Below are 72,089 nucleotides of genomic sequence, written 5' to 3'. Positions count from 1 at the left end.
CATGTGTAGGTAGGATTTTTGTTATTTCTGCTGTTGTTGAATTCTAGTTTTAGGCCATCGTTGTCTGATTGGATACAAATGATTATATTGATTTTCTTGTATCTGTTGAGGATTGCTTTGTGTCTGACTATATAGTCATTTCTGAGAAGATTCCTTGAGGTGCTGAAAAGACGGTATACATTTTTGAGTTTGGCTGAAAATTTCTGTAGACATCTATTATGTCCATTTGATACAGGACCACTGTAAATGACACCATTTACCTATTTAACTTCTATCTAAATCATCTGTCCCTTTGTGAGATTGAGGTATTGAAGTCTCCCACTATTAAGGTGTCAGGTTTGGTGTGTGATTTCAGTTTTAATAATGTTTCATTTACAAATGCAGGTCCTCTTCTGTTTGGTGCATAAATGTTCAGGATTGTGATGTCCTTCTGGTTAATTTTTCCTTTGATGAGGATGAAGTGCCCCTCTCCAACATTTTTGGTTAATTTTGTTTGGGAGTCTATTTTTTTAAATTTTAGTATACCTACTCCAGCTCGTTTTCTAGTTCCGCTTGCTTGAAAAACATTTTTCTGCCCTTTACTCTGAGGTAGTGTTTATCTTTGTTGCAGAGGTGTGTTTCTTGGATACAGCAGAATGTTGGATAGTGTTTCTGAAATCATTCTGTTAGTTTGTGTCTTTTTATTGGAGAGTTGAGTCCATTGATGTTGATAATAATAGTGACCAATGAATGTTAGTTCCTTTTATTGTGGAGTTGATGGTGTTACATTGTTTCAATGCTTGTTTTCTTTAATATTTTGTCGTGAAGTTATCTATCTTATGTGTTTTATGGATGTAGTTGCTTTCATTGGATTGAAATTTTCTTCTAGTATCTTCTGTAGGGCTGAGTTGCTATGTTGTTATTGTTTAAGATTAGTTTTGTCATGGAATATTTTCTTTTCTTCATCTATGCTGGTTGAAAGCTTTCCTGGGTATAGTGGTCTGGGTTGGCATCTGTGGTCTCTTAGAGTATGTATGAGCACTGCTCAGGCCCTTCTGGCTTTCATAGTTTCTGATGAGCAGCCTGGTGTGATTCTGATAGGTTTTCCTTTATATGTTAGTTGGCCTTTTTCCCATGCTGCATTTAATATTTTTTCTTTGTTCTGTTGATTTAGTGTTTTGACTATTATGTGACATGAGTTTCTTCTCTGGTCTAGTCTATTTGGTGATCTGTAGGCCTCTTGTATGTTAATGGACATCTCTTTCTTTAAGTTGGGAAAATTTTCTTGAAAATATTTTCTGGACTTTGGAGCTTGGAATCTTCTTTTTTGTCTATTCTCATTATTCTTAGATTTTGTCTTTTCATGGCATCTTCCATTTCTTGGATGTTTGTGTTTGGGACTTTTCTGATTTTACTTTTTCTTTGAGAGATATATCAATTTCTGCAATTGTATCTTCAGTACCCAAGACTGTCTTTTCCATCTCATGTATTCTGTTGGTGATACTTAACCTTTGTGGTTCCTGATCCTTTCTTTAAGTTCTCCATCTCCAGGGTTTTCTCTGTTTGTGTTTTCTTTATTGATTCTAATTCTATTTTCATGTCTTGCACCATTTCTTTCCTGTGTTTAAATGTGTATTCCTGTGTTTCCATGATGGCCTCTTTTTTAAATTCGTTTTCTCTTTATGTGGTTATATTTGTGTAGCTATATTTGCCTGCATTTCTTTGAGAGCTTTGTTCATTTCTTCTTTATACGCATCTAATAACTTGATAAGTATAGCTTTAAAATCATTTTCCTATATTCCCGATGAACTAAAATATCCATTGATTTTGGGGGTTGCTGGTGAAACCATGGTGTCCTGATTTTTATTGGATGTATCCTTATGCTGACTTCTATCCATCTGCTTATCCCTAACCTTCGCTGTTTCTTTCTGGAGTCTGTACATCATACTGGGTCTTTCTTTCACTGGTGTCTGGATTATTTTTCAGGAACATGAGAGAGGTCCACCAGTTCGAAATTGGATGTTGGTGTTTTAGCTGTAGCTAAGGGAGGAAGGTCATGGGAGTGCATGTGTGCAAGTGATGGTATGTGCTTGGAAGTGTGCTTTGAGGGACAGGGTGCTAGAGAGTATAGATGCCTGGAAGGGTGGAGCTTAAGCATATGATTAGATGCAGATGATTGCATTGTTTGAGGGCACAGGTACCCTGAATACCTCAGTGGCCTACCAGCCCGTCATAAGGTCCTCCTGGTATTCAGATCTGTGTGGGATCCAGTGATTGATTGTCTGCACTCCACTGGTAGACCCAGAGAACAGGGCCTTCAATGTTGAGAACACTGAAACATCCCTACTTTGCTCAGTGTGTGTGGGGGTGTGAGCTATTGGATGTCGGGCTGCTAGTGTAGAGGTTCCCTGGAACTGTGGCTCTGCATGCACTTTCTTTAAGGCACCCTCAGTATATTGCAGGCCTAATTAGAAAGTACAAAATTTCCCCCTGTTCTTTACTCTCAGATTTGTGCCCACAGGGGGCATATGAGAGTTTAGGAGATCCCTCAGCTCATTTTCTCCACTGTTTGTTCACTGGGCAGTGAGATCCCTACTTGGGGCAGCCACCTCTGCTGTCTCAGTCACCAAGCATGGAGGCTTCTGCTTGGGCTAGCCACAGCTGCAAACCAGGGAAGCCCAAATAGCTGCCTGTAGCAGCACTGACCTGGGATGCTCAAATAGCACCCTTCTTCAGCCACCAACCTGGGAGGCCCATACAAGCTCCTGCAGTCGCCAACCTCAGAGGCCCTTCCTGCTGCTGCTTCTGCTGTCTCAGGCACCAAGTAGGGTAGACCCTGCTTGGGGCAACGAGTGTTGCCTCTGCCAAGAAGGGAGGTTTGTGTTTGGGGCAAAGGGAAGAGCAGGGCATTTGAATATTCATTTCTTTCAGTCCCAGGCTCACAGGTTATCCCCTCTCTCCCCGGAAGCCTCAATGTCAATATTTTGGCTTCATATGACTTTCAACTCACCAGTTTCAGAATTTTAGATCCTGTGACCCTCAAATACAGTGAGCACTGGTTGCCACCATCTTTTTTTTTTTTTCAATGCAGTTTATTCAGGAACCTTGAACAATCATCTGACCCTGGGGAAAGCCAGCCCACAGCTTAAATAGCCTCTGGGTAGCCAACCCAGGCGTGCCACGTGGGCAATGCAGATAGGTCCACATACATGGAAGCAAGCCAGATCCTCAGCCTTAGCCAAATGTGGAATTCTTCATGACAGAGAGCACTCATCATCGGGAAGGTGGAAGGCAGAAACCAGCTCCATCTTTAAGGCACAGCATTCCGCAGCTCTCTACATTTCCCCCTTTTTGTTTTAGACGCATCAGGCAAGAGTAGAGGTCTGATCTCTGATATTAGAAATAAATTGGGGACTAGCACAGACAGTTTCTGAGCAGTGGGATACCTGATCTTCTGAGTTGGAGAATGGAAGGACCCCCAACCCAGGAAAACCACAGCGAGGCTTTCTGAACACCAGAGAACATCGCAGGAGGTGAAAACTTTGGCCTCCGGTCACCCGGAGACTAGCTTGGGGAGGGAGAGAAAAGATCCTTTGTTCTTGCTGCACTCCCTTCCCCCAGACCTCCTTCCTCCTCGGCACAGCGGCACAGCGGACTCATCTTTCTCAGCGCAGACCTAACTGCCTGGGGTATACAACCGCTGAGACGGAGCCCCAACCACTTTAGCGGCAGACAAAAGCCAGCAGTACGTACCCCGGAGTCCCAGATTCGCGCAGCGGCTGCACCATCCTCCCAGGGCGCGAATCTGCTAGACACCATACTAGCTCCACAGGATCGCCATCACTGACGTACGACCCGCCCAATCCCACAGTGACAGAGAATACGCTATATACTCACCGAAACCAGGCAGAAACGTCATACAACCTGGACACACCAGGCACTGGGCCTCCCAAGCTTGGAGAGCACAACGAAGAGATCCCAGGACTTCCCAGAAAGCATTGGGACTAGCAAGCCAGTCTCCAGTTACAGCAGGACGTGGCAGCGGAGCAGTACTGAACTGGCGGGGCACCACAGCCCTCCAGTTTAAGACTAACCAGGGCCAAACCAGAGAACAGAGAGCCTGATTACCCCATCCCTGCTGAAGTGACCACCCTGAAATCTCCAGCTGCAGCAAGACCTCAGAACCTGGCAGTGACAGCAGCACAGAACTGGCGGAACACATCAAAGAAGCAGGGCCAAACCAGAGAGCAGAGAGCCCCGGATACCACGATCTCTGCCAAGAGACCTGCCTGTAAGTGAGTGCACCCTTGAGAATCTGCAGTTCCCCAGATCCTGGGTCCTTCTAAATCAGAAGCCAGGGATCGAACCCCCCTCCCACCCACATACCCACTTTGGGAAACAGAGGGGCACTAGGGACATTGAAGTTCCTGCCCTGTGGGCCTGATTGAGGAGCTAAGACAGTTAATACCAGAAATTGCGCTGCGATCATCATTAGCGCCTGCGACATATACAGTACAGAGCCCCTCCCACACACTCAAGGGTTCAACATTAGCCATCACTCTGTCCCTCGAGAAACTCATCCACGCACACTTACACACACAGACACACACGCGCGCGCGCGCACACACACACTTGCATTTGCCCCGTTTGCGCCTGCGTACTTTCCTCCCACAGGTACAGCTAGTCCTCAGCACACGCTGAGAGTGCTCAGCTTCCTGAAGAACTCTCCAGACACCAGAGAGAGACAGCACCAGTCTGATCTGCAGAATCCAAAAACAAACAGGGAAGGTTTCAGATAAGCCAATGGCCAGAGGTAGGCGAAAGAACACTTCCAACATAAATCAGGACATCATGACTTCACCAGCAAACCCCAAAATCGATGGATACACCAATTCAGCAGAAGCACAGGAAAATGATTTTAAAGCCATGCTTGCCCAATTATTTGAGGCTCATAAGGAGGAAATGAACAAGTCTTTCAAAGAGATGGCCAGTCAATTGGAGGCAAAGAAAGAAGAAATAGACAATATCCTTAAAGAAACACAGGCAAACATAGCCAAACAAATAGATGCACAAGTAGAGGAAAAATTAGTGGCATATAAGAAGGAAATGAAAAAAGAAATAGAGGCCATCGTAGAGAGACAGGAATCCAAATTCAAACACATGAAAGAAATGGTGCAAGGCATGAAAACAGAATTAGAATCAATAAAGAAAACACAAAATGAGAAAACCCTTGAGCTGGAGAACTTGGAGAAAAGATCAGGAACCACAAAAGTAAGCATCACCAACAGAATACAAGAGATGGAAGAGAGAATCTCTGGAGCTGAAGACACACTTGCAGAAATGGATACTTCTCTCAAAGAAAAAGTAAAAGCAGAAAAGTTCCAATCACAAAATATCCAAGAAATCAAGGATGCTATGAAAAGACAAAATCTAAGAATAATAGGAATTCACGAAAAAGAAGACTCCAGACTCCAAGGTCCAGAAAATATTTTCAAGAAAATCATAGAAGAAAATTTTCCCAACTTAAAGAAAGAGATGTCCATAAATATACAAGAGGCCTACAGAACTCCAAATAGACTAGACCAGAAAAGAAACACATCACGTCACATCATAGTCAAAACACTAAATCTACAGAACAAAGAAAAGATATTAAAAGCAGCAAGGGAAAAAGGCCAAGTAACATATGAAGGTAGACCTATCAGAATCACGCCGGACTTCTCATCAGAAACTATGAAAGCCAGAAGGGCCTGGGCAAGTATCATGGAGACTCTAAGAGATCACAAATGTCAACCCAGACTACTATACCCTGCAAAGCTTTCAATCAACATAGATGGAGAAAACAAAATATTCCATGACAAAACTAAATTTATACAATATCTACACAGCAAACCATCCCTACTGAAGATACTAGAAGGAAAACTCCAATCCAATGAAAACAAATTCACCCAAGAAAACAGGGCATACAGATAATATCCCAACAAAAATGAAAAGAAAACAAGCAATGAATCAGGGTTAGATCATCGACTCCATTACAAAAGGAACTAACATGCATTGGTCACTATTATCTATCAATATCAATGGACTCAACTCACCAATAAAAAGACACAGGCTAACAGAATGGTTAAGGAAACAGGATCCAACATTCTGTTGCATCCAAGAAACACACCTATGCAACAAAGACAAACACTACCTCAGAGTAAAGGGCTGGAAAACTGTTTTTCAAGCAAATGGTTCCAGAAAACAAGCTGGAGTAGCCATCCTAATATCTAATAAAATAGACTTTCAACCCAAGTTAATGAAAAAAGATAAGGAGGGCCACTATATTCTCATCAAAGGAAAAATCCACCAAGAGGACATCACAATCTTGAATATCTATGCCCCAAATACAAGAGCACCGACATTCGTAAATGAAACATTATTAAAGCTTAAATCATACATTGATCCTAATACCTTAATAGTGGGAGACTTCAACACTCCACTCTCACCAAGGAACAGATCAACTAGACAGACACCAAATAGGGAAATAAAAGCACTCACAGAATCCCTAAATCAAATGGACCTAATAGACGTCTACAGATCATTTCACCCAAACTCAAAAGAGTACACCTTCTTTTCAGCACCCCATGGAACCTTTTCCAAAATAGACCATATAGTGGGCCACAAAGCAAGCCTCAACAGATACAAAAGGATTGAAATAATCCCTTGTATACTATCTGACCACCATGGACTAAAGCTCAACCTCAACAACAACAGAAACAACAAAAAGCCGACACGCACATGGAAACTAAACAACTTACTACTCAATGACAGCTGGGTTAAGGAAGAAATAAAGAAAGAAATTAAAGACTTCCTAGAATTCAATGAAAAGGAAGGCACAACATACCCAAATTTATGGGACACACTGAAAGCAGTGCTCAGAGGAAAATTTATAGCACTAAGTGCCTGCAAGAAGAAATTCGTAACATCACATACAAACAACTTAATGGCCCAACTGAAAACCCTAGAACAAAAAGAAGCAGATACACCCAAAAGGAACAGACGGCTGGAAATAATCAAACTAAGGGCTGAAATCAATCAACTAGAAACAAATAAAACTATCCAAAGAATCAATGAAACAAAAAGCTGGTTCTTTGAGAAAATCAACAAGATAGACAAACCCTTAGCCAAACTAACTAAAAAGCAGAGAGAAACTATCCAGATCAGCAAAATCAGAAATGAAAATGGGGACATAACCACAGACATTGAGGAAATCCAAACAATTATTAGGTCATACTACAAAAGCCTATATGCCACAAAATTTGAGAATCTAAATGAAATGGATAATTTTCTTGAAAGATTCCATCTACCAAAACTAAGTCAAGATCAGGTAGAAAGACTGAATAGCCCTATATCTCCCAAGGAAATCGAAGCAGTCATTAACAGTCTCCCCTCCAAAAAAAGCCCTGGACCAGATGGCTTCAGCGCAGAATTCTACAAGACCTTCAAAGAAGTGCTAACTCCAATTCTCCTCAAGCTATTCCACAAAATAGAAACAGAAGGAACACTACCAAACTCATTCTATGAAGCCACAGTCACCTTAATACCTAAACCACACAAAGACCCAACAAAAAAAAGAGAACTTCAGGCCTATCTCTCTTATGAACATTTACACAAAAATACTCAATAAAATACTTGCAAACTGAATCCAAGAACACATCAAAGATATCATCCACCATGACCAAGTAGGCTTCATCCCAGGCATGCAAGGGTGGTTCAACATACGGAAATCCATCAATGTAATCCACTACATAAACAAACTGAAGGAGAAAAACCACTGAAGGAGAAATGATCATCTCCTTAGACGCTGAAAAAGCATTTGACAAAGTCCAACACCCATTCATGTTTAAAGTCTTGGAGAGATCAGGGATACAAGGCACATACCTAAACATAGTAAAGGCAATATATAGCAAGCCTATAGCTAACATCAAACTCAATGGAGAGAAACTTAAATCAATCCCACTGAAATCAGGGACAAGACAAGGCTGTCCATTGTCCCCATATCTCTTCAACATAGTACTTGAAGTCCTAGCCAGAGCAATAAGACAACTAAAGGATATCAAGGGGATACAAATCGGAAAGGAAGAGGTCAAAGTGTCACTATTTGCAGATGATATGATAATATACATGAGCGACCCCAAAAATTCAACCAGAGAACTCCTTCAGCTGATAAACACCTTCAGCAAAGTGGCAGGATACAAAATCAACTCAAAAAAATCAGAAGCCCTCCTATATACCAAAGACAAAAAGGTTGAGAAAGAAATTAGGGAAACAACACCCTTCACAATAGCCACTAATAACATAAAGTACCTTGGTGTGACCCTAACCAAGCAAGTGAAAGACCTGTTTGAGAAAAACTTCAAGTCTCTGAAGAAAGAAATCGAAGAAGATATCAGAAGATGGAAAGATCTCCCGTGCTCATGGATTGGTAGGATTAACATTGTGAAAATGGCCATACTGCCAAAAGCAATCTACAGATTCAATGCAATTCCCATCAAAATACCAACTCAATTCTTTACAGACCTTGAAAAAAAGATTCTCAGCTTCATATGGAGAAACAAAAAACCCAGAATCTCCAAAACGATCCTGTACAACAACAGATCATCTGGAGGTATCTCCATTCCTGATCTCAAGCTGTACTACAGGGCAACAGTAATAAAAACTGCATGGTACTGGCATAGAAACAGAAAGGAGGATCAATGGAACCGCATAGAAGACCCAGAAATAAATCCACACACCTATGAATACTCGATATTCGACAAAGAAGCCAATTCCATTCAATGGAAAAAAGACAGCATCTTCAACAAATGGTGCTGGACCAACTGGATGTCTACATGCAGAAAAATGAAAATAGATCCATATTTATCACCCTGCACAAAACTAAAGTCAAAGTGGATCAAGGACCTCAACATAAAACCAGATACCCTAAATCAATTGGAAAAAAAAGTGGGGAACAGCCTAGAACTCATTGGCACAGGAGACAACTTCCTGAACAGAACACCAACAGCACAGGCTCTAAGAGCAACAATCAATAAATGGGACCTCATGAAACTGAAAAGTTTCTGTAAAGCAAAGGATACCGTCATAAAAAAAAAACGACTGCCTACAGATTGGGAAAGAATCTTCACTAACCCTTTATCTGACAGAGGACTAATATCCAGTATATACAAAGAACTAAAGAAGCTGAAAAGCAGCAATCCAAGTAATCCAATTAAAAACTGGGGAACAGAGCTAAACAGAGAATTCTCGACAGAGGAATATCGAATGGCAGAAAAACACTTAAAGAAATGCTCATCCTCATTAGCCATCAGGGAAATGCACATCAAAACGACCCTGAGATATCACCTTACACCCATCAGAATGGCCAAGATGAAAAACTCAAGCGATAACACATGCTGGAGAGGTTGTGGAGAAAGGGGAACCCTCCTCCACTGCTGGTGGGAATGTAAACTGGTACAACCACTCTGGAAAGCTATCTGGCACTTTCTAAGACAAATAGGAATAGTGCTTCCTCCAGACCCAGCTATACCACTGCTAGGTATATACCCAAAGTTTGTTCAAGTACACAAAAAGGACACTTGCTCAACCATGTTTATAGCAGCTCTATTTGTAATAGCCAGAACCTGGAAACAACCCAGATGTCCATCAATGGTGGAATGGGTACAGAAATTGTGGTATTTTTATACAATGGAATACTACTCAGCAATCAAAAAGGAGGAAATCATGAAATTTGCAGGCAAATGGTGGGATCTAGAAAAGATCATTCTGAGTGAAATATCCCAGAAGGAGAAAGACAAACATGGGATATACTCACTTATATAGACCTATAAGATATGATAAACATAATGAAATCTATACACCTAAAAAAAGATAATCAATTGAGCAGACATGGGGTAAGATGATCAATCCTCGTTTAGAAAGACAGATGGGATGTGCATTGAACGTATGACAGGAGTCTACTGAGCGCATCTGAAAGACTCTAACTAGCAGTGTTTTCAAAGCAAAGACTCATGACCAAACCTTTGGCAGAGTACAGGGAATCATAAGAAAGAAGGGGAGTTAGTCTGATGGGGAAAGGATAGGAGCTCCACAAGGACCAAATATATCTGGGCACAAAGTCTTTTCTGAGACTGACATTCAACCAAGGACCATGTATGGATATAACCTAGAACCTCCACTCAGATGTAGCCTGTGGTAGCTCAGTAACCAATTGGTTTCCCAAAGTGAGGGGAACAGGGACTATTTCTAACAGGAACTCGATGACTGGCTCTTTGGTCTCCCCACCCCCGAAGGGAGGAGCAGTCCTGTTAGGCCACAGAGGAGGGCTTTGCAGCCAGTCCTGAAGATACCTGATAAAACAGGATCAGATGAATGGGGAGGAGGTCCCCCCCATCATTGGACTTGGAAAGGGGCACGGTGGAGATGAGGGAGGGAGGGAGGGAGGGACTGGGAGGGAATGAGGGATCGGGACACGGCTGGGATACAGAGTTAATAAAATGTAACTGATAAAAAAAAATAAAATAAATAAAAAAAAGATAAAAAAAAAAAGAAATAAATTGGGACTTTGTAACGATGTTCATTTAGGTGTCATCCACCCAAAGAGCATCAGACCTGTCTGATAACTTTTTCTCAGAGGCAGGACCTGGGGTATCAACCCGCATGCAATCAGACATGCTCTTCTCTGGGTCCAAAGCGGCTGACCCTGAGTGCAGTGCTTAGCCTCGCATCCTGAGCATAACATTTTAGCTTTTTATGGTATCCAACCATGCTTTGGGCGAATGTCCTGCTTCAATGGCTGTAAAGGCCTGAATGATCATGGCTGCATCACACTGTTGTGAGACTCTAATCTTGCATATATACCACAGGCAAACCAAGGAGACCAACACCAGAAGGCCTGCTAAAGCTCCCATGCCCGCCCATTCCTTCAGATGATTCATGGCTGCAGAAATCCATGATGATAATCCTGTGGCTAGTCCTGTGTCCACTCTGGTAGAATTTACCGTGACAATGGCCACTCTCAGCTGCTCCATCGTAGTATCGAATTCTCCAGTCCAATTACCTAAAATATAGCTCGACAATTGTTTAGACAGATTTGCAGCACAGGGAAAATTCTCATGTTATATGCTAGTGACTCAAAGTCCAGCATATTTTCATTGACAGCCAAGTTGAGCAATTTGCCATAGGGTATCAATTTGCTCCTGCAAGAGATCAATCCTCTGATTGAACACCATCAAGCTTCCTTTTAGTTGAGCATTAATTCCTTTATGTACAACTAAGGCATGAGCTACATTGGCTAAATGATTATTCAGGGTCTGAGCAGTCTGCCCAGTATGACTCATGGCTAATGCCCCGGTGGTAGCTCCAACAGCCGCCAATGAGATGGTAGTAACAATGGTGGCTGTAGTTCCAAGATCCCTTTTCTGTCTGAAGAGAGTCATAGCGTGAGGCGCATCAACGGGCACAGGCACCCAGTGAGGCATGCGAGTAACCAGGGCATACCTAAATTTACTAGCATTCCAGCATTGGGCAAAAAAGCAAGTATCATTACCACAATTACTTGGCTCTATCTGGCTAATAATGAATAAAAATGGGGGATATAGACAAACAGGTGTGGGCTTATAGGAAATATTATGAGAAGCCTTAACCCCCTCGTTGAAACATCCTGCGTCAGTTCTAGAACTAGCAGTGGTGGTATCCGTGGTCTGAGTAGGTTCAGGAGACCATTGCCCCCAGGGGCGAGACATGCTCCATGCCAATTGACTAACTCCATGTTTTCCTCCAATTTTGAAAGTCATTTAAGGTTCTTAAATTATTTTTTCCCTTTTTTAAAAAATTTTTCATCAACTACACTTTATTCATTCTGCATCCCCCCATAAGCCCCTCCCTCCTCTCCTCTCAGTCCCACCCTCCCTCCTCCCTCTGCTTGCATGCCACTCCCCAAGTCCACTAATAGGGGAGGTTCTCCTCTCCTTTCTGATCTTAGTCTGTCAGTTCACATCAAAAGTGGCTGCATTGTCCTCTACTATGGACTGGTAAGGCTGCTCCCCCCCAGAGGGAGGTGATCAAAGAGCAGGCCAATCAGATTATGTCAGAGGCAGTCCCTCTTCACATTACTATGTAACCCGATTGGACTCTGAACTGCCCTGGGATACATCTGTGCAGGGGTTCTGGGTTATCTCCATGAATAGTCCTTGGTTGGAGTATGAGTCTCCGGGAAGTTCCCTGTGTTCAAATTTTCTTGTTCTGTTGCTCTCCTTGTGGAGACCCTGTCCTCTCCAGCTCTTACTATTTCCCAGTTCTTACTTAAATTCTGTTCACCTGCCCAACAGTTGCACATCAGGCTCAGCATCTGCTTTGATAGTCTGAAGGGCAGAGGCTTTCAGAGGCCCTCTGTGGTAGGTTCCTAGGTTGTTTCCTGTTTTCTTCTTCTTCTGATGTCCATCCTCTTTGCCTTTCCAGATGGGGATTGGACATTTTATTTAGGGTCCTCTCTCTTGCTTAGTTTCTTTAGATGCACAGGTTTTAGTGGGTTTGTCCTATGTTGTATGTCTATATGAGTGGGTATTTACCATGTGTGTCTTTTTGCTTCTGGGACAACTCAATCAGGATGATCCTTTCCAGAACCCACCATTTACCTGCAAATTTCATGATTTCCTTATTTTTCATTGCTGAGTAATATTCCATTGTGTAGATGTACCACAATTTCTGCATCCATTCTTCAGTTGAGGGGCATCTGGGTTCTTTCCATCTTCTGGCTATTACAAATAAAGCTGCTACAAACATGGTTGAGCAAATGTCCTTTTTGTGTACTTGAGCCTCTTTTGGATATATGCCTAGTAGTGGTGTGGCTGGACCTTGAGGAAGCACTATTCCTAGTTGTCTGAGAAAGCGCCAGATTGATTTCCAGAGTGGTTGTACAAGTTTACATTCCCACCAGCAGTGGAGAAGGGTTCCCCTTTCTCCATAACCTCTCCAGCATGTGTTGTCACATGAGTTTTTGATCTTGGCCATTCTCATGGGTGTAAGGTGAAATCTCAGGGTTGTTTTGATTTGCATTTCCCTAATGGCTAATGAGGTTGAGCATTTCTTTAAGTGCTTCTCTGCCATTCGGTATTCCTCTACAGAGAATTCTCTGTTTAGCTCTGTTCCCCATTTTTTAAGTGGATTACTTGGTTTGCTGCTTTTCAGCTTCTTTAGTTCTTTATATATACTGGATATGAGTCCTCTGTCAGATAAAGGGTTGGTGAAGATTCTTTCCCAATCTGTAGGTGGTCGCTTTGTTTTGATGACGGTGTCCTTTGCTTTGAAGAAGCTTTTTAGTTTCATGAGGTCCCATTTATTGATTGTTGCTCTTAGAGCTTGTGCTGTTGGTGTTCTGTTCGTTAAGTTTTACCCTGTACCAATGAGTTCTAGGGTATTTCCCACTGTTTTTTCAAGCCGATTTAATGTGTCTGGTTTTATGTTGAGGTCTTTGATCCACTTGGACTTCAGTTTTGTGCAGAGTGACAAGTATGGATCTATTTTCATTTTTCTACATGTAGACATCAAGTTAGACCAGCACCATTTGTTGAAGATGCTATCTTTTTTCCATTGTATGGTTTTGGCGTCTTTGTCAAAGATCAGGTGTCCATAAGTGTGTGGGTTTATTTCTGGGTCCTCTGTTCGGTTCTATTGATCCACCATTGTGTTTCTATGCCAGTACCATGCAGTTTTTAAAACTGTTGCTCTATAGTACAGCTTAAGATCAGGGATGGAGATACCTCCGGAAGATCTTTTATTTTAGAGGATTGTTTTAGCAATTCTGGGTTTCTTGTTATTCCATATGAAGTTGAGAATTTTTCTTTCCAGGTCTGTAAAGAATTGTGTTGGTAATTTGATGGGCATTGCATTGAATCTGTAGATTGCTTTTGGTAAGATGTCCATTTTTACTATGTTAACCTTGCCAAGCCATGAGCATGGGAGATCTTTCCATCTTCTCATATCTTCTTCTAGTTCTTTCTTCAGAGATTTGAAATTTTTTTCATACAAGTCTTTGACTTCCTTGGTTAGGGTTACTCCGAGGTACCTTATGTCATTTGTGGCTATTGTGAAGGGTGTTGTTTCCCCAATTTCTTTCTCAGCTCTTTTTTCTTTTGTATACTGGAGGGCTACTGTTTTTTTTTTTTTTTTTTTTTTGAGTTAATTTTTTATCCGGCCACTTTGCTGAAGGTGTTTATCAGCTGTAGGAGTTCCCTGGTAGAGTTTTTGGGGTCACTCACGTATACTATCATATCATCTGCAAATAGTGATAATTTGACTTCTTCCTTTCCAATTTGTATCCCCTTGATCTCCTTCAACTGTCTTATTGCTCTAGCAAGGACTTCCAGCACTATGTTGAAGAGATATGGAGAGAGTGGGCAGCCTTGTCTTGTCCCTGATTTCAGTGGGATTGCTTTAAGTTTCTCTCCATAGTTTGATGTTGGCTATACGCTTGCTGTATATCGCCTTTATTATGTTTAAATATGTGCCTTGTATCCCTGATCTCTCCAATACTTTGAACATGAATGGATGTTGGATTTTGTCAAAGGCTTTTTCAGCATCTAGGGAAATTATCATGTGGTTTTTTTCTTTCAGTTTGTTAATATGGTGGATCACATTGATGGATTTCCGTATATTGAACCACCCCTGCATACCTGGGATGAAGCCTACATGGTCATAGTGGATAATATCTTTCATGTGTTCTCGGTTTCGGTTTGGAAGTATTTTATTAAGTATTTTTGCATCAATGTTCATAAGGGAGATTGGCCGGAAATTCTCTTTCTTTGTTGAGTCTTTGTGAGGTTTAGGTACCAAGGTGACTGTGGCTTCATAGAATGAATTTGGTAATATTCCTTCTGTTTCTATTTTGTGGAATAGTTTGAAGAGAATTGGTGTTAGCTCTTCTTTGAAGGTCTGGTAGAATTCTGCGCTGAAGCCATTTGGTCCTGGGCTTTTTTTGGATGGGAGACTTTTGATGACCACTTCTATTTCTTTGGGGGATATAGGACTATTTAGTTGATTTACCTGGTCCTGATTCAGCTTTGGTAAGTCAAATCGATCAAGAAAATTGTCCATTTCATTTAGATTTTCAAATTTTGTGGCATATAGACTTTTGAAGTAAGTCCTAATGATTGTTTGGATTTCCTCAGTGTCTGTAGTTAGATCCCCCTTTTCATTTCTGATTTTGTTGATTTGGGTGGTGTCTCTCTGCCTTTTAGTTAGCCTGGCTAAGGGTTTGTCGATCTTGTTGATTTTCTCAAAGAACCAGCTCTTGGTTTCATTGATTCTTTGAATTGTTTTATTTGTTTCCAATTGATTGATTTCAGCCCTGAGTTTGATTATTTTCAGCCGTCTACTCCTTCTTGGTGTGTCTGCTTCTTCTTTTTCTAGGGTTTTTAAGTGAGCCATTAGGGTGCTTGAATGAGCTGTCTCGAATTTCTTCTTGAAGGCACTTAGTGCTATGAACTTTCCTCTTAGCACTGCTTTCATTGTGTCCCACAGGTTCGGGTATGTTGTGTCTTCATTTTCATTGATTTCTAGAAAGACTTTAATTTCTTTCTTTATTTCTTCCCTGACCCAGCTGTCATTTAGTAACAAGTTGTTCAGTTTCCATGTGTGTGTAGGCTTTTTGGTATTTCTGTTATTATTGAGGTCCAGCTTTATTCCATGGTGATCAGACAAGATACATGGGATTATTTCAATCTTCTTGTATCTGTTGAAGCTTGCTTTGTGACCCACTATATGGTCTATTTTGGAGAAGGTTCCATGAGGTGCTGAGAAGAAGGTAAATTCTTTTGTGTTTGGGTGTAAAGTTCTGTAAATGTCTGTTAGGTCCATTTGATTCATCACCTTGTCAGAGACATTGTTTCTTTGTTTAATTTCTGTTTAGTTGACCTGTCCTTTGTTGAGAGTGGGGTGTTGAAGTCTCCCACTATTAATGTGTGGGGATCTATATGTGCTTTAAATTTTATCAATGTTTCTTTCACAAATGTGGGTGCCCTTGTATTTGGGGCATAGATGTTCAGGCTTGTGATGTCTTTCTGGTGGAATTTTCCCTTGATGAGTATGAAGTGTCCTTCCCCATCTCTTTTGATTAATTTTGGTTGAAAGTCTATTTTATCAGATATTAGAATGGCTACTCCTGCTTGCTTCTTGGGTCTGTTTGCTTGGAAAGTCGTCTTCCAACCCTTTACCCTCAGGTAATGTCTATCTTTGTGTCTTAGGTGTGTTTCTTGTATGCAACAGATTGCTGGGTTTTGTTTAAGTATCCATTCTGTTAATCTGTGTCTTTTTATTGTAGAGTTGAGTCCATTGATGTTGAGAGAGATTAATGACCAGTGGCTGTTAGATCTCTTGATTTTGATGTTGGCTGTGGTCATCATGTTGTGTGCTTGGTTGATTTTTGTTTTACTGAAGTGAGGTTATTTATTTCCTGTGTTTTCTTGAATGTAGCTAGCTTTCTTGGGTTGTATTTTCCCTTCCAGCGTCTTCTGTAATGCTGGATTTGTTTGTAGGTATTGTTGAAATTTGTTTTTGTCATTGAATATCTTGTTTTCTCCATCTATGAGGACTGAGAGTTTTGTGGGGTATAGTAGCCTGGGCTGACATCTGTGTTCTCTTAGGGTCTGCATGATATCCGTCCAGGCCCTTTTGGCTTTCATAGTCTCTGTTGAAAAGTCAGGTTTGATTCTAATGAGTTTGCCATTATATGTTACTTGGCCTTTTTCCCTTGCAGCTTTTAGTATTTTTTCTTTGTTCTGTATACTTACTGTTTTGGTTTTTATGTGGCGGGAGGATTTTCTTTTCTGGTCAAATTTGTTGGGTGTTCTGTAGGCCTCATGTATTCTAATTGGCCTCTCCTTTAGCTTGGGGAAATTTTCTTCAATGATTTTGTTGAAAATATTTTCTGGGCCTTGGAGAAGGGAGTCTTCTTTTTCCTCTATACCTATTATTCTTAGGTTTTGTTTTTTCATATTGTCTTGCATTTCTTGGATGGTCTGTGTCAGGAATTTTTCAGATTTTACATTTTCTTTGACAGATACATCCATTTCTTCCATTGTATCTTCTACACCTGAGATTCTTTCTTCCATCTCTTGTAGTCTGTTGGTTATGCTTACCTCTGTAGTTCCTGTTTCCTTCCCTAGATTCTTCCTTTCCATTATTTCTTCCATTTGTGTTTTCTTTAATTTTTCCAATTCTATCTTCAGGTCTTGAGTTGTTTTGTTTACTTCCTTCACCTGTCTGATTGTACTTTCCTGTTTTTCTTTTAGTTCCTTCAACTCTGTTTCTATCATTTCATTCAGTGTTTTAAGCATTTCCTTTCTAAAGGCCATAAACTGTTTGGCTGCAGCTTCCTCTATTTCTTTACGGATGACAATATTCTGTTTGAGTTTATCTTCCTCTATGTCTTTACGAATCTTATTTGTTTCCTCTGTTATCATCTTCATGAGTATACTTGTTAGGTCATCTTCTTGGATTTCAGTTATGGTGGGGTGTCCAGGGCTACTTGCCCTTGGGTAACTGGGTTCTGGAGATGCTCTGTCTTTTGTTGCTTGAGCTTTTACGCTGGCTTCTACCCACTGGGTTATCTTAGGTGTTTGGGGTTATTTTCTGGTGGTTCCTGGTGATCCTGTGGTGGAGAGAATCCCCTTTGCAGAAAGCTGGTTTTTCCTGAAGGATGTCTTCTCAGCTTTTTGGGTATAGTCCCTGGATGGCTGGTGTTTTTTCAGGAGTTGCTCACCTCTGGGATATAGACCTGAGTGGTAACTGTGGTCTTTGTTAGTCGAGAGGGTTCTCCTCTCACCCAGGGAAGTCCTGAGGGCAGCTGCCCTGTTTCTGGGTTTCTTGTTGTAAATTTAATGATCAGCTGCTGTGACCCAGTTGGACATCAGGCGTGCCTCAACTGTTTGTGCCTGTGTCTGGAGCACAGCTGAGTGCTGGCGCCTCGGCCCCACTAGATTGCTAGACTTTTTCTAGGGAAGGATTGGGTGATTTAGGTCAGTACACTTTCCTTCCTTCCCCGTGGATTCTCTGGAGACACGGACTCCTAGTGTCTTTTTTTGCCCTGGTGCACACTGCTCAGTGTCCACCAGCTGGCTGGCCACAGAAATTTGCCTGTGCCTGGAGCACAGCTGTGTGATGGCGGCTCAGTCTCTGCCAGCTGTCTGGTGCGCAGAAACTGCCTATGTCTGCCTTTGCGGCTTTTGGGAGCCTGAGTGCCTCCCTAAGCTGGGTAATTTTCCGGGGACCTTTTCAGGTTGGGGGTGAGCTGAGTGCTTTGAGATCAGACCCGCCGTTTCTATTTCCAGCAGTGAATCAGGCACGCAGGCAGTCAGGGCTCTGTGCCGGAACCTGGGTCCCCGGCTCTGGCTCCGGGCTGGCTCCTGGGGTGCCCGTGGAACCCGCCCGAGTCTTTTCCAGTGGATGTCTGGGTGACCGAAGGCGGGTCCCAATCGTTTCCTGTACCCTGGGGTTATCTCTCGACTGAAAATTCCAGTCTCTGATAGTGTGGTGCCCAAGGTTCAGTCTGGGACCGTGACCAGAGACACTGGCTTGTGGCTCTGGGCTGGGGCTGGGGCTGGCGGCCGGCAGCCAAGCCTCTGGTGGAACCGGGATTTCTTCTGCGGTTTAGCCGGGTGAGTTAAAAGCTGATTGAATCCCCCACCATGGGGTATCCTCTCACCTGGGAAACACAATGACTGTGTTTTATGGCCAAGAGTTCTGATTGCTGGTCACTGTGCTGATCCTGCTGTGCTGCTGCTCAGAATGAGAGTCCTCCTGGCGCTGCCATCTTGCCGCCCCCCCTTGCCACCATCTTAAACTTTCAGTTTCTTTCACATGTTAAAATCCTGATTCTTCTTTCTCCTCCCTCTATTTGGACATGTATAAAACCATTACCATAATCAAAGTACTTGATTATAAACATCTCAATACTGATATCAGCAGATCTCAAGATTTAGTAGACACCCTCAAAGGTGCTCCAGTTTTCTGTTTCCCAGAACAAGGGACACAGAGACATATGGATAGGAGCAGGAAAAAAATTGCTGGAAGAAAATACATATCCACATGAGAATATAAGTTGGATCACAGAAATAAATAAGTTATCAGTGACAAATATTGTATAAAAGGTATGAGTTTTAATTTTTGAGTCATTTTCATAGCCTGGAATTTCTCAAATGTGCTGTCTGTTACATTTAATTATGTATATAGTTTTGTATACCACATGTTATTAGCATCCTAAATTTCCATGCGGACCTGGAGGATGGGTGTTGGTGCTTAGAGGATGGATCTTGCCCTCATCATCAGCCTTGAACTTGACTTCCTGTTTCTTCACACAGTAATTTTAAGAAATGGAAAAACCAAGTCAGACTCAGGGTCACACCTGCCTGTAATTCCAGCATACAAAGGGACAGAATTAGGCAGATCTCTTGAGTTTGAGGCCAGCCTGGTCTTCAAAGAGAGTTCAGGTCAGCAAGGCTACACAGAGAAACAATGTTTGAAAAATAAAAGAAAGAAAGAGAAAGAAAGGAAGGAAGGAAGGAAGGAAGGAAGGAAGGAAGGAAGGAAGGAAGGAAGGAAAGGGGGGTTTCCACTTTCTCCACAACCTCTCCAGCATGTGTTGTCACTTGAGTTTTTATCTTGGCCATTCTGATGGGTGTAAAGTGAAATCTCAGGGTCGTTTTGATTTGCATCTCCCTGATGGATAAGGACGTTGAACATTTCTTTGTTTCTTTGCCATTCGATATTCCACTATCGAGAATTCTCTGTTTAGTTCTGTATCCCATTTTTTAATTGGATCACTTGATTTGTTGCTGTATAGCTTCTTGAGTTCTTTATATATTCGGGATATTAGCCTTCTGTCATATATAGGGTTGGTGAAGATCCTTTCCCAATCTATAGGCTATCATTTTGTTCTGATGACAGCATCCTTTGCTTTAGAGAAGTTTTCAGTTTCATGAGTTCCCATTTATAGATTGTTGATGTTGGAGCCTGTGCTGTTGGTGTTCTGTTCAGGAAGTTGTCTTCTGTGCCAATTAGTTCAAGGCTCTCCCTCACTTTTTCTTCTGACCGATTTAGTGTATCTGGTTTTATGTTGAGCTCTTTGATCCACTAGGACTTTAGTTGTGTGCAGGGTGATAAATATGGATCTACTTGCATTTTTCTATATGTAGACATCCAGTTAGACCAGCACCATTTGTTGTAGATGCTGTCTTTTTTTCCATTGTATGGTTTTGGCTTCCTTGTAAAAAAATCAAGTTTCTGTAGGTGTGTGGATTTATTTCTAGGTCTCCTATTCTGTTCTATTGATCCACTATTCTGTTTCTATCCCACTGCCAAGCAGTTTTTATTACTATTGCTCTGTAGTACATCCTGAGATCAGGGATAGAGTTCATAGCAGATTTATTCGTAATAGCGAGAACCTGGAAACAACCCAAATGTCCCTTATTGGAGGAATGGATGAAGAAGTTGTGCTACATTTACACAATGGAATACTACTCAGAAATTAAAAACAAGGAAATCATGAAATTTGCAGGCAAACGGTGGTATCTAGAAAAGATCATCTTAAATGAGGTATTCCAGAAGCAGAAAGACACACACAATATATCCTCACTTATAAGTGCGTATTAGACAATAATATAGGATAAACATACTAAAATTGGTACACCTAAACAAGCTAAGCAAGACAAGGAGATGCCATGGGTAAGATGATCAATCCTTACTCAGAAAAAGAAACAGGATGGACATTGGAAGAATGAGAAAATAGGAAACAGTACAGGAGCCTAACACAGACAGCCTCTGAAAGACACTACCAGCAGTGTATCAAGGTAGATGCTGAGACTCATAACCAATCTTTGTGAGGAGTGCAGGGAATCTTATGAAAGAAAGTGTAGATAGTAAGACCTGGAGAGGACAGGAGCTCCACAAGAATAGCAAAAGAACCAAAATATCTGCGAACAGGGATATTTTCTTTTTCTGATACTCCAACAAAGGACCATTTATGGATATAAGCTAGAACCCCTGCCCATGGCAGCTCAGTCTCCAAGTGGGTTCCCTAATAAGGGGAATAGGGACTGTCTCTGACATGAACTCAATGGCTAGCTATTTGTCCATCCCCCACTGAATGGGGAGCAGCCTTGCCAGGCTATAGAGGAAGATAATGCAGCCTGTCCTGATGAGACCTGATCAGCTAGGATTAGATGTAAGGGGAAGAGGACATCCCCTATCAATTGACTTGAAGAGGGGCATAGGAGGAGATGAGGGAGGGAGGCTGGGATTGGGAATGAGTGAGGGAGGGAGCTATAGCCAGCTGGGATACGAAGTGAATAAACTGTAGTTAATATAAAAATAAAAATTTTATTAAAAGAAAGAAAGAAAAGGAAAAATCTCAAACCATTCTTCCTTAGAATTCAAAATACCATGTGAATCATCACAAACTTTTACTCCTTAATATTTGAAATATCACATGAAAGGGAAGAAACTGAACATAGATGGGATTTCTTCAAGCCTATATTAAGACAGAGCTATGTGTTCCTAGAAAGCATAGAAATTTTATAGATTCATTTTTATCTAATTCTTTTTATCTACTCTGTTACTTGATTTTTTTTCTAAAAGGGTGGGATTTGAGTTATACCTTTGTCCCTGTATAATGACGTGACATTCTAAACTGTCTTGAAGATTAGAACACCACAAAAACACACCATTCCCTCTTCTTTGAAGAATTAATCCAAATGAGTCTGTCAATCACCTAGGCAGAAAAATACCAATCAAAGAGCTATAACTGAAAGAAACATGATGCTCAAGAAGACCAGTTAAAGGCATGAGAAGAATAAATATCCCCTTAATGATATGTACACCACAGAAACCTATCCCTCCATGCAGTTGTTTACACATCTTTCTCACTGCTAATTTTGTCCTCTCTAACTCAGGAAAAACAACTACTTCTTTTCCTTTTTCTATTTCTCTTTTACAAATACTGTCTAATATATAAAACTTTCTCTCTGTGTGGTACTCTGTGCATTCTAATTTCCTTTCTGAAGATTCCCTGTGCCCAGTATACTTGCTCACAGACTTCCATTTTAAAACCTTTTGAATTATTTGACTTCTGCCTCAAAAGTCTGTTTTCCTAATATTTTTTTCCCTCCTGCTGATATTTATCAAAATCTCCAGTTTGCTTGACTTATTTTTTTCTCATGCTCTAGCAAACTTGTTCTTGCGTTACCCTAAGAGTAAGTTTTTAAGTTCTTTTCTGTATAAGACTAAGAACCTAGAAAAATGGATCCTGTGTTTTCTAGTACATTTGTAGGAGATATTCAAAATAGTGGAAAGATATAGATGCAATACTGGAGGAAAGTAAATTATTGCCCTATTGGTATATGCATCTGCTATGCAAAAAGAGCTAACTTCTGAATACCTGCTGTGTAACATAGAACCTACTGTTAATACTACAGTACTATATACTTAAAATGTTAACACACACTTATTTAACTCACAAAGAAAACAGTACATGTCCTTGTTGGTTATGAGAATTTTCTATTGCTCAATTGGCACAATCAGTCATAATTTTTCTAAATTTGCTGTTAATACATTGTGATTTTAAGTGGAACATGAAAGTAGGACACATTGGTTTTGTGAAATGAAGTATATTCAAAATAAAGCTCTGTGATAACTTACAGTTATAATGATAACCACTGAATTAATAGGAGATTAATCATAATTTAAAATCTGGGTGTGACATTTTCATTACTGAATAATTATTTTGGGTGTATTAAAAGCTGAATTGGAATGATAATGGACACATGGAATTAATAGAAAAGTCTATGAACGTTCTGAATATCTAGTGTCAAAGCAGCTACAGCATCTTGTGATACACATTTAAAAATATACTTCTTTCATTTGAGTATATCAAATGAGATTAAAATACAGACATATAGTACATTGTATTCTTAGCAGTGATATATTTACAAGCCTTACTTTAAACAATATTCCAGAAGAAAGATTATTTGATTGATTTCTATACTTAGTAAGAGGAATTTGGACCATGCTACTAATATTGTATTTGAAGTGTTTGTCATTATTTTTTTTAATCACAAAGGAATATTTGCATCTTAGATGTGCGAATATGTGACCTAGTGCAAAAATAATTTATGTGTGATATGTCAAAAGTGATTGTGTGTATGAACACTGTGCTTTAATATTCTCTATAAAATTGGACAATCATCTCTGTAAGGGAAGGTGAGTATTTTTTTACTTTTTCATGCAGTAGTTAAATCTCCAGCACTTAGTAGGAACTGAATAAAAATTTGTTAAGTAATAACAATCTTAAAGCCATAATGAAAAATAGAAAGATACTGGATTTGCTGTGACCTGGCACAACTGACATGCTTTTGGACCTTAAAGAAATCATTTAAATTATTTTGGATTTTGTCTCTTTCAAAGATAAAAGAGGGAACTAATATGTCCAACAGAATTTTGCTGTGGACAGAAACATTGAAGTATGCAAAATGTATAATACCATGTTTAGAAAAAAAGTAGTGATTCAATACATATTAGCTGTATCTGTTATTTTTGTTGCTATTATTGGCATTGTGTCTATGATGGTCAAGAACTGGTATATATTTTGGCTTTTCTAGATTGAAATCTCTTGAATTGCTAGGCTATGCTCTAGTAAGAACTATCTCTGAAATCTAATAAAAGTTAGAGGTATCTTCTGTACAGTTGTATATCATGAGGTGACAGTAATCACACTGTACATTATCTAATTCTGCTACTTCAGATTCATATTCTATAAAATGAGATGTTGTGGGAAGAGAGTCCTAGGGATTTGTGAAAGTGCTTTTTAATTTTTTTCCAATTTATTTACTTTACATACCAAGGGTGTCCCCTCCATCCTCTTTTCAAAGTCTCCTACCCTCTTCCCCTCTTCTTCCCTTCTTTTCTCCCTTTCCTCCCAGAAAAGGGGAGTCTCCCCTCACATATCAACCCTCCCCAGGACAAGTCACATCATGTCTGAGCATATCCTCATCCTCTGAGGCCAGGTGAGCAGCCCTATCAGGAGGAAGTGATCCAAAAGCAGACAATAGAGTCCATGTTAGAAATAGCATCCTCCTTCATTCACCAGGCAACCCACATGAAGACCAATCAGCCCATGGACCACATATGTACATGTGGCCTTGGTTCAGACCATGCATGTTCCTTAATTGATCTGTCAGTCTCTGTAAGCCCTCATGGGACTGACTTAGTTATCTCTGTTGATCTTCTCATGAGGTTCCCGTCCCTTTCATATCCTTCCATCTTTCTCCCAACACTTCCATGGGAACCCTAGAGCTCTGCCCCATGCTTGACTGCAAGTCACAGCATGTGTTTCCATTTGCTGCTGGCTGGAGCTTCCCAAACAACAACTCAGGCTCCTGGCTGCTGGGCATCATTATTAGTGTCAGTATCTGGCTCTCTACCATGGAGTGAATATCAAGTTGGGTCAATTATTGGTTGGCTATTCCCTCAAGCTTTGTTCACTCTTTATCTTTAGTTCTTGTAGGCAGGGTTATTTTTGGATCAAAGGTTTTATGGGTGGGTTGTTTTTCCTCTCCTTCCACTAGACCTACCTGGCTTGGAGGTGGTCACTTCAGTTTTTATGTCACTCCCTTTCAGGAGTCTCATGTAGAGTCACAGGAATATCCTCCCAGGAGCATACCTTATCTCAGGTAGGGTCACCCCATGGACTCTAGGGAGCCTTTCCTGTCCCAGAAATGCCCCCCCCCGCATACACCATTTCTGTTCTGTCCAGGTCCTTCTCCTCTCCTCCACATCTAACACCTGACTACTGTTACCCTCACTACTCCCACGCATCTCTATCCCTCCATCTACTTCAGATGTATATTTTATTTTTTCTTCTTAGTGAAACTCAAGCATCGTACCTTGGATCCTGCTTTTCTTCTTTGTGTTTGTGGATGGAAGCATAGTTATTATGTATTGTATGGCTAACATGCACTTGTAAGTGAGTACATATCACATGGGACTCCCTGGCTGTGGATTACCTCACTCAGGATAGTATATTCTAGGTCCAACTATTTGCCTGTGAATTACATGATGTCTTTGTTTTTAATAGCTGAGTAGTATTCCTTTGTGAACATTTTCTTTATTCCTTCTTCAGTTGAGGGACATCTATCTAGGTTGTTTCCAGTTTCTGGATATTACAAATAAAGCTGCTATGATGAACATAGTTGAGAAAGTGTCTTTTTGATATACTGACACATCTTTTGGGTTTACAATCAGGAGTGGTATAGCTGGGTCTTGAGGTAGATCTATTCTCAATTTTCTGAGAAAATGCTAGATTGATTTCCGGAGCATTTCTTTAAGTGTTTCTCTGCCATTCAATATTCCTCTGTTGAGAATTCCTGGTTTAGGTCTATACCACATTTTTAATTGGGTTATTTGGTTTGTTGGTGTTTAATTTTTTGAGATCTTTATATATTTTGGAGATTAGCCTTTGCCAGATGTAGGGTTGGTTAAGATATCCCCCCTCCCCCCGATTCTGTAGGCTTTTGTTTTTCCTATTGACAATGTCCTTTGCCTTACAGAAACTTTTCAGTTTCATGAGTTCCCATTTATTAATTGTTGATCTTAGTGCCTGAGCTATTAGTGTTCTGTTCAGAAAGTTGTCTCTTGTACTAATGAGTTCAAGGCTCATTTTCTCTTTTATTGGATTTCGTGTATCTGGTTTTATGTTGAGGTTTCTCATCCAGTTGGACTTGAATTTGTGCAGGATGATAAATTAAGGATCTATTTGCATTCTTCTACTTGCAGACATCCAGTTAGACCAACACCATTTCTTTTTTTTTTCTTTTTATTTCTTTTCTTTTCCATTGTATGGTTTTGGATTCTTTTTTAAAAAAAGAATCAGATGTTCATATGTGTGTGAGTTTATTTTTGGGCCTTCAATTCAATGCCATTGATCCACTTGTCTGTTTCTATCCCAATACCATGAGGTTTTTTATTACTATTGCTCAGTAGTTTAGCTTGAAATCTGGGATGGTGATACCTACAGAAGTTATTTTGTTGTACAGAAATATTTTAGCTATCCTGGATTTTTTTTTCCATATGAAGTGGGGGATTTCCCTTTCAAGGTTTGTATAAAATTGTGTTTTTTTTTTATGGAAATTGCATTGAATATGTCGATTCCTTTTGGTAAGATGGCCAGTTTTATTGTGTTAATTCTACCTATCCATGAGCATGGGAGATCTTTCCATCTTCTGATATCTTCTTCAATTTCTTTCTTCAAAGACTTGAAGTTCTTGTTTTATAAGTCATTCGCTTGCTTGTTTAGAGTTACACCAAGATATTTTATATTATTTGTGGCTATTGTGAAGGGTGTTGTTTTCTTAATTTCTTTCTCATCCTGTTTATCTCTTGTATAAAAAAAGGGTTACTAGGTTTTTGAGTTAATTATGTATCCAACCACTTTGCTGAAGGAGTTTATCAGCTGTAGAAGTTCTCTAGTGGGATTTTTGGAGTCACTTATATATACTATTATACAATCTGTGAATAGTAATACTTTTACTTCTTTTCCAGTTTGTATCCCCACGATCTCCTTTAGTTGTCTAATTGCCCTAGCTAGATCTTCAAGTACCATATGAAGTGGATACAGAGATAGTAGGTGGCCTTGTGTCTGATTTTAGGGGAATTGCTTTAAGTTTCTCTCTATTTAGTTTGATGTTGCCACTGGATTGCTGTATATTACCTTTAATGTGTTTAGCTACATGCCCTTGTATCCCTGTTCACTCTAAGATATTTTTTTTCTCTACAGCACACTGACTTTGTTAGAATTAATATTAAAACAAAAACACATTTTCTTTATTTTTTTTTAATTTAATCACTTTACAGCCTGGTTTCAGCCCAACTCCCTTCTCTACCCAGTCCTGTTATCATGCTCACCACCCCCACTCCTCTTCTACTAGTTCTCAGACAATGGGGGAGGCTAAGGGGTACAAACCCACCTTTGGTCCTCCAGTCACAGTAAGACTAAGAACATCCTTTATCTTTGATGCCAGACAAGACAGCCAAGGTAGGGAGAAGAGATCCAAAGGCAGGCAACAGTGATAGATAGCCCCTACTGCCATTGTTAGTGGACCTACATGATGACCATGCTGCATATCTTTTATTTATGTGTAACAAGTCTATGTCCAACCCTTGCAAGCTCGTTGGTTGTTGATTCAGTGTCTGTGAGCCCACAGGGGACCAGGTTGGTTTCTCTGTAGATTTTCTTGTAGTGTCTTGACCCCTCCAGATCACTGATTCCTTTCTCACACTTTTCCACAAAACTCCCAGAATATGGCCTATTGTTTGGCTGTGAGTCTCTGAATCTGTTTCCATAAGCTGCTGGATCAAGCCTCTCACAAGACAGTTATACTAGGTTCCAGTCTGTGAGCATTGCAGAGTATCATTAGTAATGTCAGGGGTTTTCTTTCTACTGTGGGGTGCATCTCATTTCTTGGCCACTCCCTCAATCTCTGCTCCCAATATTTCCTGTAGATAGGATGAACTCTGGGTCCCAGGCTTTATGTACAGGTTGATGTTCCCTCCCTTCATGGAAGTCTCACCTAGCAACAGGAGGTGGCAACCTCAGGCTCCATGTCCCCCACTGCTTCAGTCTCAGCCTGAGTCACCCCCATAGACACTTGGAGACCTCCCCAGAGATACTCCCCACTGATTTCTGTTCTATCTACCTTTCCTCCCCTCCCTTGGCCCCTCCTGTGCCCTCCCAACAACTGATCCTCTCTCCCATTAACTTACTCACCCCCTCTCGTACACAGCTCCCTCTTTCCATCTACTTTGGGTGTCTATTTTATTTCTTCTAAGTGTGATTCAATCATCCAACCTTGGGCCCTGCCTTGGCTTCTTTGGGTCTATGGATTGTAGTATGGTTATCCTGTACATTATGGCTAATGTCTACTTTTAAATGAATACATACTATGCATATGCTTCTGGGTCTGGGTGATCTCACTCAGGATGATCTTTTTTATTTCTATCCATTTGATTTCCTTGTTTTCAATAGCTGAGTAAGATTCCATTATGTAAATGTACCATACTTTTTCTATCCCCTCTTTGGTTGAGTGACATTTATGTTGTTTCCAGATTCTGACTATTACAAATAAAGCTACTATGAGCTTAGTTGAGCAGGTGCCCTTGTTGTATGGTGCAACATCATTCAGGTATATTATTGTATTTTCCTGTATTTCTTTAAGGATTTATTCATTTCTTCTTTTCAGGCCTCTATAATCTGCATAAGATTGGTCTTACAGTTATTTTCTTGTGCTTCCATTTGTTAAGATAACCTGGGTTTGCTATAGTATGATAGCTGGGTTCTCATGTTGCCATATTGCCATTGCACTTGTTTGTGTTCGTCTTTATTTTTTATTTTTTTACAATTTATTCATTTTATAGCCTGATTGTAACCCTTTTCTTCATTTTCTCCCCATCCTATCTTCCCTCCTTCTTCTCCCCCACCCCTTTCTGCTAGTTCACTGAAAGGGGGAGACCTCCTCCCCTGCCATCTGTCCCTAGCTTATCAAGTCTCATCAGGACTGCCTGGATCATCTTCTGTGTTCTGATAAGGCTACCCAGCCAGGTGAAAGTGATGAAAGAGCAGACAACCTTGATCATGTCAGAGACTATCCCTGTTTCCCTTACTTGGATACTCACATGGAGAATGAGCTGCCTATCAGCTATATCTGAGTAGGGGCCTGGATCCTCTCCATGCGTGGTCCTTGGTACATTAGTTTCTGCAGGCATCCCCAGGCCCAGATTTTTGGCTTTCTTATTCTCCTTGTGGAGCTCTTGACCTTTGGGTCCTTCTGTCCTTCCCCACTTCTGTAAGAGTCCTTGCACTCTGCTGAAAGTATGGCTATGAATCTCAGTATCTGCTTTGATCCCTTGTTGGGCAGAGCCTTTCAGAGGATGTCTATGGTTAGCTCCTATTGTTGTATTTGGCATTTACTACTAGTAATAATCAAAATTATAAAATTGTAATTGCTTACACAAGGTTGTATACCAACCTTGGGCTTATTGTACAGAATGAATGATCACATCTGATGCTAACAACAAATTTGAAAGCTCTTGTTATTATTAACTTCAGTTTACACATATTAAAGTTAGCAAATACATCTACTTAGGAGATAGTAGCATAAACCATGACTATTGAACAAATGTAGACACATCATCTTTTCCACCCTTATTCTAAAGGAGTATTTCTTTTTCAAATTTAATACACTATGAATGTGTTGCTGCTATGACCTCCAGCTCTGAGCATACAATCCTTCTCATCTTCTTCTCTCCCTCCATTATTGAGTCTAGTTATATGCTGGTTGAAATGGCTTGTTTAATTACTGGGCAGTAGACTGTACTCATGTATTACTAAACAGTTTAGCTATTGTAGATTTAAAAGACAAGTGGGTTTAACACTGCCAAGCTTTGACTGGATAGTTTTCAAGTAAACTTTCAATTTGAATATACCTCCAGAGCATGAATGTTTATTTTTGTATAATTGTGTCTATTTTCTGCCTATCCACCCATAAGCTCAAACATTTTTCTGAGTCACAGTCCAGACATGATATCAGGAATTGAGATAAATTGTTTGAACTTACAGCACAAAATATCATTTACCATATACTTTCCTTAGCATCTCTATGATACTATACAATTTTCTTAATTAGTTCAAGTATTAAACTTTTAGAGAGCACCTAGGATTGAATGAGCCAGATACTCAACTGGATAGCAGTGACTAAGATTGAGACATACTCAGTAAGAAGTGCTTATAATCTAGTGAAGTAGACAAATAACAGAAAAATGAAATCATTATTAATCTTCACATGTACATTATGTTAACAAACAAGGTGCTTAAGTCCAAAAGAAAGATCAAAATTGGGAGGATTTATATAACCAATAAGGAAAGGCTTGTCAGCAGAGGTAACATTTATTCAGGGTTCTTGGAGAGAAGGAATCATCCAGATTGAGAAACTGGAAAGAATTTTTCAAGCCAAACGGAAAATATAAGAGGGTGCTGGAAGATAAGAAAGACTCAAGATTTTTGACATATTGCAGTAACATGTGTCTGGAGTCCAAAAACGAAGAGAATGGGCAGATAGGAAAGGGTTATAATAAAAGTTATGGATTTTATCCTTATTATGATAAGAAACCTTTGGATTACAGGAAGAAAGCTAATGGAGTGACAGATTATGTTTGAAAAGAATTAGTTTTGATACTATATTGAAGAAAATAAAACTGATAATAAAGATAATAAATAAATAAAAATTGACTGTGCCCATGTCAGCAATACACATTTACTTAGGGATTCACTCACTTGGGATTTTGTCCACTCTACACATTTACCTTAGGAGAAGAAATTCACATTTATCTCCAAATAACATCTCTCATTGTTTTATTGACTCCACTTTCTCAATATTATAATAGTTAACATATGACCAGTCAATAGTATTCCATATTTAGGAACATTTACAGTAGGTAGTTTATCTTAGTAAAATTTCAGATTTTATGACTTTGACTCTTCTTCTTCACTCACATGTACACTTGTGTCAATCTAGAAAGTAATTTTGAAAGTGAAATCTGAACCACAATGATCTGGCCACTCAAAAAGCAATTGTGTCCTTATAAATTACTCAAACAATAATAACATTTTTTTGAAAAGGGACTATGGGAAGCCTCTGAATTTTGCTTTAATGCAGGATATCTAACAAATGATGCTGAACCCTATTTCTCTCTCTCTCTCTCTCTCTCTCTCTCTCTCTCTCTCTCTCTCTCTCTCTCTTTTCTTTTTGTTTGAACTGGGAGCTGTATCGAGTTTCTTGAAAATACTAGGCAAGGATGTTACCAGTAAGCAGCACCATATATTCCTTTTTCTATCTACTTTTCTTTTTTCACTCCATCTTCAAAAAGCAATGCATTGTGCAGTCAGTGCTCATCATTGATGCACATTCTGGCATGACAGTGGATCAGAAAAAGTACAGTGATGAGAAGAAGATACCTGGATCATAAAGTTAGTGATAGTGACTTTTTTTTCTGTAAGCAGCAAGTGCAATCAGTAGCTTCCCTAAGCACCAAAACTGGCACATCAGATCAGTAGACATACAAATATTAATTCATGAGACCCACCTTTTAAAATTAGCTTTTTTTGTATTTAACTTCCTCTATTTCTTTACGGATAGCCATAATCTATTTGATTTTATTTTCCTCTATTTTTTTTACATATTTTATATTTTTCCTTTATTATCTTCTTCATCAGCATAGATGTAAGGTCGTCTTCTCTGAATTTCAATTATGCTGGAGTGTCCAGGGTTGCTTGCCCCTGGATGACTGGGTTCTGGAGATGCCATATTGCTGTCTTTTGTTGGTTGAGCTTTTATCCTTGCCTCTTCCCATTTGGCTATTTTAGGTGTTGGCTGTTAGTTTCTGGTGCTTTCTGGAATCCTGGAGAATCTCCTTGGCAGAAAGATGATTTTTCCTGAAAGAGGCCTCCTTTGCTTTTTGGGTATAGTCACTGAATGGCCAGTATTTCTCAGGAATTGCCACCACTGCTCACCTCAGGCATATAGTTATATGGTCTTTGTTAGGCTGGAGGGGGCTCTCCTCTCACCCTAGAAGTCCTAGAGTCACTTGCCCTGCTGCTTGGTTTCATGCTCTGAATTTAGTGAGCTGCTGCTGTTGTTACACTGTTTTTCAGGCACAGCCCTCTTGAAGAACCTGCTGATTCAGTATCTGTGGGGTTTTCTCCTGACAGAAAAACTCGGTCTCTGTTGCCCTGGGACCCACAGTTCTGTCTGAGAAGGTGAGTTGGGCACAGAGTAGGTCTCCATGCTGGCAGCTGCTCTGGGTCAGAGGCTGTGCTCACCAATCTGGGCTGGCTACTGTGCACCACATTCTGGGCCAGAGGCTGTGTGTTCCTCTGTAGCCATCCTTCAGAAATATAGGAAGATAAGAGGAACAGATAATCCCCATCTGTGAAGAAATAGGGGTAGATGCAGCCAAACAGTTTGTGGCCTTCAGAGAGGAAATAATTAAATCACTGAAAGAAATAAAAGAAACAGAGGAATGTTCAAACAAACAGCTGAATGAACTAAAAGTAAAACAGGAAAATACAACAAAAAAACAACTCAAGATCTGAAGATAGAATTGGAAAAATTAAAAAAAAAAAAAACACAAACGGAGGAAACCATGGAGAGGAAGAATTTAGGGAAGAAAACAGGAACTACAGAGGTAAGCATAACAGTAGACTACAAGAGATGGGAGAAAGAATCTCAGGTGTGGAAGATACATTGAAAGAAATCAATGTATTCATCCCATCAAAGGAAAAATAATAAATTAAAAAAATTCCTGACACAAACCATCCAAGAAATCCATGACAATATAAAAAGACAAAAAGACAAAACCTAAGAATAATAGTAATAGAGGAAAAAGAAGATTCCATCCTCCCAGACCCAGACAATATCTTTAACAAAATCATAGAAGAATATTTCCCCAAATTAAAGGAGAGGCCTATAAGAATACAAGAGAACTACAGAACACCTAATAAATTAGACCAGAAAAGAAAATCAGCCTGCACATAATAATCAGAACAATAAGTATACAGAAAAAAGAAAAAATACTAAAAACTGCAAGGGAAAAAGGCCAAGTAACATATAATGGCAAACCCATCAGAATCACACCTGCCTTCTCAACAGAGACTATGAAAGCCTGGAAGGACGTCATGCAGACCCTAAGAGAACAGAGATGTCAGCCCAGGCTACTATACCCAGGAAAACTCTCAGTAATCATAGATGGAGAAAGCAAAATATTCAATGACAAAAACAAATTTCAACAAAACGCTGAATCAAGAACAGGTAAATCAATTAAATAGTCCTATATCCCCTAAGAAAATAAAAGTGGTCATGGAAAGTCTCCCATCCAACAAAAGCCCAGGGCCAGATGGATTCAGCACAGAATTTTACAAGACCTTCAAAGAAGAGCTAACACCAATACTCTTCAAACAATTCCACAAACTAGAACCAGAAGGAACAATACCAAACTTCTAAGATGCCACAATCACCTTGGTATCTAAAACTCACAAAGACTCAAAAAAGAAAGAGAATTTCAGGTCAATCTCTCTTATGAACATTGATGCGAAAATACTCAACAAAATACTTGCAAACCGAATACAAGAACACATCAAACATATCATCCACTATGACCAAGTAGGCTTCATCCCAGGCATGCAGGGGTGGTTCAACATACTGAAATCCATCAATGTGATCCAACATATAAACAAACTGAAAGAAAAAATAAAAAACACGTGATCATCTCTTTAGATGCTGAAAAAGCACTTGACAAAATCCAATATCCATTCATGTTTAAAGTCTTGGAGCAATCAGGGATAAAAGGCACATACCTGAACACAGTAAAGTCAATATACAGCAAGCCTATAGGCGACATAAAACTAAATGGAGAGAAACTTAAATCAATCCCACTGAAATTAGGGACAAGGCAAGGTTGCCCATCTGTCAATATCTCTTCACCATAGCTCTTGAAGTCCTTGCAAAAGCAATAAGACAAAGGAGATCAAGGGAAGATAAATTGGAAAGGAAGTAGTCAAAGTATCACTATTTGCAGATGACATGATAGTATACCTTAGTGACCCCAAAAAATTTTTACAAAGAGCTCCGACAGCTGATAAACATCTTCAGAAAAGTGGCTGGATACAAAATTAACTAAAAAAAAATCAGAAACCCTGCTGTGCAAAAAAGGTAAAAGGGCTGAGAAAGAAATTATGGAAAGAACACCATTCACAATAGCCACAAAGGACACAAAGCACCTTGGTGTGGCCCTAACCAAGAAAGTCAAAGACTTATATGAAAAAAAATTCCAGTTTCTGAAGAAAGAATTAGAAGATGTCAGAAGATGGAAAGATCTCCCATGCTCATGGCTTGGCAGGAATAATATAGTCAAAATGGCCATCTTACCAACAGCACTCTACAGATTCAGGGCAATTCCCATCAAAATACCAACACAATCCTTTACAGACCTTGAAAGAAAAATTCTCCACTTCATATGGAATAACAAGAAACCCAGATTGCCAAAACAATCCTCTACAATAAAAAAATCTTCTGGAGGTGCCTCCATCACTGATCTCAATCTGTACTATAGACCAACAATTCTAAAAACTTCATGCTACTGGCATAGAAACAGACTGGTGGAGCAATGGAATCAAATAGAAGACCCAGAAATAAACCCACACACTTATGGACACCTGATCTTTGACAAAGATGCCAAAACCATGCAATGGAAAAAAGATAGCATCTTTAACAAATGGTGCTGGTCTAACTAGATGTCTACTTGTAGAAAAATGGAAATAGGTCCATACTTATCATGCTGCACCAAACTAAAGTCTAAGTGGCTTAAAGACATCAATATAAAATGAGACACACTAAGTCTGTTAGAAGAAAAAGTGAGCAAAAGCCTAAAACTCTTTGGCAGAGGAGACAACTTCCTGAAGAGAACTCCAACAGCACAGGCTCTAAGAGCAACAATCAATAAATGGGACCTCATGAAACTGAAAAGCTTCTGTAAAGCAAAAGACACTATCTTCAGAAGAAAATGACTGCCTACTAATTAGAAAAGTATCTTCACCAACCCTATATCTGACAGAGGTCTAATATCCAGTATATATAAAGAAGTTAAACAGCAACAAATCAAGTAATCCAATTAAAAAATGGGGTACAGAGCTAAACGGAGAATTCTCCATAGAAGAATATCGAATGACAGAGAAACACTTAAAGAAACGCTCAATGGCTTTAGTCACCAGGGAAATGCAAATCAAAAAGACCCTGAGATTTCACTTTACACTCATCAGAATGGCTAATATCAAAAACTCAAGTGACAACACATGCTGGAGAGGATGTGGATAAAGTGGAACCCTCCTCTGTTGCTGGTGGGAATGTAAACTTGTACAACCACTTTAGAAATCAATCTGGAGCTTTCTCAGACAATTAGAAATCGTTCTTCCTCAAGATCCAGCTATACTACTCTTAGGCATACATCCAAAAGATGCTCAAGTACACAATAAGTACATTTGCTCAACCATGGTTGTAGTAGCTTTATTTGTAATACCTGCAACCTGGGAACAATCCAGATGCCCCTCAACTGAGGCATGGATACAGAAATTGTGGCACATCTACACAATGGAACATTACTCAGCAGTAAAAACAAGGAAGTCATGAAATCTGCAGGCAAATGGTGGGAACTGGAAAAGATCATCCTGAGTGAGGTGTCCCAGAAGCACAGCAACACACAGGGTATATACTCACTCATAAGTGGATATTAGATATATAATATAGGATAAACCTACTAAAATCTGTACATCTAAAGAAATTAATCAACATCATTAATTGCTGTGTATTGCAAAAAGCTTCTCTGATGAGGGTTGAGTGATGCATTGATCTATAGGTATAACAATGTCATTATGACTAACATTATTGCTATGTTAATTTAGCAGAATTATAGGTGTTGTTTTTCCTGTAGGCCCATGACCTATCTAGTCTGAGATTCTTGGCCACATTGGTTGTGTCAGATATGCGTTTCTACCTCATGGAGTGTGTGTTAAATCCAATAAAAGGGATTTTTTATTGACATATCATTTGTGCCGCTATCATACCAGTCATATCATACCACATCTTGAAGACAGGTTGTTGCTGTAGGTTACACTGTTCATAGCTGGGTGATACTAATGATTGGCTTTCACTTCCAGTAGTTTGCATAGTGCCTTTTAGAACCACAAACACTAGTCAGTGGAAATGAAGCTTCTAGTTAGGCACCACATAAATTTCTTCATGCACAATGACATAAGTAAGGTGTGTTTTCATTAGCATGTAGTTATGGAGGGTAATCACAAGATCAAGCTACAACAAGCTGAACAGCCTAAGGAGTCTATATCTTATTACAGAGAACTTGGTGCTTCATGTTTATTGCTGCTCTGTTCATAACAGGCAGAAATTAGAGGCAGCCAAAATGTCCACCAGTTAATCAATGAACAATGAAAATGAGATACATTTGGAATATGTACTATTATTCAAATTTCAAGAGAATGGAATTCTGAGATTTGTGGTTAAGTGGATGGAGCTAAAAAAAATTATTCTGAAGTAGGTATTCTCAACTAGGTATTCTCCTTCTCCCTTTCTATCTGACCCTAGCCTATCAGGTCTCATCAGGACTGGCTGTGTTGTCTTCCTCTGTGACCTGGTAAGGCCACTCCCCCCTTTCAGGAGGAGTTGCCATTTTTTTATAATCTAAAATTCATATGTTACCACAGTGGTGAAGCAACAGGTCAGTCTGATAAATCAGCCTCTGAACTTTCTGAACTTAGGTTTTTGTAGTCTGTAGATAGATGAGAACATACAGTCCCAGAAAGACAAACATTGAATGTTTAATCTTATATGTGGATGTTGGCCTTTAAGCTTTAGAAAGATGTTTTCATTTAGAATATCCACTGAGTTAAGTAACTCACGATGGACCAGGGGGATGACAGGATCTTCCAAGGAAGTAGAAATAGAATATAGTGTTAAAGAGAGATAAAGGGGAAACTAGAAGAGAAGGATTAAATAGGAAGGGGGATGACAACTAACAATAAAGATCTTGTGAAATGCCATATGAAAGCCCATTAACCTAAAAGCTTATAAAATATATAATATATGAAAGGATTAAAATTGAGTTACCCTATAACAGGGGAGATTCTGCCCAACTAGACTTCTTATGTTGTCATGTGAAACTGCCAGTACCAGGAATGGGTAACATCTTGTTGAGTTGTTGACTAAAGGGAGTCCCTTAAATGACAGAACATTGCCAAGATAGACAACTTTAAATACCATATGCTTTCTCCACAGCTTGTTTTAATTGCTAGCATATGCTGTTGGCAGTCTATAGCCTGGTGCAGCATGTTTCTTTAACTGGCTACATACAATTGATAGTGAATGTCACTGTTTTACAATTGACTAAGAAGATGAAAAGAGATGGATGTTATAATTAACATTGTATAAGGATGCAGTAATTTTTTCTTTCCCAATTTTAAAATGAAGATAGAGCTCTAGTTCTGGCAGTTGGTAAATACTGGATTATACTGATCTATCATGTTTGCCCTTGAGAAAGAGGCTTGTGATGATCAACTGACTACTACTGAATTTAAAAAAATATATTTTTTCAGACAAGTTGAAAAATAGCAGAGGAGCTGTTCTTTATTGAGGAGCCAGGAATTATATATATACACATATATGTAAAATTATGTATGTACTATATATTAGTATTATATATGTATATATGTGTAGCTGTATAAACTTACATATATATGTATACATCTATTATATATACATATATTAACACATATACATATATATATGTATATGTATATTAGTATTGGAGATTGAACCCAGGGCCACACAAGTTAACTGACAACCATTGAGTTATATTCCTAGGCTCTTTCTTAATTTTTGACTTTGAGAGAGTCTTGCCAGTTTTAAGATATATAAAAAATGAGTTCCATGTTGGCATGCTCATACATGAATATAATGTACTTTCACTATATTAACCTCTTCATTATCCTTTCTTGCCCCTCCAGCAGGCTATTTCTTTTTCCTAAATAGCCTCTCTTATATTTTCATGTCTTTTCTCCTGTTTAGATTACACATATCAGCAAAAATGTTTGATAATTGCCTTTCTGATTCTGGCTATTTGCTTAATATGATTTTTAATTTTACCCATTTTTCTGCAAATGACACATTTTATTCATTTTATGGCTAAACAAAATTCATTATGTATATGTGCCACATTTTCTTTCTTCATTAACTTGTTTGTGAATATCTAGGATGATTCCATATTTTTGAGTATTGTGAATGGTGCTGCAGTCAGCATGGATTTACAAGAATCTGTACGATAAGTGAGCTTCAATTCCTTCAAATACCTAGAATGGATACTTCTGAGTCATATATAGTTTCATTGTAGGTTTTTTCAATTGTACCCTATACTGATATACACAGGGCTACACCAGGTTACATTTTGGTAATATGCAAAAGGGTTCAGAGGAATGATTTTCGTGGCTTGCCAGTTGTTTTAAGAATAAAGAGATGATAAATATACAGTTCAGACTACATATAGCTAAGGCTTAATATAACTTATTACAAGATTCAGTCGTAGAAAAATATATATTTCATTAGCAAAGACTATTTAATTTTCAAGAAACTAGACTGAATAATGGAGTGAGTAGAGCAGTGGTGCTTTTCTCCAATATGTCTTTTTGTTACTATGGAATATTAACAATGTTACTTTTCAGTTATGCTAGTTTCACAGAAAACAAAACCACCTTCACAACTCAAAGATATACTCAAGAAAATTTAGAGCTTGTGGATTTTGGTAAACAGTATTATTTTATTACAGTAAGAGAAGGCATCCATTAGAATGACATATTACAACTTCTAAAAATGGATTTTAGAGACATGCTCAGCGAGTAATATCACTGAGCTTGATAATTTAAGTTGGACCCCAGAAACCATCATGATAAGAAGAGAAAATCAACTCCTGAAATTTTTCATCTCACCTCCACTTATCAACAGTGGCACTCATGTGCCTGTGCTCATGTGTGCACACACAAAAACAATACATACATACACACACATAAAAACACAAGTAGGTAATTTTTTTAAATTTTCTTTTTTCTTTTTTTTATTTTATTATTATTTTTTTTATCAGTTACATTTTATTAACTCTGTATCCCAGCCGTGTCCCGATCCCTCATTCCCTCCCAGTCCCTCCCTCCCTCCCTCATCTCCACCGTGCCCCTTTCCAAGTCCACTGATAGGGGGGACCTCCTCCCCATTCATCTGATCCTGTTTTATCAGGTATCTTCAGGACTGGCTGCAAAGCCCTCCTCTGTGGCCTAACAGGACTGCTCCTCCCTTCGGGGGTGGGGAGACCAAAGAGCCAGTCATTGAGTTCCTGTTAGAAATAGTCCTTGTTCCCCTCACTTTGGGAAACCAATTGAGCGGACATGGGTTAAGATGATCAATCCTCATTTAGAAAGACAGATGGGATGTGCATTGAACGTATGACAGGAGTCTACTGAGCGCATCTGAAAGACTCTAACTAGCAGTGTGTTCAAAGAAAAGACTCATGACCAAATCTTTGGCAGAGTACAGGGAATCATAAGAAAGAAGGGGAGTTAGTCTGATGGGGAAAGGATAGGAGCTCCACAAGGACAAGTAGGTAATTTTAAGAATGTATTTTTAAATATATCTTTATTTGTTCCTTACTTCATAGGTATGTAGAAAAATTTGTTCTTCATGTAACAATTGTAAGTAATTATTATCTTTAACTTTTTTACAGGAATTTTTTAAATTATATTTTGTTTAGTATAAAATTACTCCGGCAATCTTAAATGCCTAGCCTATTGAGGAGTGTTAGTGTAGTCTTTTAATAAAAGACTGTCAGGGTGGATCCAAGATGGTGGCTCCTGGAGGACACTCTGACCAGCAGCACAGCAGGATCTGAACAATGACCAGCAGACAGAACTCTGGGTCCTACAACACCAGTGATTGTGTTTCCCAGGTGAGAGGAAACCCCATGGTGTGGGGTTCAATCAGCTTCAGGTCACCCAGCTAAACCTCGGAAGAATTCCCGGTTCTATCAGGCACTTGATCACCAGCCCAGAGCCACACACCAGCATGCTCTGATCACTGTCCCAGTCTGAACTGTGGGCCCCACAACACCAGAGACTGGGATTTCCAGTGGAGAGAAAACCTCACGGTGCAGGAAACAATCAGGACCGAACTTAAGTCACCCAGATATTCCCCGGAAAAGAACAGGGTCCTGCGAGCATCCAGCAGCCAGCCCAGACAGGGCACATAGGCACCAGCACAAATTCCTACCTGAGTGCCTGACTCACTGCCCCAGATAGAACTGTGGGACCCAGGGCACCAGAAACTGAGTTTCTCTGTCAGGTGGAAACCCACAGTGAGCAGAACAGCAGGTTTGACCTCAGAGCACTCAGCCTACACGACCCCTCCCTTGAAAAGTTCTTGGGAAAAGTTCCCAAGTTCCTACAGACAGCCAAGAACACGCACACAATCTCCAGCAAGGCAGAGTCATGAACCTGTGCCTGCATGCTCTACTCGCCATCCCAGACAGAACGGTGGTCACCAAAATAACACAATCTGGTTGTCTCTGTTTGGAAGAAACCCCAAAGCAGGGAAAACAACAGGTCCAATGCTCAGGACACCCAGCTCCTGAAGAGTTTCTGGATTCACACTGTCTCTAGGCTCTGGCCTACTGCAAGCATGAGTGCCCTGCTCACATGCCATTGATTACTGCTAGGGTACTGGGGCACACAGCTGCAACCTCAGACCTACAAAAGCCTGAGAGCCATTGGAGGAGCCCTCAAATACTACTCCAAAGGTGTGACCAGTTATCCCTAGCTAAGCTGACAAAACCGCGGGACTCCCTGGTTCTTCAAGAGGACTGCGCCTAGCAAATACAGCTTAAGAGCAACAGCAGCAACTCACTAAAGTCAGAACAAGAAACCCAGTATCAGGGCAGCCATCTCCAGGACTTCTTCTGATGAGAGGAGAGCCTTCCTGAACACCACAGTTACCACACAGATCCATGTGCCTGAGGTGAAGAGTGACAATTCCTGAGAAGCACCATGATTCAGTTGACTATACCTAAAATGCTGAGGAGATCTCCTTCAGAACCCTGCCAAAGGGATTCTTCCCACCCCAGGACCCCAGCAGGCACCAGAAATTAACAGACAACACCCAAGACAGGCAGACGGGGAAAAGGCCATCTTAAAAGCACAACCAACAAAAGGCAAAGCAATATGGCATCCCCAGAACCCAGTTATCCAGGGGCAAGTAGCCATGGACACCCTAACATAAGTAAAATTCAAGAAGATGACCTTACATCTATGCTTATGAAGAGGATAATGGAGGAAGCAAAAAAATGAGTAAAGAATTAGAGTAAAATAAAGTGAAACAGATTATGGCCATCCATAAAGAAATAAAAGAAGATGCAGCCAAACAGTTTGTCGCTTTCAGAGAGGAAATGATTAAATCACTGAAAGAAACAAAAGAAACAGAGGATTGTTCAAACACCTGAAGGAACTAAAAGAAAAACAGGAAAATACAGTCAGACAGGTGAGGAAAATGAACAAAATGGTTCAAGATCTGAAGATAGAATTGGAAAAATTAAAAAAAAATCACAAACGGAGGAAATCATGGAGAGGGAGAACCTAGGAAAGAAAACAGAAAACTACAGAGGTAAGCACAACCAACAGACTACAAGAGATGGAAGAAAGAATCTCAGGTGTGGAAGATATAATGGAAGAAATCGATGTATCCATCAAAGAAAATAATAAATCTAAAAATATTCTTGACACAAACCATTCAAGAAATCCAAGACAACATGAAAAGACAATACTTAAGAATAATAGGAATAGAAGAAAAAGAAGATTCCCTCTTCCAAGGCCCAGGCAATATCCTGAACAAAATCATAAAAGAAAATTTCCCCAAATTAAAAGAGAGGCCTATAAGAATACAAGAGAACTACAGAACACCTAATAAATAGACCAGAAAAGAAAATCCTCCCTGCAAAATAATAATCAAAACAGTAAGTATACAAAACAAAGAAAAATTCCTAAAAGCTGCAAGGGAAAAAGGCCAAGTAACATGTAATGGCAAACCTATCAGAATCACACCTGTCTTCTCAACAGAGACTATGAAAGCTAGAAGGGCCTGGACAGATATCATGCAGACCCTAAGAGAACACAGATGTCAGCCCAGGCTACTATACCCAGCAAAACTCTCAGTCCTCATAGACGGAGAAAAGATATTCAATGACAGAAACAAATTTCAACAATACCCACACACAAATCCAGCATTACAGAAGATATTAGAAGGAAAAATAAAACCCAAGAAAAGTAATTACTTTCAAGAAAAGACAGGAAATAATTAAACTCACTACAGTAAAATAAAAAGTAGCCAAGCACACAAACACACTCTCAGAGCAAACATCAATATCAAAGGATTTATCAACCACTAGTCATTAATCTCTCTCAACATCAATGGACTCAATTCTCCAATAAAAAGACCCAGACTAACGGAATGGATGTGTAAACAAGACCCAACAATCTGTTGCATACAAGAAACACACCTAAGTCACAAAGGGCTGAAAAACGGTTTCCCAAGCAAATGGACCCAAGAAGCAAGCAGGAGTAGACAGTCTAATATCTAATAAAATAGACTGTCAACCAAAATTAATAAAAAGAGATGGGGAAGGACACTTCATGCTCATCAAGGGAAAATTCCACCAGGAAGACATCACAATCCTGAACATCTATGCCCCAAATACAAAGACACCGGCATTTGTAAAAGAAACATTAATAAAACTTAAACCACACATAAATCCTCACACATTAATGACTTGAAAATCATTTAAAGAGAATGTATTTCTAAGACACAATTAATCAAATAGTCAGGTTCTAATTCATCAAGAGAACTATTTCTCATGAATTAGAGATAGCCTTGGACAGTTTGGTTAATTCTCTATAATTAAATAATAATAATAAAAATCTCTGGTCCATTTAATAATATTTTCAGCTACAGTTTCAACTTCTGAATTAGCAGAGGAAACAATGCTTAGGATGTCTTAGAGGAATTTCATGCACTGTTAATAGAGACAGATTTGCAGTCAATAACCAGTCTTTGTAATTGAGTCTTAAGCTTCTTAATTTGTCTACAATAATAGAGTGGACAATTAGAAAATTGCTAGGGAAATAATAGCTGTGTCCTTTAATAAACACTGAGACCCTTTTATAAACTCTCTAATTAGTTTTTGTGTGCTAGTAAATCTCTTTTTAGCTGCCAAATCTTTTTGAGTCCTACAATATTATGGCCTTATCAGACTTGAATTTGATTAGTTTCTTCATTTCAAATACATAGAGATTAAGAATGATAACTTAAAAAGAAATATTGGAGAGAGAAAATTAGAGATAATTGAAAACACAGAAGTGTCATTTCCATTGTCCAAAATGTTTATAATGACATACAACATGTATCTGTCATTTTTCATGTCATTCTGTGACCAGATACAAGATTACTCAATGGGAGATATTATCCATCTTAATGAGGTTAATGACACATATAACCAGTATCACTACAGGAGGTTAGATGAAAACTGATAAGTTCCTGAAATATTCAAACATTGTTCTTCAAAATATTAATGATGTATATATCATATCATATCATATCATGTCATATCATGAATTCAGCTAGCTGCCTTGCTTTTGTTTAGTATGAACAACTACCTCAGTGCTACACAACACTTTATCAAGAAGACTAATCATAACTGAAGCAGTTAATTGAATGTACAATATTTTCATAGCTACTTGAGAGCATAGCAGGTTATATAGCATACTTATTTAAGAGATGATGACTCTATAAAAATCATGAGGTGTAACAACTTATCCAAGAAAAGTTCACGTTCGTGCCATCCCATTCCATACCCTTTAATTGTTGATTATGTTGCTTATTGTTTTTCACATGTGTGTATTTTATTTTATTTTTATGTTCTTTTAATATTTCATTATTATTATTAGTATTAGTATTTGCAAATTATTCACCTTGTTTCTCGGTTGCAGCCCCCTTCCTTATCTCCTCCTGGTCTCATATACCCTCTCTCTCCCCCACATCCTGCTCTACTAGTCAACTGATATGGAAAGTTCTCTTCCCCTACTATCTGAAGGTAGCTTATCAGGTCTCAGCAGGACTACTTGGATCATCTTTCCCTGTAGCCTAGTAAGGCCAACCGACCAGGGGCAATGATCAAAGAGCAGACAACTGAGTTTATGAGACAGAGACAGCCCTGGCTCCCCTTACTAGGGAACCCACATGGAACCTGAGCTCCCTATGGGCTACATCTGAGCATAGGTCTAGGTACTCTCTATCATTGTCTTTGGTTGATGAATCAGTCCCTGTAGGACCTCCTGGGTCCCAGATATTTTGCCTCTGTTGGTCTCCTTGTGGAGCTCAAAATGACAGCTTATAGCCTGGGAAAAGATGTTCACCAACTCTATATCTGACAGAGGTCTAATATCCAGAATATATAAAGAACTCAAGAAGTTAAACACCAACAAACAAAATAATCCAATTAAAAATGGGTTACAAAGCTAAACAAAGAATTCTCCACACTGGACTATTTTTTTTTAACAGAATGTCTCCAATTTCTAAAAACTTTATGGTAAATAATTATAAAATATAAAATCAAGGTCTGTCTCATCCTAAAGTACAAAAAGCAAAGAATCATTAAATTACGAAACATAAACATAGCTTCTGTCATACAACAAGACAAATAAAAAACAACTGTCTTCTCAATGTTGAATGAGAGGCCAAAGGTTTGCGTTGGAGACACGTCTGGACATCAAATATTACATGCAGGACCATGCCATCAGGCACAAAGCATGCTACATTATTATTCACACTCCTCATTTTTTTTTTGCAGCCATGATCATTCAGGCCTTTACAGCCATTGAAGCAGGACATTCTCCCCAAGCATGGTTGGATACCATAAAAAGCTAAAATGATACGCTCAGGATGCGAGGCTAAGCACTGCACACTGGACTATTGAATGGTGGGGAAAAAAATAAAGAAATTACTTTATGTCCTTTGTTGTCCTAAGTCAACAGGGGAATGCAAATCAAAAATGACTATAAAATGCAAATCAAAAGGATACCCATCACAATGGCTAAGATCACAAATTCAAGTGACTGCCATCCTGTTCTCTCTCTTCTACCATTTCCAGTATCAATCCTTTTTTCTTTTCTGAATTAGAATTAAGCATCTTCCCTAGAATCATGTTTACTGTCTCTTTTTTTGCATTTTCTCTTATTAATTATTATCATTTATTGCAATTTATTTATTTTGTATCCCAGCTGTAGCCCCTCCCTCAGCCCCTCCCAACCCTACCTTCCCTCCTTCTTCTTCCCCTATGCACCCCCCTTAGTCCACTAATACGGGAGGACCTCCTCCCATTCTACCAGACACCAGCCCATTAGGTCTCATCAGGACTGGTTGCATTGTCTTCCTCTGTGGATTCATTCTCCAAGTGGATTCCCTAGTAAGGGGAGCAAGGGTTGTCTCTGGTATGAACTCAGTGGAAAGCTCTCTATCACCTTCCCCTGGGGAATGCAGCTGTTTAGCGTCTTTATGTCTGTAGATTTTACTATGTTTATTTTACATTATAAGTGTAATATCCACTTATAAAGAGTATATACCATGTGTCTTTCTGCTTCTGGTTTAGCTCACTGAGGATGAACCTTTCTAGTTCCATCCATTTGTCAGGAAATTTCATTATTTCCTTGTTTTTAATAGCTGAGTAATAGTTCATTGTGTAAATGTACCACAATTTTTGTATCCATTCTTCGACTGAGCGGTATCTACGTTGTTGCCAGATACTGGCTATTACAAACAAAGCTGCTATGAACATAGTTGAGCAAGTGTCTTTAATGAATGATGGGGCATCTTTTAGGTATATGCCTAGAAGTAGTATAGCTGGATCTTGAGGTAGCACTATTCCTAATTATCTGAGAAAGTACCAGATTTATTTCCAAAATAGTTGTACAATTTTACACTCCCGCCAGTTAGGGAGGAGGGTTCTCCTTTCTCCCCATCCTCTCCAGCATGTGTTGTCTCTTGAGGTTTTGATCTTAGGCATTTTGATGGGTGTGATGTAGAATCTCAGAGTCATTTTGATTTGCATTTCTCCACAGATCTCCTCTAAAAGACTCCACCCAGCTCAGTCTCCATATGGGTTCCTTCCTAAGGAGCAAAGAGACAGTTTCTGCCTGCTCCTTGATCACTTATCTCTGTTGGAGAGACCTATTCAACCCACAGAGGAAGAGGATCCAGATAGTCCTAATGGTACCTGATTGGCTAGGGTCAGAGAGTAGGTGAGGAGGACTTCCCTTATCAGTGGACTAGGGGACAAGATAGGGTAGGAAGAGGGAGGAAGGGCGGTAATGGGAGTAGATGAGGGATGAGGCTACAACTGGGATACAAAGTGAATGAATTATAAATAATAATAAGTTAACTCAAAAAATTCAACTGACAACACATGGTGGAGAGAATGTGGAAATATGAAATCTTTCATCCATTACTGGTGGGAATGTAAACCACTCTGGAAATCCATCTGGCACTTTCTCAGAAAATTAGGAATAGCCGTACCTCAAGACCCAGCTATACCACTCGTGGGTATATATCTGAAAAATGTTCAACCATACAGCAAGGACATTTGCTCAACTGTGTTCATAGCAGCTTTGTTAGTAATAGCCAGAATATGGAAACAATCTAGATTGAACCAAAGAGTGGATACAGAATTTATGGTACATTTACACAATGGAATAATACTAAGCTATCAAAAACAAGGAAATCATGAAATTTGCAGGCAAACAGATAGAGCTAGAAAAAAATAATCCTGAATGAGGTAAACCAGAAACAGAAATACATGCAGTGAGTGTATACTCACTTTTAAGCACATATTAGCCATATAATACAGGATAAACACACTAAAATATACAGACCTAAGAAGCTAAACAACAAGGAGGACCCTATGGAAGATACTTAATTATAATTCAGAAGGGCAAAAAGGAGAGACACCAAAAGCAGTGGAAGAGAGGGAACAAGACTGGAGACTACCACAGATGTCCTCTAAAAGACTCCACCTAGGAGGGGATAGAAGCAGATGCACAGATACTCAAATATAATTTTACACAAAGTACAGGTAGTCTTATGAAAGAAGGAGGAGATAGAAAGAGGAGCTGATATTTATCTACCACGAAATATATAACTTTAGGTTACAATTGAGTTTTATATATTTTTTATATATCAAATTGTGTACTCTTACAGACAGATTAACACCCATCTTTACCTTATATCAGGAACCTAGTTGTATGCTTACAAGTTTACATAAGGCTTTAATTCCACACACTTTAGCTATGAAAAAATATTCTGGTTTATAAGGTTCATGGTTGTTGCACAGCATATTCTTAGGGAGCATTCTTCATGGTTTGATAGTCTGCAGGGCAGAGGCTTTCAGAGGCCCTCTGTGGCAGGTTCCTAGGTTGTTTCCTGTTTTCTTCTTCTTCTGATGTCCATCCTCTTTGCCTTTCAGGATGGGGATTGAGCGTTTTAGTTAGGGTCCTCTCTTTTGCTTAGTTTGCTTAGATGTACCGATTTTAGTGCATTTATCCTATGTTGTATGTTTATATGAGTGAGTATATACCGTGTGTGTCTTTTTGCTTCTGGGACAACTCACTCAGGATGATCCTTTCCAGGTCCTACCATTTACCTGCAAATTTCATGATTTCTTTATTTTTCATTGCTGAGTAATACTCCATTGTATAGATGTACCACAATTTCTGCATCCATTCTTCAGTTGAGGGACATCTGGGCTGTTTCCAGCTTCTGGCTATTACAAATAAAGCTGAGCTTTATTATCAGAGCAATCGAACTCAGGACCCAAGTCTCACTGATGCAACAGTAGAGAAGTGGGACCTCGAGTGCTGAGTGAGCAGTATTTTTAAAGGGAAAGTCTGTGAGCAGGGGATTTCCATGGCAGCAAGCACGGGGGCACAAGCCTTAGTGATTTGGGTAAAAGTTAGAGGGACAAGGTGACCTTCTCTGAGACACATAATCACAATTGCTAAGGCATATATTCACAATGGCTATTCTTTTAAACTATATCTGAAACATTGGGGAGAATTTTCCCAGCTGATTCTCAACAGATTCTCATTGATTATTGCCAGGGAGATTGTCTGTATTTTCTATGAAACATTTATTCTGTATTATTTCTTGGAGGCTCTTGCTAGGAGAGTTAACTTTGTTTTCTGCCAAGTGTACATTCTGTGATACTTCCTGGTACCTGAATTCAGCTTCCAGTCAAGATGGCTCTTTATTTCAAAATGGAGTTATACCCAGGCTAACTTAACTGTTCAGTTGGATAAATGGAATCAAATAGAAGACCCAGAAATAAATCCATACACCTACAGATACTTGATTTCTTAACAAAGAAGACAAAACCATACAATGGAAAAAAGACAGCATCTTCAACAAATGGTGATAGTTTACAGGGATGTCTAATGTAGAAAAATGCAAATAGATCCATATTTATCACCATGATCAAAACTAAAGTCCATGTGGATCAAAGACCTCAACATAAAACCAGACACACTAAACCTATTAGAAGAAAAAGTGGGGAAGAGCCTTGAACTCACTGACACAGCAGACAAATTCTTGAACAGAACAACAGCAGCACAGGCTCTAAGATCAACAATTGAATGATGGGTCCTCACAAAAGTGAAAAGCTTCTGTAAAGTAAAGGACACTGTCATCAGGAAAAATGACAGTCTACAGACTGAGAAAGGAGCTTCACCTCTGATAGAGGGCTAATATCCAAAATACATTAAGAACTCAAGAAGTTAAAAAACAACAAATTCAGTAATCCAATAAAAAATGGAGTACAGAGCTAAACCGAGAGTTCTCAATGGAGTAATATCAAATGGCAGAGAAGAATTTAAAGAAATGCTCAACATCCTTAGTCATCAGGGAAATGCAAGTCAAAACAACCCTGAGATTTCACCTAACACCTATCAGAATGACTAAGATGAAAAACTCAGCTGACAATATATGCTGGAGAAGATGTGGAGAAAGTGGAACCCTCCTCCATTGCTGGTGGGAAGGTAAACATGTACACATACTTTGGAAATCAATCTGGCACTTTTTCAGAAAATTAGGAATAGTGTTTCTTCAAGATCAAACTATACTACTTCTAGGCATATATCCAAAACATGCTCAAGTATATAACAAGGACATTTGCTCAGCTGTGTTTATAGCATCTGTATTCATAATAGCCAGAATCTGGAAACAAACCATATGTCCCTCAATTGAGGAACAGATACAAAGATTATGGTATATTTACACAATGGAACAGTTTTCAGTGATTAAAAAGAAGGAAATCATGAAATTTTCAGGCAAATGGATGAAACTAGAAAAGATCATACTAAGTGAAGTATCCCAGAAGCAGAAAGATACACATGGTATATACTCACGTAAAGGTGGATATTAGACTTATAATATAGGATAAACATACTAAAATCTGTACACCTAGAGAAGCTAAGCAAGAAGGAAGACCAATGAGACGATGCTCAAACCTCATGCAGAAAGACAAAGGAGATGGATATCAGAAGAGGGAGAAAACAGGCAATAGGAAACTAGCCTACCACAGAGAAGCATTGAAAAATGCTACCCAGCAAGGCATCAAAGGAGATGCTGAGACTCATAGCCAAATTTTGGGCAGAGTGCAGGGAATCTTATGAAAGAATGGTGAGATAGGAAGACCTGTAGGGGACAGGAGCTCCACAAGAAGAGCAAAAGATCCCACAATTCTGGGCACAGGTGTCTTTTCTTAGACTGATACTCCAATCAAGGGCCATGGATGGTGATAACCTAGAACCCCTAGAGCCCCTGCATGTATCCCATGGCTGCTCAGTATCCAAGTGGGGTTCCCTAGTAATGGAAACAGAAACTATCCCTGACATGAACTCAGTGGCTGGCTCTTTCCTCACCTTCCTTGATGGTGTTGCAGACTTACCAGACCACAGAAGAAATCAATGCAGCCAGTCCTGATGAGACATGATAAGCTAGGATCAGAGGGAAGGGGAGGAGGACCTTCACTATCAGTGGACTTTGGGAGAGGTATGGGAGGAGATGAGGTAGTTAGTATAGGGTTGGGAGGGGATAAGGGAGAGGGCTACAGCGGAAATACAATGTGAATAAACTATAATTTATAAAAATATAAATAAATTTTAAAAACAACAGTCCATCACAGAGGGAAGTCAGGGCAGGAACTCAAGCAAGATGGAAATCTGGAAGCAGGAAATTAACAGGAGCCATGAGGTAAGAAACATTGCCTACTGGCTTGATTTCCATGGCTTCTTCAGTGCAATTTCTTATTTAATAAATGACCATGATGTTCTCAGAATTGTTATAAAACACAGTGGGCTTGGGTTTTCCACATCAATTCGAGGTCAACAAAAGGGCTCCAACAGTTATAAAATGGCATGGTACTGTCATAGGAACAGATTGCTGGATCAATGGAATTGAATCAAACACCTAGAAATAAACCCACACACCTATGGAAACTTAATTTTTGACAAAGAGGCCAAAAGCATACAATGGAAAAAAGATATCATCTTCAACAAATGGTGCTGTTCTAACTGGATGTCTACATGTAGAAAAATGCAAATAGAACCATATCTATATTGCCCTGCACAAAACTAACGTCCAAGTGAATCAAAGACCTCAACATAAAACCATACACACTAAACCTTTTCGAAGGAAAATTGGGGAAGAGCCTTGACCTCACTAGCACAGGGGACAAATTCCTGAACAGAACACTAACAGCATAGGGTCTACGATCAATAATCAATAAATTTGACCTGATGAAACTGAGAACCTTTTGTAAAGCAAAGGACACTGTCATCATAACAAAATTACAGCCTAAGCCTGGAAGAGGATCTTCACCAATGCTATATCTGACAGAGGGCTAATAAATATATAAAGAACTTAAGAAGTTAAACACAAACAAACTAAGTATTCCAATTAAAAACTGGGGTACAGAGCTTAACAGAGAAATCTCTGCAGAGGAATATCGAATGCAGAAAAACACTTTAAAGAAATGCTCATTATCTTTAGTCATCAGAGAAATTCAAATCAAAACTACCCTGATATTTCACCTCATACCCATTAGAATGTGTAAGATAAAAAAAAAAAAAAAAAAAAAAAACCCTCAAGGGATGATGCATACTGGAGAGGTTGTGGAGAAAAGGGAACCCTCCTCTATTGCTGGTGCGAATCTAACCTTCTATAAGAATTTTGGAAATCAATTGGGTGCTTTCTCAGAAAATTAGGAATAGTGCTACCTCAAGATCCAGCTATACCACTCCTAGGCATATACCTAAAAGATGCCCCACCATTCATTAAGGACATTTGCTCAAAGATTTATTTTTAATAGTCAGAATCTGGAAACAACCTAGATATCCATCAGTGGAGGAATGGATACAGAAACTGTGGTATATTTACACAGTGGAACACTACTCAGAAATTAAAAACAAAGAAATCATGAAATTTGCAGGCAAATGGTGTGAAGAGATTATTCTGAGTGAGGTAACCAAGAAGCAGAAAGACTCATATGGTACATATTCACTTATAAGTGGATATTAGCCGTACACTACAGGACAAACATACTAAAATCTATAGTCGTAAAGAAGCTAAACAAAAAGGTGGACCCTAGGGAAGATGCTTAATCCTCATTCAGAAGGTCAAACAGTATAGACACCAGAAGCAGGAGAAGAGCCGGAATAGGATAGCAGCCTTCCACAAAGGACCTCTGAAAGATTTATCCACCAGGGTATTGAAGGTGATACTGAGACTCATTGCCAAACATTGGGCAGAGTGCCAGAAATCTTATGGAAGAAGAGAGATAAAAATACCTGGAGGGTACAGGAACTCCACAAAGAGACCAACAGAACAAAAAAAAAAAAAAAAAAAGAAAAAAAAAAAACTGGGCCTAGGGGGTCCTGCAGTGACTGATACTCCAACCATGCTTGGAGAAGACCTAAACCACCAGTTCAAAGTAAGCTCATAGGCTTCTCAGTTTCTAAGTGGGTCCCTAGTAAGGGGTACAGGGTCTGTCTCTGACATGAACTCACTTCCAGCTCTTTTATCACCTCCCCCTGTGAGGTGCAGCCTTCCCAGGCCACAGAGCAACATGATGCAGCCATCCTTGATAAGACCTGATAGGGTAGGGTCAGATAGAAGGCGAGGAGGTTCTTCCCTATCACAGGACTAGGGAAAGGACATAGAGGGAGAGGAAGGAGGGTGAGTGAAATGGGTAAGAGACAAGCGAGGGGGCTGCAGTGGTGATACAAAGTGAAAAAATTGTAATAAATTTTTAAAAAAGAAAATTCCACTACAGAGTTGCACACATGCCAGTACATTAAAGGAAATTTCCAGAGTGAGGTTCCTTTTTCCAAGGTGACTCTAGTTTGTGTCAAGTTGATTTAAAAAAGCCAGCACAGGGACTGTCTCTGACATGAACCAATTGGCCAGCTCTTTAATTACCTCCCCCTGAGGGGGGAAGCAGCATTACCAGGCCACAGAAGAGGACAAGGCAGCCACTCCTGATGAGACCTAATTGACTAGGATCAGAAGGAAGGAAAAGAAGTCCTCCCCTATCAGTGGACTTGGGGAGGGGCATGCATGCAGAGGGTGGAGGAAGGGAGGGATTGGGACGGGAGGAGGGAGGGAACCATGGGGGGGATACAAAGTGAGTAAAGTGTAATTAATAAAGAAAAATAAAATAAAATAATAAGAAAAAAAAAGCCAGCACAATAGGTTTGCTCTGGCAAATTTATTCTAAAGTTGCCTCTGTATTAGTTTACAGTCAGAACAAAAGACCTGCTTTGTCTGATATTGGATTAGGAAAGACTTAAGAATCTAAGTTGTACTTACCTGTATTCCATTAATGCATATGTTTTCCTAGTTGATTTTTATGACTTTTGCTGTAATAAATGATCAGGAATTATGTTATTAAGCCACGATTATTTTTAGCCAGTCAGGGAATTTAATGAGGTTTGGACAACAGATACAGAGAGAGCACTGATAATAGTTATAACAAACTCTTAGAGCAAAAGATTAAAAGCAGAAACATAATCTTGTATGATAAAAATGGCATTGAAGCCAATGCCTATGGCATAAATTGCATAAGGCACACTGGAATAGTAAATGAGTAAAGGAATGATAGGGATCCAGATTGTTTAAGGCTTGGTAAGTCTTATTGAGATGGAAACCTTTGAGAATGTTTGGAACAGAAGCATTTATGAAGTCTAACTCATTTTTAAAGGGTGTAGTTTGAAAAATATGAGGACATGGGGATACCTATTAGAAGACTACCATTATAATCCAGGTAAGAGATGATAATGACCTGAGACAGGTAGCAGCAGTTGAGGTGGTAAGAACTGGTCAAAGATAGAAAAGAGATTACTTTTCTGAACTGAGTAGAACAATTCTCTCTCTCTCTCTCTCGTGTGTGTGTGTGTAAGACTGTCATTTATGTGTTTATGTACCACTGTATATAGATGAATGATTATTAATTGGGCTTATAAACACAAATAAAAAATTCCAAAGAATAGTGAAAGCTGCTTTTGTCCAAGTTAAACTGGGATTTCTTAAGCCATACATATATCAAAACACACTCCTCTTTTAGACAAAATCTCACAGAAATATAATTAGGCAGTGATATTTCCTTAGTTTCTTTGTGTTCAGGTCTAAGATCCCAAAACAAAGAACTTCCTTTCCTTCTTCATCTTCCAAGAGGCTTGGTTTAAATGAAAAATATTTCCCTAGGTCTATCTGCATTTTAGGGATATAGGATTTATTTTGTTTTTATTCACTAACAAATATGTCACCAGAGTGACCTCAAGTGTGGATGTTTTCTGTAACTTAGTATCACTAGTCACACTTACCAGTGCTGCCTATATTCCAGAGCCAGCTTCATGTGTTAGAGACCAGAAACAGTTGTTGCCTATGTCGAAATTTATGGTTCCTTAGTGATTCTGTTATGTTCTCATTGTTTTCTAATCCTCCAATTTAACCCAAATCACAACACAAACCAACGTTTAAAAAGAGAAATACAATAAGGAAATAAATAAATTAAATATAAGAAAAATAAGTATGTATATATTCTTAATATAAAAACAATTTACAATCAATACAATCAACCAATAATTAAATTTAAATATTTATAAAATTATACAGAAGACATAAGCTGATTAAAAACAGCAAGGTGAGAGCCTAAAAACAAAAAAAAAGAAGGATGTGATTCTCTTTTGTAGTCAGAGATTATACCTCTAACTCAAATGTGAAAGAGAAATTTGAGTTAAATTGTTTCTATTGCTTGTGTTCTAAAAATATTACTTCCTACTTACCTAATTTGTGTAGGAAATAGGTGGTTTTATTTCTACATAACAGATGCAAAAGCAATTCAGGTAAAGCAGTAAACACTGGTATGAATGGATTTTGATGTACTTATAATTGCCACAATTAGAAAGGTACATCTCGATAGAAGACCCAGAACTAATTATACGTGGAGAAGTCAGGAAATTGGTGTAACAAAGAGACTTTGTGATAATATCACAAAGTTTGTTGACAATTAGATCAGGGGATTAGATTCCCAGTTCTCTGTGGTTCACAGGGTAATTTTCTACAAATCAGCAAAAACTGTCAAATAGGCTCTTTTATTCTTCATGTTGAAAGACAGCCACAAGAAATCTGAGTGCACTTCCCCAAAACCAGCACATGCACTTAAGAAGCTGCCTGGCCAATAAGTTGCTCATAAACGAAGCCATCACAAATTAAGTGATACAACAAGACAGGGTATTGCCTGGTTTGGGTGAGGGAGATGTGAGCAAAATGTCATTTATTGCCTGATAAGGCATCAATAACTAATAAAAGAAACAATTTTAAGAATTCTATCCTGGTGAACCAATGAACTGAATTGGTTTACTTATAGAATCACAGATAATGTTATGTAGAGGAGTATGGGTGAATGTCTATCAGCTGCATCTCCAGAAAGTTTTAACCCAGGACGAGGAAAGGCCTCCTGAGAGCAGTATAGAGAGTGTGCTCCTCACACTTCCTTCAGAAAACCTTCTATTTATCATATAGTCTATAATTTCCTGAGACCAGGTGCAACTGGGTGATGATGGGCCAGGAGTGAGTGAATAGCTGGGCTGTTAGGTAAAGGTCTAATGGCCCTCCCAACCTACTGTTTCTATGAAAGAATATTGATAGCCTTGATGCTGTGACAGTACCATGCAAGTAATCACAATTTCTCTGATTTCAAGATAACTGCCTTGTCATAAACAGTGTTCCACAGCAGGTGGCTAAATTTATTTACTAAAACCTTGCTTTGTCTGGTTTTATATTGAGGTCTTTGATCCACTTGGACTTTGGTTTTGTGCAGGGTGATAAATATGGATCTATTTGTGTTTTTCTACATGTAGACATGCAGTTAGAGCACACCGTTTGTTGAAGATGCTGTCTTTTTTCCATTGAATGGTTTTGGCATCTTTGTCAAAAATCAAGTATTCATAGGTGTGTGGGTTTATTTCTGGGTCTTCTATTTGATTATGTCGATCCTTCTTTCTGTTTCCATGCTAGTACCATGCAGTTTTTATTACTCTTTCTCTGTAGTACAACTTGAGATCAGGGATGGAGATACCTCCGGACAATTGGTTGTTGTTCAGGATTGTTTTGGCAATTCTGGGTTTGTTGTTTTTCCATATGAAGTTGAGAGTTTTTATTTCAAGGTCTGTAAAGAATTTTGTTGCTATTTTGATGGGAATTGCATTGAATCTGTAGATTGCTTTTGGCAAGACAGCGATTTTCACTGTTATTCCTGTTGTTCCATGAGCATGGGAGATATTACCAACTTCTCATATCTTCTTCAATTTCTTTCTTCAGAGACTTGAAGTTTTTTTTTTATTTTTTATAAACAGATATTTCACTTGCTTGGTTAGAGTCACACCTAGGTACTCTATGTGATTAGTGGCTATTGATTGTGAAGGGTGTTGTTTTCCTAATTTCTTTCTCGGCACTTTTTCTTTGGCATACAGGAGAGCTTCTGATTTTTTTTTTTTTTTGGTTAACTTTGTATCCAGCCACTTTGCTGAAGGTGTTTATCAGCTGAAGGAGTTCTCTAATTGAATTTTTGGGGTCGCTCATTTGTACTATCATATCATATGAAAATAGTGATATGATGACTTCTTCCTTTCTGATTTGAATCCCCTTGACCTACTTTGGTTGTCTTATTGCTCCAGGTAAGATTTCAATTACTATATTGAAGAGATATGGAGAGAGTGGGCAGCCTTGCCTTGTCCCTGATTTCAGTGGGATGGATTTAAGTTTCTTTCCATTTAGTTTGATGTTAGCTATAGGCTTGCTGTATACTCTCTTTACTATGTTTAGGGATGTGCCTTGTATTCCTGATCTTTCCAAGACTTTAAATATGAATGGGTGTTGGATGTAATCAAATGATTTTCCTCATCTAAGGAGATGATCATGTGGTTTTTGTCTCCTTCTGTTTGTTTATATGGTGTATTGCATTGATGGACTTACGTATTTTGAACCACCCCTGCATGCATGGGATGAAGAACCTTTACTAGGTAAAGGTGGATGATATCTTTTATATGTTCTTGGATTCGGTTTGCTAGTATTTAATTGAGTACTTTTGTATCAATATTCATAAGAGAGACAGGTCTGAAGTTCTCTTTTTATGTTGGGTATTTATATGGTTTAGGTATCAAGGTGACTGTGGCTTCATGGAATGAATTTGGTAATGTTTCTTCTGTTTCTATTTTTTTAGAATAGTTTGAGGAGAATTGGAGTTATCACTTCTTTGAAGGTCTGGTAAAACTCTGGGCTGAAACCATGTGGCCCTGGACTTTTTTTGGAAGGGAGATTTTTGATGACTGGTTTATTTCCTTGGGGAGATATACTATTCAATATTTCTACCTGATCTTGATTTAATTATTGTAAATGAAATCTATCAAAAAAATGTTCATTTTATTTAGATTTTCAAATTTTGTGGCATGGATTTTGTAGTAAGACCTAATGATTGTTTGGATTTCCTCAGTGTCTGTTGTTATATTCTCTTATTCATTTCTGATTTTGCTGATTTGGATAGTTTCTCTCTTCCTTGTAGTTAGTTTGGCTAAGGGTTGGCTTATCTTGTTGATTTTTTCAAAGAACCAGCTCTTGGTTTCATTGATTCTTTGAACAGATTTGTTTGATTATAATTTATTGATTTCAGCCCTGAGTTTGATTATTTCCAGCTGTCTAATCCTCTTGGGTGGTCTGCTTCTTTTTTTTTTTCCCCTAGGGATTTCAGGTGGGTCATTTATTTGGCTTTATGAGATGTTTCAAATTTATTATTGAAGGCACTTAGTGCTATGAATGTTCCTCTTAGCATTGCTTTCATTGTGTCCTATAAGTTTGGGTATGTTGTGCCTTCATTCTCATTGAATTCTAGGAAGTCTTTAATTTCTTTCTTTATTTCTTCCTTAACCCAACTGTCATTGAGTAGGGACTTGTTCAGTTTCAATGTGAGTGTAAGCTTTTCGCTATTTCTGTATTTTTGTTTTGTTTTGTTTTTTTGCTTTTTTTTTTTTGAGGTCAAGTTTAGCCCATGGTGGTCATATAGAATACAAGGGATTATTTCAATCTTCTTATATCTGTTGAGGCTTGCTTTGTGACCAAGTATATGATCTGTTTTGGAGAAGGTTCCATCAGCTGGTGAAAAAAAGGTATATTCTTTTGAATTTGGGTGAAAAATTCTGTAAACATCTACTTGGTACATTTGATTTAGGACCTTTGTATGTGTCTTGGTTTTTTCTTTAGCTTCTCTCTAGATGATCTGTCCCTTGGTGAGAGTGGAATGTTGAAATCTCCCACTATTAAAGTGTTGGCATTGATGTGCAATTTAAGTTTTAATAATGTTTCATTTACAAATGTAAGTGCTCTTGTATTTGGGGCATAGATGTTCAGAATTGTGACGTCCTCCTGGTGGATTTTTTCTTTGGTGAAAATGAAGTGCCCCTCCTCATCTTTTTGATTAATTTGGGTCGAAAATCTATTTAATTAGATACTAGGATAGCTACTCCAGCTTGTTTTCTGTGTCCAATTGCATGAAAAACATTTCCAAGCCCTTTACTCTGAGGTAGTGTTTATCTTTGTTGCAGAAGTTTGTTTCTTGGATGCAGCAGAATGCTGGATCCTATTTCTGCAACCATTCTGTTAATCTGTGGATTTTTATTGAAGAGTTCAGTCCTTTGATATTGATAGATAATAGTAAAAAAATGAATGTTAGTTCCTTTTATTGTGGATTTGGTGGTGTTACTGTGATTCTTTGCTTGTTTTTTTTTTTTTTTTTTGATTTTTATTGTCAACGTTATCTGCATCCTATGTTTTCTTGGGTGTTTTTGGTTTCATTGTATTGGAGTTTTCCTTCTTGTATCTTCTGTAGGTCTGGGTTTCTGTGTAGATATTGCTTAAGTTTAGTTTTGTCATAGAATATTTTTTCTCCATCTATGTTGATTGAAAGCTTTGCTGGTTATAGTAGTCTGGGTTGGCATCTGTAGTCCCTTAAAGTCTGCATGACATCTGCTCAGGGCCTTCTGGCTTTCATAGTTTCTGTTGAAAAGTCTGGTGTGATTCTGATAGGTCTGCATTCATATGTTAGTTGTCCTTTTTCCTTTGCTGCCTTTAATATATTTTCTTTGTTCTGTAGGCTTAGTGTTTTGACTATGATGTGATGTGAAGAGTTTCTTTTCTGGTCTAGTCTATTTGGTGATCTGTAGGCCTCTTGTATGATTATGGACATCTCTCTCCTTAAGTTGGGAAAATTTTCTTCTATGATTTTCTTGAAAATATTTTCTGGACCTTGGAACCAGGTATCTTCTTTTTCATCTATTCCTATTATTCTTAAATTTTGCTTTTTCATGGTGTCCTTGATTTCTTGGATGTTTTGTGTTTGGGACTTTTCTGATTTTACTTTTTCTTTGAGAGAAATATCAACTTCAGCAAGTATATCTTCCACACCAGAGAGTCTTTCTTCTATCTCTTGTATTCTAATGGTGATGCTTACCGTTGTGGTTCCTGGTCTTTTCTCTAAGTTCTCCAGCTCCAGGGTTTTCTACGTTTGTGTTTTATTTATTATTTCTAATTCTGTTTTCATGCCTTGCACCATTTCCTTCATTTCTTTGAATGTGGATTCTTGTCATTCTACGATGGCTTCTACTTTTTTGTTCATCTCCTCTCTATATAACACTAATTGTGCTTCTATTTGTTTGGCTGTATTTGCCTGTATTTCTTTGAGAGCTTTGTTCATTTCCTCTTTATTTGCCTCCATTTGTGTGGCTATTTTTTGGAAAGCTTTGTTTGTTTTCTCTTTATTTGCCTCCACTTGTGTGGCTATTTCTCTATAAGACTTGTTCGTTTCCTCATTATTTGCTTCTAATAACTGGATAAGCATAGCTTTAAACTCATTTTCCTGTGTTTCCAATGAAATGAAATATCCCTTAATTTTGGCAGTTGCTGGTGGAGCCATGATGTCCTGATTTTTGTTGAGTGTGTTCTTATGCTGACCTCTGGCCATCTGCTTATCTGTAATCTTCATTGTTTGTTCCTGGAGTCTGTACTTCAGACTGGGTCCATCTTTCTCTGGTGTTTGGACTTTTCTTGAGAAAGGTGAGAGAGGTCCACTGGTTTATGAGTGTGTGTTGGAATTTCAGCTGTACCTAAGGGAGGAATGTCTGCTGGTGTTGAATCACAATTGCTGGAGAGCAAGTGTGCATGAGTGTGTGGAAGAGTGTCTTAAAGGACAGAATGCTAGACAGTGTAGATGTTTGGAATGTGTGTTGGGGGTGCAGGTGCAGGAGGGGCTGCAGACACTAGCACTGTTTGTGGGTGCAGTTTGCAGAGCTCTTAGTGGGTGCAATGCACCTGCACAGATTTTCTGAATATCTCAGTGGTCTACAGTCCTGTCATACTGTCGTTCTGGTATTCAGATATGTTTGTGCTCCAGGAGTTGTTTGCCTGAACTTCACTGGTAGACATGAAGAACAGGGGCTTTAATGTTGATAATGCTGTCCCAAGAAACCTATGTTGCCACATAACTTGGGGGCTGGTGTTGCAGTCCACTGGGAGTCCAGCCACCACGGCAGAACTAGGAGGCTGCTGGAACAGATACCTTCTGGAAGGCCCTGGGGAGCTGCTGACTTGGTTGGCCTGGTGGAGCCACCGACACTGTGCTCTGGCTAGGAGCTGCGGACACTGTAGAACAGGCACTGTGCTCTGTGGAGGACACTGTGGGCTGCCTCTGCAGCTTCTGCCTCTGCCAAGGAGAGAGAAGAAAGGCCAGTCAAGAGAAAGTGCTGGGGTATTGAGTATTCTCTGTCTCAAATATCAAGCAGTGGGTTCTGTGGTAGGAGCACCAGGCAGTGTGCTCTGTGCTAGGAGCTCCTGGCAGTGCAGACCACCACTTCTGCCTCCTCCGCTATCTCCGGTTGTATAGAGAGGCCCGCCAAGGAGAAGTGCCTGGGAATTGAGTCTTTAGAAGAAATCCGCAGAGAAGTCTGCAGCTGACCTGAAATCTTAACAGTCTCAGCTCAGTTTGTCTCCTTTCTCCCAGGAAGCCTCAATGTCAATATTATGGGTTCAGCTCCCCCCCTCCACCCCAACTCACCAATTTCAGAGTTTCACATCCTCTGCCCCTCAGATATTGTGTGTGCTGGTTGCTGCCATCTTGGATCTCTCTTGGCCTATTTTTTCTTAGATGTCCTATTTCTCAACATTATTTCACTGAGGCTTAAATTCACACTGCATGGGTGCTGAAAATGCATTCAAAACTTTAACAAGGATGTATAGGAAATTTTACATTTTGAACCACGTGCATTATTAATTCATTGTTGATGGAGAGTAGCATAACCTAAAGTCTTTACGATGTATGGAGGTTCATTAGTAAAGAAGAAAATTTTGAGTTATAGACCCTGTCAAAAGTAAAGTGGGCAGAAAGGAAAGGAAATATGAAATTATTATTTTTATTCTTTTATTTGGATCTGGGATATTGACATACACTCTTTTTGGGTTCTAGTCATAATTGCTGCTTTTAGGAAGATACTGAACTTCATAAGATTTTTCTCTGAGTTTAAAAATATTATTATTATTTTTTTATTCAGCAAGTATTTATTGAGTGGTTGATACGTATCGTGTATGTGGATGTACCAGTATAGGAAAAGATCTCTGTCTTCATGGGGTGGGGGATAAATGCAATCAATAAGAAGATGTTTAATTTGATTGAAGTGCTATGGACATAAGGAAAAAAATAGAGTGGCATTTTTAGAAATAGGATTTTACAACAAGTTCTGGTAGACAACCTAGAAGAATGGCAAGAAACCATAATGTTTAGGAAGGTTTGCTTCTCATGCTACTCTAACCAAAACCCCATAAGGAAGTGTCTAAAACCTGGCACTGAAGGTTTTGTTTAATCATCCTTGGTTTTAGGAGCAGCATTGTTGAAAAGTATCATCCTCTAAGTAAAATAGCTGCCATCTCCATCAGAGCAGGTGAATCTGCTTGTTGTTATTGAGTTCCCTAAGAAAAGGAGTGGTAAGAATTAGACCTTCATCTGAGCTTCTGGCCACTCCTCCTAGCCATTTGTATAAAATTCTTCCCTAACTGCTTGTGGGTTCTGAGGCCTTGGATGGGAAGTGCTAGCATAGATATGCTGGAGAAGATTAACTGAGGAGTACTCCATCTATATGGCTATCAAAGGCCATTATCCATACTAACTAATGACTTCTCAGTGTCTTCCTGTCTTTGTCTTCCAGTCTGCTTTGGGACCACCCATATAATTCTAACCAACTTAGCACCATTAATCTGTACAGAAGCTTTTTATTTTCATGAGGTTCTATTCGTTACTTAGTTCTGGAACAACTGGAGTCCTATTTTGAAAGTCCTTACCTATACCATTACCATATAATATAATGCCTACCTTTCTTTTGTAGCAGTATCAGAGTTTTGGAATTTAATTTGCCTCTTTAATCAATTTATAGCTGATAGTATTACATGAAAGGAGAGATCATAATCTAATTTCATTTTTCTCTATGTATGTAGGCATCCACTTTGCACAGCACCATTTGTTAAAGATAGTTAATTTGTATTAAAAATCCTTTTGAGAATGCAGTCTTTTCTAGCCTTTTCTCTTTTCTCAAATTTTAAGACACTGTATTACTTTTCTCTTTTTAGCATTTTATGAGTACTTGTCTAATCTTTCTGTTCTGTTTCCCTGGTAACTATTATGGTTTTTATACAAGTGTTACTTCAATCATACTGGGCTGTGGGATACTCCAGGCCCTGGCACAAAATGTCTTATTACTATTTTTACATGAATGAATTTTCTAGACCTCTGTAGATCATAATTTATAACTTTATGTTAATGGCTCCCTGGTTACTTCTAACACTTAATACAGCCTAGCCAGTGAAGAAAACCAACAAGGCTTAGAAACCACTTCTTTTTAAGATTTATTTCTTGTAACCTGTTGAATGTATGTCCATTTAAATTTTAAGTGTCATTTGAGAATGAAATTAAAAGTCTATAATTAATGATGTTTTATATCATTACTAAGAAGCCACATGTTATAGTTTGTTTTTTGTTCCTGTGATAAAATACCATGACCAAAAGCAAATTGAGGTGGAAATGCTTTATTTTTATCTTACAGTTTACAGTCGATAATTAAGGGAATCCAAGGCTGTAACTCAAGGTAAGAACTTGAAATAGAAAACATAGCGACTTGCTTTCCAACTGACATGTTTTAGTAAAGTCAAATAACGTTTTTATACACTGTAAGCCCAACTGATGAGGGATGGTACCTCCCAACATAAGCTGCCTACTATATTAATTAGTAATCAAGAAAATGCTCTATAGATACACATACAGACCAATATGAAGGAGGCACTACTTCACTTGAGGCTCACTCTTCTTAGGGTGCCAAAATTCACTATAAAAAAAATCTACCTTAAAACAACTTGATACACACATACAACAATGTTAAGCCACAACCTTTCCTTGTTCCCAGTAGCTCTCATTGCTATCATGACATAAAACACAGTCAACTATACAGTCCCCCAAATCTTAAAATCTACCTAACTATTTAAAAGTTGAGTGTGTTTTTTTAAAAAAGATCCAAACTCTCTTAATTGTCTTATCCCACAAGGGAAGAAGTAGGATATAGGAACAATCACATTAAGACAAAACCTAACATCCAGCAGTGCAATTCAAATCTTGTAGCTGACATTCTAGACTCACAATCTTCTGTGCACTCAATGACTTAACAGCTGTACATTTCTAGATCTGTCATCTGCAATACATACAACTTCTCTCATAGACATAAGTTAGTTTTACTTTACAACTGTTTCTGTGTTTGGTGGTTATCTTATAGTTTTGCTGTCTACAACATCCTGGGATCTATTGCAAGTGAGCTGACACTTTCATGCCTGGACTTGTCTATCTTCTCTTCAAGAACTCTGACCCTTCCACATAATGCCTCAGATTTTCTCTAGTATCTCAATTCTTTAACATTCAGTCTACTCTTTGAGTACCACATGAGAAGCGACTTACACTTTGGAAGTAAATGATTTATTTATTTGTAAAGTTCTGTTACCATATTAATATGTGGCTTTGTCTTATCTTTGACCACAGCTTCAGTGTACTGATGTTGGGGAAATATATGCCAAAAGAATCGTCCTCAGTCATGCTAATCTCTTATTCTTCAGACCCAGCTGCCCAGCACCCACTATCCTAATAAATTACAGAATGTTTCATTTCTATAGACTATTAATCCAAAATATCTCACAAATATTTCCTCAGACTCCTTTCTTACCTCTGAAACTTCACAAACCAGACCTGCATTGTCTATGTTGCTTACCAGGCCACAAAGGAAGACAATGCAGCCAGTCCTGATGAGACCTGATAGGCCTGGGTCAGATGAAAGGGGAGGAGGACCTCCCCTATCAATGATCTTGGAGAGTGGTATGGGAAAAGATGAGGGAGGAAAGGTGGGATAGGGATGGAATGAGGGAGGATATCTACGGCTGGGATACAAAGTGAGTAAACTGTAATTAATATAAAAATTAAAATTAAATAAAAGAACACACACACAAAAAGGAGTAGCAAATGAACTTTACTAACTTTAATTAATGGACAAATGTTTGTGAATGAATGTTCTTCTTAAAGAATAATTAGCAATTACATATTTATGCATGCTACTTAGCTAACTACATTCATCATTTGATGTAAGTCATTCTTCTGATGTTTAAGAACTATGCATTTACACCACAAAAGAATTTATCATTCTCAGTTCACAATGAGCTTCAAATATTCATATTTAATCATACCTTCATCCATGGTTTACTGTCAATTCCCCTTTTTAAATACCTATTAAATGGATTCCGTTTAGTTTAGCATACTAAACTCTTTGCTTCTCTGTATGCCTTAAAATTACACTTAAATGGTGGTACTTAGGAATGAAAACAGTATAAACTCACAAAGATGAAGAGAAAGGCAGAGGATACTATAGATAATGATAGTACCACGTTTTTAAAAGACAGATAACATAATAGTGAATGATTTGGCAGAAAAAGAGAGAGAGAGCTGAAAAAAATATCTGTAGAAGAGTAACAAAAAGAAATGAAAGAATATGCCATGTACAGGCTCCAGAAGTTCATATTTAGAGGTACCAACTGAAGTAGAAGGTAATATATGGGTCAAGCATGAAAGTCAGAGAATTGCCTAAAATCCTGTATATAAAGGAATTAGACATTTATTAATATACATTGCCCAACTCCTCACCTCTGCACAGTCTTTTCTTAGGCAGAGTCACTGCAAATAATCATTTCATAATAACCTTCAAATAAAAATCAAGGCTACAACATTGGAAAAGAAGACATCATTTGAAAAGCTTAACCATGTCCATAGAGCTCCTAGTTTATATATAAGTGATTATTTTAAGTTATAGAAATAAATATCATATCACATGTACAACACACAAAGCTCTTAAAAATTTGTTCTTCAGAATAAAAACAGACATTTAAGAGAGCACAGAGAATAAAGACACTTGTTAATTTTGATAACGTTAGTATGATCCGCAGGCATACATGGTTGAAGAAGGAAACAAATTCTAACTTCTTCTCCTCTGATATGGATGCCACAGCACTCACATGTCTGCCACACAAAATACAAAAAAATGAATAAAACTTTTAAAAGGGCATTTCATAGGTAACACACAGCAATATATTAATAAAAGAAACTATTTAGCTTACGCACAAAGTCAGAATAAGATCATGCAAATAATAAAGTATAGAGTAGTTTTCGTGTGTGTATATGTGTGTGTCCACATGCATATGTCTGCATGTTTGAGAGACAGAGTACATAAGTCAATAAAATCATTTTATTGGCAAATAGTAAAACTAAGGCACGATTTTTTTTTAAAGCAGTTCATTGTAAGAGTAGAGTTAAAAAGTGCCCAGATGAGGATGAAGGTAATTCTTAGAATTACAGACCTATAGAAAGCATGGAGAAAAACACACAAATAAGTGTTATGAAAAACAAAATTCTTTAATTTTTAAAATTTTATAAAATGTATTTTAAAAACTTTGTAAATAAAACAAAACATCACACAAAATATTAAGCAGACCCAAATCTACACATCTCAGTTAACTTCTATATGTTTAGAATAGGAAATCAGAATGGAACCTGTAGGGCATCACATTAAATTTTATACTTTCAACATAAAGTGTATTTTATAAGCTTATCTACTATGAAAAAGTCCATTCCAAAATTAGAACTAGAAAACACTTAGCTTTATGTCCTCTTTCATAACTAATGTCCATGTTCTGCCTTCAGTTCTTCCTTTCCTCTTGATTTTAGCCTTTCTTTTTCTATTTTTTATTGTTCTACTGTATTTAAATGTACATTTGTGTATATGTGTGAATATGTTATTAGATTCTCCATATAAGAGAGAATGTGTTCTTTTCTTTCTGAGATTGTTTAACTTCACTTAATATTTTTCATTATAAGTGTACATATTTTCTTACAAATTTTCAACTTCATTTTTCTATTGAGCCAAATAAAATTCATTCATATATTATAATCTCAACACTACATCAAAAACAAAATTCAATAAACTGATTGATTGATAGGGTACATTTAAGAACTTGAGGTTATTAGACATATCATATGATAAACATACTAAATCTGTACACCTAAGGAAGCTTATCAAGAAGGAGGACTCTGGCTAAGATGCTTAATCCCCATTCAGAAAGGCAAAGAGGATGGACTTCAAAAGTGGGAGAAAACAGGGAACAGGACAGGAGCCTACCAAAGAGGACCTCTGAAAAGCTCTACCCTGCAGGGTATCAAAACAGATGCTGAAACTCATAGTCAAACTTTGGGCAGAGTGCTGGGAATCTTATGAAAGAAATGGGAGACAGTAAAATCTGGAGAGGACAGGAGCTCCACAAGGAGAGCAACAGATCCAAAAAGTCTGAGCACAGGTGTCTTTTCTGACACTGATACTCCAGCCAAGGACCAATCATGGAGATGGCCTGAAACCCCTGTACAGAGGTAGCCCATGGCAGTTCAGTGTCCAAGTGGCCTCCACAGTAATGGGGACTTGGACTGTCTCTGACATGAACTGATTGGCCCGCTCTTTGATCACCTCCCCCTAAACAGGGAGTGTCCTTACCAAGCCACAGAAGAAGACAGTGCAGCCACTCCTGATGAGACCTGATAGAGTAGGATCAGAGGAAAGGGGAGGAGGACTTCCCTTATCAGTGGACTAGGGGAGGGGCCCAGTTAAGTTAGAGGGTGGGTGGGTGGGATTGGGAGGGGAAGAGGGAAGGTGCTACAGGGGGGATACAATGTGAATAAACTGTAATTAATAAAAAGGAACTTGAGGAAAATTAACTACAGAAAAAGATGGATGAATTGTGCTATGTTCTTTTAATAACCCTGAATCCTAGGCTTAAGAATTTCTCCTTCCTGGGCTTCTAGGGTAAATATCTGATTCTGTGAGTAAGTGCCATTGTGCCTGGTGAGTCTATTTTTAAATAGCTAGGAAAGTACTCATTGCATAAGAATAACACGAGCACATGCATTCTTGAAAGAATTTCAGCAGCAATTTCCAAGAAAAGCAACAAGTTTCACTTTGATATGCTGACTGTGAGAGTCTGGTGGTGGCTGCCTGGATTGCTGAGTTAAGGATTCTAAGGCTCTAGCTCTACAGGGCAAAATGTGTGTGAACTACTATGAACATTTTCTCTACCTGGAAGAACAGCTAGTGGAAGTACCTTTCTTTCAAATATAAGTATTTTTTGACTTTCTTGGTTAGAGTCACACCAATGTACTTTATATCCTTTGTGACTATTGTGAAGGGTGTTGTTTCCCTAATTTCTTTTTCAGCCCTTTTGCCTTTAATATACAGGACGGCTAATGATTTTTTGAGTTAAATTTGTATCCAGCCACTTTGCTGAAAGTGTTTATCAGCTGAAGGAATTCCTTCATAGAATTTTTTGGGTCACTCATGTACACTATCATATCATCCTTTCCAATTTGTATACCCTTGATCTCCTTTAATTTTCTATTGCACTAGCTAGGACTTCAAGTACTATGTTGAAGAAACATGGAGAGAGTGGGCAGCCTTGCTTTGTCCCTGATTTCAGTGGGATTGATTTAAGTTTGTCTCTATTAAGTTTGATGTTGGCTATAGGTTTGCTGTATATTGCCTTTACTATGTTTAGGCAAGTGCCTTGTATCCCTGATCTCTTGAAGAATTTATACATGAATGGTTGTTGGATTTTGTCAAATGCTTTTTCAGCATCTAAGGAGATGACCATGTGTTTTTTTTTTTTTTTTTTTTCTGTTAGTTCGTTTATATGGTGGATTACAGTGATGGATTTCCATATATTGAACCACCGTTGCATACCTGGGATAAATCTACTTGATCATAGTTGATGATATCTTTGATGTGTTCTTGTATTCGGTTTGTGAGTATTTTGAGAAATGTAAGTATTCTCAACTTATTTTTTTTTCAGGAGTTTGCTCTCTCCATCTAACCATGCAGATCTTGGGGATTAAACTCCAGTAGCTGGCCTTGGCAGTAAGTGCCTTTACCAGTAGAGCTTTTCTCTTTTAGGGTTGTTTTATTGTTATTTTGTTTTCATTTATTTATTCATTTGTTAATTTAAAATCCAAACACAGCCCCACTTCTTTCCCTTTTCCCAGTCCAACCTATTTTCCCATTCTCCCTCCCTTCTTCTCAGAGAAGGGGACCCTCCCCCCTAGGGTGCCAAGCTGCCCTGGCACATCAAGTCATATGAGGACTAAGTGCCTTCTCTTCTACTGAGGCCAGACAAGGAAGCCCTGCTGGTGGAGAGTAATTCAAAGGCAGGACATAGAGTTTAAGTCAGGGACAGAACAGTCCCCTCTCCAACTGTAAAGGTACTCACTTGAAGACCAGTCTTCCCATAAACTTCATATGTGTAGGGGGCCATGCATATGCTGGTTGGTTGTTCAGGCTCTGTGAGCTCCCACAGGCCCAAGGTAGTTTACATTATAGGTCTTGTGGTTTCCTTGACCACTTCAGCTCCCTCTATAATTCCTCCCACTCTTCCACAGAACTCCCTGAGCTTGGCCTATTGTTTGTTGGTAGATCTCTACATCTGTTTCCATCATCTGCTTGATGAAGCATCTCAGGTGACATTTTAAACCCCTTCAATTTTAAGATGATCTTGGCTTATTGACCAGCCACCAAATAAAGATGACAAAAGCTTGTTAGCTCTTATTGTGCTACAATAACCCTCCACCCTATTTTGATTAAAAATAAAACCTGTAATCCCAGAACTGGGAGAGACTGAGGTAAACAGATGTCTGTGAGTTCAAGTCCACCTAGGGCTAAAAAGCTTGTCCAGGACAGCCAAGGCTACACAGAAAAACAGTGTCTTGAATAAAACCAAATAACCAAACAAAAAAAACCTTTTCCTCCCTTAAATTGTATTTGCCAAAGATGAAAGAAGGAAATAATGGTACTTACCAAATCCATTGAAGTTTCTTATAACCCTAAAGGAGGATTTGAGGATTGTATGGAGTATTCTTAGTCATGAATCCCAAGTCCTTCCTTCTACTACTTATGCATTGTTTATACAGCTGTATTTTTATTATCATGTATTACAGTTTATTCAATTTGTATCCAAGCTATGACACCTGCCCTTGTCTCCTACCAATCCTACCCTCCTTTATTCTTCTCCCCTTATGCCTTTCTCCTAGTCCACTATTAGGGGAGGTCCTATTTCCTATTTAAACCTAGCCTATCAAGCCTCATCAGGAGTGGTTGCATTGTCTTCCTCTGTGGCCTGGCAAGGCTGCACCCCACAAGGGGAGGTAATCAGAGAGCTTACTAGTGAGTTCATGTCAGAGAAAGTCTCTGTTCCTCTTACTAGGGACCCCACTTGGAGATTTAGTCTATGTGCTATATCTGAGCTTTGGTTTTAGGTGCTTTCCATGCATTGTCCTTGGGTGGGATATAATTCCCTTCAGGGACCCCAGGGCTCTGTTTTTAGGGCTCTGTTGGTCTCCTTTTGGAGTTCCTCTCACCTCCAGGTCTTTCTATCTCCCCCTTCTTTCCTAAGATTCCCTGCACTCTTCCTAAAGTTTAGCTATGTGTCTCAGCCTCTGCTTCAATACCTCAATCAGTAGAAGCCATCTGTGGTAGACCCCTGTCCTGTTCCCTGTCTTCTAATGCTTTCAATGTCTATTTTGTTTGTCCTTCTGAATGAGGATTCAGCCTCTTCCCTAGGGTCTTCCTTGTTGTTTAGCTTCTTTAGGACTATAGATTTTAGTACATTTGTTCTATATTATATGGTTAACATCCACTTATCCACCACATAAAGACTATATACTATGTGTGTATTTCTGATTCTTGGATACCTCATTCAAGATGATCTTCTTTAGTTCCCACTATTTGCCTGCAAATTTCATGATTTCCTTGTTTTTAATTGCTGAGTAGTATTCCGTTATGTCAATGTACCACAATTTCTGAATCCATTCCTCCATAGAGGGACATTTAGGCTTTTTCCAGCTTTTTACTTTTATGAATAGAGCTGCTATGAATATGGTTGAGCAAATGTTGCATAGTTGAACGTATTTTGGATATATGCCTAGGAGTGGGAAAACTGGATCTTGAAGTAGCACTGTTCCTAATTTTCTGAGAAATCACCAGAATGATTTCCAAAGTGGTTGTACAAGTTTATATTCCCACCAGCAATGGAGGAGGATTCCTCTTTCTCCACATCCTCTCCAGAATGTGTTGTTACTTAAGCTTTTAATCTAATCCATTCTGATGGGTGTAAGGTAAAACCTCAGGGTTGTTTTGATTTGCATTTCCCTGGTGACTAAGGATGCTGAACATTTCTTTTTCTCTGCCATTCCTTATTCCTCTATTGAGAATTCTCTGTTAAGCTTTGTACCCCATTTTTTTTAATTGGATTACTTTGTTTGTTGGGAACAAGAGGATATAAAGGGAGTTATGATAAAAATCTGATGTAAACCTTCCAAAAAAAAAAAAAAAAAAAAAAAACCAGGGCCAGATGGATTCAGTGCAGAATTCTACCAGACCTTCAAAGAAGTTGTAACTACAATTCTCTTCAAACTATTTCACAAAATAGAAACAGAAGGAACATTACCAAACTCATTCTATGAAGCCACAGTCACCTTGATACCTAAACCACACAAAGACCCAAGAAAAACAGAGAACTTCAGACCTATCACTCTTATGAATACTGATGCAAAAATACTCGATAAAATACTTGCAAACCTAATCCAAGAACACATAAAAGATATCATCCACCATGACCAAGTAGGCTTCATCCTAGGCATGCAAGGGTGGTTTAACATATGGAAATCCATCAGTGTAATCCACCACATAAAGAAACTGAAGGAGAAAAACCTCCTGATGATCTCCTTAGATGTTGAAAAAGCATTTGACAAAATCCAACATCCATTCGTGTTTAAAGCTTTGGAGAGATCAGGAATAAAAGGCACATACCTAAACATAGTAAAGGTGATATGTAGCAAGCCTATAGCCAACATCAAACTCAATGGAGACAAACTTAAATCAATCCCACTGGAATCAGAGAAAAGGCAAGACTGACCACTCTCTCCATATCTCTTTGACATAGTACTTGAAGTCTTAGCTAGAGCAATAAGACAAGTAAAAGAGATCAAGGGGAGACAAATTGGAAAAGAAGAGGTCAAAGTTTCACTATTTGCAGTTGATATGATAGTATAGATGAGCGACCCCAAAAATTCAACCAGAGAACTCCTTCAGCTGATAAACCCCTTCATCAAAGTGGCTGGATACAAAATCAACTAAAAAAATATTAGAAGCCCTCCTGTATACTAAAGAGAAAAGGGGCTAGAAAGAAATCAGGGAAACAACACCCTTCACAATAGCCATTAATAACATAAAGTACCTTGGGATGATTCTAACCAAGCAAGTGAAAGACCTGTTTGAAAAAAAAAAATAACTTTAAGTCTCTGAAGAAAGAAATTGAAGAAGATATCAGAAGACAGAAACATCTCCCATGCTCATGGATTGGAAGGATTAACATATTGAAATGGCCATCCTGTCAAAAGCAATCTACAGATTCAATGCAATTCCCATCAAAATACCAACACAATTCTTTACAGACCTTGAAAGAACAATTCTCAACTTCATATGGAGAAACAAAAACCCAGAATTTCCTAAACGTTCCTGTACAACAACAGATCATCCAGAGGTATCTCCATCTCTAACCTCAAGCTGTACAACAGAGTAATAGTAATAAAAACTGCATGGTACTGGCATTGAAACAGAAAGGAGGATCAATGTAATCAAATAGAAGACCCAGAAATAAAACCACATACCTATGAATATTTGATTTTGACAAAGAAGCCAAAACCATTCAATGGAAAAAAAGACAGCATCTTCAACAAATTGTGATGGTCCAATTGGATGTCCACATGCAGAAAAATGAAAATAGATTCATATTTATCACCCAGCACAAAACTGAAGTCCAGGTGGATCAAAAACCTCAGTATAAAACCAGATCCTCTAAATTGGTTAGAAAAAACAGTAGGGAAGAGCCTAGAACTCATCGGCACTGGAGACAACTTCCTGAACAGAACACCAACAGCACAGGCTCTAAGAGCGACAATCAATAAATGGGACCTCATGAAACTGACTTCTGTAAAGCAAAGGACACTGTTGTCAGAAC

Source organism: Meriones unguiculatus, chromosome X (assembly GCF_030254825.1).
Source record: "Meriones unguiculatus strain TT.TT164.6M chromosome X, Bangor_MerUng_6.1, whole genome shotgun sequence".
Taxonomy (NCBI): Eukaryota; Metazoa; Chordata; class Mammalia; order Rodentia; family Muridae; genus Meriones; species Meriones unguiculatus.
Note: the sequence above shows the minus strand (reverse complement) of the source record.